Source organism: Hipposideros armiger, unplaced genomic scaffold (assembly GCF_001890085.2).
Source record: "Hipposideros armiger isolate ML-2016 unplaced genomic scaffold, ASM189008v1 scaffold_30, whole genome shotgun sequence".
In the NCBI taxonomy this organism is placed as follows: Eukaryota; Metazoa; Chordata; class Mammalia; order Chiroptera; family Hipposideridae; genus Hipposideros; species Hipposideros armiger.
The window spans coordinates 186,524-258,612 of record NW_017731380.1 but is presented as its reverse complement, the minus strand read 5'-3'; the positions used below and the strand labels follow the sequence as shown (position 1 = coordinate 258,612).

The following is a 72,089-nucleotide window of genomic DNA, read 5'->3' as shown; positions in this document are numbered from 1 at the left end:
TTGTCTACCGATGGGCAGTTTGATTGTTTCCAAGTCTTGGCTATTGTAAATAGCACTGCAATGAACATAGGGGTGCATATATTTTTTCGAATTAGTGTCTTGAATTTTTCTGGATAAATACTTAAGAGTGGAATTGCTGGGTCATAAGGTAGTTCCATTTTCAGTTTTTTGAGATATCTCCATACTGACTTCCATAGTGGCTGCACCAGTCTGCAGTCCCACCAACAGTGCACCAGGGTTCCCTTTTCCCCACAACCTCACCAGCACTTGTTGTTTGTTGATTTATTAATGATGGTAATTGGCACAAATTCTAATGCAGCAAATTCTCCCTTTCATGCTGGAGGAGCCCTCCTCCTCCAGGCTCATACCGATGAACTGTCACAGAGCAGGGGGAAGAGATTGTTCTCAAGAGATACACCCTAGGGAAGTGAAGGAGGCAGGATGGGGCAGAGGGGGGTGCTGACCCACAGCAGAATTGCAAGAGGTTTCAGTCTATCCTCCAGGGACCTCAAGAACTGAGAAGGCCCTTCAGAGGTGTTCTAAATGAGTAAAGGGGGACAGGCTTGTGTCCCTTCATCAGGCATTTGGCTTTGGGCCACTCTCAAGACGGCATAACTTTAGAGGAAGCAGTTTCCCACACCCTGTGGTAATACCCAGCAAGAGAGGCAGCTGTGAGTTGTCAGCAGCCATACTCCTAGGCACAAGGGGGTATGGGTCTTGGCTCTACAAGGGACATTTGGGCAGAGAACCACGGTGTGCATGATGTAGTCTCACAAGTAGCTGTCTTATCAGATATAAAGATGTGCATAGCCAGGAAGATAAGATTTCAGAGAATGAAGGGAAAATAAGAGAATTCAAAGTTAGGTAATAACTTGAAAGACGAAAATTAGAACTTCATGTTTAAACTGAATTTTATCTATGTCTTTCTTAAAAAATAAAACATCTAGAATTGCACTATCCACTACACTGGCCACTAGCCACATGTGTCTATTGAACACCTGAAATGTGGCAAGTCCAAACTGAAATGTGGTAGAAGCATAAATGTAAAATATCTTATTAATAATTTTTATGTTGATAACATCAACACAGTATTTTTATTATATTGAGTTTCATAAAATAAGTTATTCAATTAATCTCATTTGTTTCTTTTAACTTTTTTAATGTAGCTATTGGCAAATTTTAAATTGGTTATGTGTATCCCACTATAGTTTTGTTGGATAGAGCTGCTCTAGAATAATCTTACAGTCTGACAGAAGTATCATTATCATAGGCCATAATAGCCTAAGAAAGAGCAGCACTGGAAAGGGCCTAGGAGGGCGAGTGAAGAAACCCTCTTACCATATTCTCAGTAACTCACTTCCCTGGCCTGACTAGAATGGTGACCACAAAGCACCTTACTTAGTTCTTGAGGGACCAAGATAGCATCTGGGTCATACAGCCAGTTTGCCCCCATTGGTAGAGTGGGAGTGAATGCAATAGACAAGATTCTTTTGGGGAACCGGACAGCGCCTTTGGGAAGTAAAGGGTTTACTTTATTCGCAAATCAAGAGATTCTGTCATTTTAAAACTTTTTCTCAAGATAAGGGAGTTGTATTCACCACAGCTGAGCGATCAGTGTGGGTGGACTAGGAAACAGCTGGAACCCAATAAGCAAGTTCTTGGGTGCAATGAAATTGTTAGTCCATATGCCAGGAACATGACCATGTGTGGCACTAGATGACGACCAAGCAGAAATGAGTCATACTGAGAGCAAAAATAAGATAATGTAAAGAAATTGCTTCTATTTGTTTCTATCATCAACTATCCTGTACTTTTGTATTTATTTTGTTTATTGCCATAAATTCCATGCCAGCCGTGGTTTTCCTAGCTGGTGATTTTATTTCAACATCACCCAGAAGCACTCATTTCTTCCATTCTCACTGCCATAACCAAGTCCAGATTTTCATCATCTCAGCCTGAATGACTGCAACCAGCTCCTTCCTTGATGTTTTTCCTTCCAGTTTTTCACTCTTTAATATGCTTTAGCCTGCTCATTCCTGATATATCATCTTCCTAAAACATGTCACTCTACTGCTCAAAAAATTAGAATGACTTCATATTGGTTGCCCAGTCAAGCTCAGACTCAGTATGACTTTCTAGTAGATATGCAAAATGTTTGTCTCCTTCCTTCTTCCTCATTACCTACTTTAAAAGGCATTTCCTACCTTTCTTCCCTTTTTAAATTATTTTAAAGTAATATGGATCAAACATCTACTACGAGTATACACAAAGTATTATTCAAATTCCTTATTCACCCTAATTCAGAAGCTTTTTTCAATTGATCCCTGACTTTCTGAACGATACAATACCTACAATTTGTATACCACACAATTGTTGTATACTTATTTTTTTTCCTGATAATTTTGTGCCTATAATCATTGAACTCTCAATGAATTTATCTCCTCCCCAAGGTCAGAGGCTTCATCTTATACCTCAAATCAAAAAAGGAAATTAATATTTATTGAATGCTTTCTTTGTGTCAGTCACTGTAAAGTGTGTTTAACCTTTGTTATCTGGAACTCTCTGTATCCACTTTTCCTGTGTGTGCTCTCCCTTCATCATTTCTGCATTGCCCTGCCAGACCGCCCTGACGCCTGATGCCAAATAACAAACCAATTCAAGTATGTAAACGGCAGATTTACTGGTGTTTTGGGACAATGATGGTGGAATTTCCATGGATAATTTCTACTTGGGCTGCAGCCTGTTGTGTTGCTCCTGGGACTGGCTCTCTCTGCAACATTTTCTCCCTTTCTCTCTAACTCTTTCTAACTGATCCTGTTTTATGCAAAACAGTTTAGCTCTCCCTTTGATTAATTACCCATGGAGCCATAAGAAGGCCTCATATTCAAAACTAAACACACCTGTTTTAAAGGGGTGGGGAAGTGTTCCAAAACTAAGATGATTCTGTCTCTCTCTGAGATGTATTGTCCCAGTTTTAAGTTGTTTTGTTTTTTTTCTCTGTGATGTACATATTTTCTCATTTAGTCCTCTAAGCAATTCGTTACATGGTCTCTCACGTGAGATAGGAATTTTTGGTTCTGCTACTGGCAACATAAAATTGGTTGTTTGGATTCAGAAAATGAAACTATCTAGTTATAAAATACATTCTGTTCCGTTTCTAAATTATTTGGTTAGAGAATTGGTCATGGCATGTGAGTCATTCCCTGTGTGAAATACAATGCTTACATAGAAGACTGGCTGGGTATTTGAAAATTATAACTTCTTAAAGACTCTCATGTTTCTTTAGATATTGTTGTATGAGTCTGAATTCAATCCGGTAAGAGAAACCACAGAGTAATATGAACAGGTAAAATTTAATATAAGTAATTATTAACTATAATGGAGTTGCAGTAACAGAGGATTAGCTAATAAGAAGTAAAGAGAATTCTAAAGAATGTAGAAACAGCAGGCATGTGAAGCAGCCACTTCCCTTGTGGTTGAGATTCAGACCCTGTGAGAGAGGACAATCATAGGTTACGGAAAGCATAGAAGTTGCCATGGTGCCTCCGGAACTTGCTGGATGTCCGCCTTTTGGAGCTGGCTGGAAATGTGCCCTTTGGGTGCCAAGGAAAGCAGTCCAGGAGGTGTCTTCCTGGAGGCGCTCTACACAAAACTGCCTGAGAAGATGCAGTTGCTGGCCACTGAGTACTGTGGGCTGCCATGCAAGACCCTGGTGCTGGAGAACTGCAGGAACTGTATGCTGGGGAGAAACCACCAACATTACAGCAGCTTGCCAAGCAAGCACTCCAGAACCAGGAGGCAAAAGCCTTTCTTTCTGCACTGTCTCTTAGCAGTAGGACTTTCTAATGTCTTGCCATCTAGCAAAGCAAAAATATTTAAAGGGCCCAGATGCAAGCTTAAGGAGCAGAAAAAAAGTTAAGTTTGGAGATGAGAGACAACTTGATAAATGGCACTGTTATTTTCTGATATTCCACAGACTAAAAATGTTAGTATGAATATTTGCAAAAATTTCCCACTTCCCAATGCACATTCCTAAGGTGGAAAAATCATTTGTGATTCAGGTATCCATCAAGCCTGGAATAAGGAACAGAGAGAGAGAGAAAAAAACGAACATATTAAAATCATATTGATTTAGTTTATAAAAGGAAGGGCCTGAAAGGAGTAGGAGAGATAAAAAGTAACACAAGATGATTTTAGGGAGGTAATTTTAAGGAGTTATGATAAGAGAAAAAGAAGTTGTGAAGTAGTTCTAATTTATAATGAACAGTTCTTTGGGGAAAAGTTAAAAATATTTGAAAATTTTTGTATAATATGCAATTTCCATTTGGACTTTTGCATGCCATGAGTAAATATTTAAATTACTTCTTAACTAATGTGGATATTGATGATGGGTTTCTTCTAAATACAACCTCATGCTGAAAAAATCCAAAATAAGACCAGCTTTATTTGGATTACACTGACCATAACATTTTAAAGCTTTTTAATTCCATCAAATTTTTAAACATTCAGGTTTTTCCTTTTTACATACCAAAACATAAATATAACAAAACTCAGTCTGATATCCTACACATAAATATTTATTAAAGCATTGGTTCTGCATTTATCATTTCCAATTCAGCCAGTCCTAATGCTGCCTGGAAATCCTCCTATCCGTTCTCAATTAGTCATTTCTCCTTCCTCAAACCATGTTTAAAAATCTTTACTACTTTCCTTATGTCCCCATGTTCATCCTCAAATCCAATGCGCAAGCTCAGCAGATAGCCTCGTGATTGATGCCAGGAGAATACAGTCCATCAGTCTCCTACTTATTTATGTACTTTTACACTAAGCTGTATCTTTTATTCATATTTGTTTTTCTCCTGCTTCAGAAGCAGCAGCAGCTATTCTATCCAACCTTCAACTTTTCCTGTGCTCTTGATCTCATTCTCTTCCTTCTTCACATGCATTTTCTTTCAACAGTGATGCTCTCATCTGTCCCTCTTGAGTCTTGAATTCTCCATGTGTCTCTTACTCCTCGGTTTGCAAACAGGCTTGAAACTCAGGATCCCCTCTTAAATTGTTTCCCCATCTCTTTCCTTCCTTTTTTTAACAATGCCCATTTAAATATAATCTATGCTTATTGTACCCATTTCCTCTCCTCCCAAAATTCACGTTGATGAAGAGTATCTACCTGGCTTGCTTGGTATAGGTCAGTTTTCCTTAGCTCAGTCACATAGTTCAGTCTATTTGAACGCTCATTATAAAGCATATTAAAAACATTTTTAAAAACTATCCTCATAAGGAATATACTCAGTAATACTGTAATAACTATGTATGGTATCAGGGGGTACTAGACTTCTCAGGAGGACTACTTCATAAGTTATATAATTGTCTAACCACTATTCTGTACACCCGAAACTAATATAATATTGTATGTCAACTGTAGTTGAAACATTAAAAAAATTAAAACAAAAAGAACTGTGACCTTCCCTGGGCCAGAGGATGACTCTGCTGAGTCAGTGGCCAAGGACTTTGTCTAGGAGAATGCTGGAAAAATAAGATTGGGTCTCACGGCATCTTTTGGAAGGATAGATATGATCAGAGCACAGACGTCTTACAGTCTTCCTCCCATCTCTAGCTCCATTCAGAGAAGACCTAACCTCTCCCATGACTGTTATATCAGAAGTTGGCATCCTCTTTTATTAGTGTATTTCCTTCTAAAACCCTTACAGAGGAGTTGACTCTTATTAATACTAGTTTAACTATTTTATGATTATGTAGGTAAATAGAATTTGTAGTATTTTTATTACAATCAAATATTATGTTATCTACAAAATTATCCCAACCTTATTATACACTTTACACCAAAAAATATTTTATTCTAAACATAGATACAATGACTTTTCCTTTTCTCATTGGAAGCCATCATAATCATATTTGATGGTGAAATTTTTTTATGCGTTATCACGTGTCCTCCTTTTATTTTTATCTCTACACTCTCCATCCTTGACATCCCTACCCCCAAGATGGTGTTACCCCAGGAAGAACTTTGAGAAATCTCTTGGACACTACACAATCCAATGCAATCTTTGATCTTCCATCACTGTTGAAAGTAATCTCTCTGTCCCTCTCTTATTGCACTGATCACCATCTTCTGTATATTATAGATATTTATGAACATGGCTAATCTCTGTAAGTGAATCCTAAAAACAAGATTCTTATTTTACTCATTATTGAGTAAATGATCCTTACTATTGAGTAAGAGATCTTGTGGGCAAGATCTTTATTTTACTCACTACTCTCTTTGCATAAAAAAAAACAGTACCTTGCAAATAGTGGGACTTAAAAATATTTTATGTTTTTCACCAAATATTGAAAATATGAAGGAAATAATTGGTCGTTTATTATATGTATGTATATTCCACAGTTAAATTTATTTTTCCTTCTTCCCATCTATTTGTCTATGTATTTTAGGGTATTTTATTAACCTCTTTGCTTCTGTTTCATTTTGTTTCTATTTATTCCTTTTTTTAACCTTCATTTTTTTTCTCTCATCTCTCCTGAATGGAACACATTTTACATGAATGAAACTTTTTTGTTTGTTTGTTTCTTGCAGTCATTTGAATTTTGCATTTTATCTCAAAATAAATGAGTGATCAAAATAACTGAATTAAGCTGCTTATTACAAAAGTTAGGGAACCTTAACTTATCTTTTTCCGTGAGATTAGCAGCTTTCAAAAGAATAATAATAATAAAAAAAACTATTTCGTCTAAACACAAGAAACATCAATGTTTTAAAGAACAATTTGGGATTCACTTGTCAAATGAGATAAATCCTTTAAAAGTTATAAGTTGCAATTTTGAACTCAACAGGATATTCAGCATGAATTGTGCAAAGTAAAGCCATGAAATTATAAACCTGGGTCAAATGCTAAGAAAAAGTACATTTATTAATGAAAAGCTTGGTGTGGGACTGAATTGATATTAATCTCAGGCGGGCAACCCAGTTCAAGTCAACACTAAATCAGTTGTTTTTATCATTTGAGTATTATACAAATCCTTACAACTTGGTGAATTATGATCATTTCCATGATCCGTTAAGGGATTCAAAATGAAAGAACTAACCACTCCACAGTCCATTCATCCTAAATATATACAATAAAATACAAGTACTCATAAAGGATAACAGAAAACAGGTTTAAAGAAGATATTTAAGTGGAAAGAATTCTCATCTTTGGTTGTTAATAGTCCATGTATATCTGAATTAAACATTTACATTTCTTTCATAAGTGTCAAAATAATGTCCATTTTTTAAATTAGTATGTAAAAAATACATACTTTTTTTTATACTTTAGTATACTTAATGAGATATATTCAACTTAAATAATGGTCCAAATGTTTTCTAACAACAGCATGGTTAAATATTACTTCCTATAATTAGTCTGTTCCTCTTCCTACAACCCCAACTAGCATCTGGCCATTAATTTAGATTTAAAAATTATGAACTAATAGGGCTCACCACTGTCCAACTTCATCTTCAAATGAGATGCTTATGGAATGATTAAGTTCATGTAAAGAAGGACTTGGTATACTGTGTAGAAAATAGCTAAAACTTATAAAGAATATCTGCAATGCTTTCCATACGTATTTCATATTTTATAACCTATTACCTGAGGGAAAAAAGTCTAGGAATTTAGAAACAAATGAAAGACAAACAGCATTTATGCTGGACAAAAATGACTGTTGACATGCCACAACACAGTCTCAACATTCAATCTCTCTCCTCTCTCTCTCTCTCTCTCTCTCTCTCTCTCTCTCTCTCTCTCTCTCTCTCTCTCTCTCTCTGTCTCTCTCTCTCTCTAGCAATTGCTAACCAGGTCACAACAGCCATATATCATTCTTGAAGATGAAGACAGAATCGAATTAAAATTATATTTACATAGTAGACCTAGTTAAGTCCTATAGCTACTTAATAATAAATAAGTGTTGATCTGTATATTTATCTTGATACTTATGTTTTTATTGTGCCTATAAAAGATCTAGAATTAAATCCTCCCTCTAGCTACACTGAATACATATTCATGGCGATCATGTTTCATTACAGCTACTACTTCCTTCTTGGGATAAGCCCTCTAAGCTACACATTGGATGTGAGGCTCCAATACTGTATATACCCTACTTATTATTACACGTAGGTCTAAAATTTCCTATTATGCTTTAATTACAGCTGTGCTGCAACTGCTGCTGCTTTTCTGACAACTCCTATTACTATATTTCATATTTAAATCCTACTAAGTGCCAACTAACTGCTAGGTATGTTCCATGAGATATTCAAATACTCATGACAGTCCCCCAAGGTTGGTATTAATTCCCTATAGTCTATAGCGATTAGGTGACTTGCTCATGTCACAAAGCCAGTGAGCATACAAACCCAAGTTTGTCTCATTTCATGCTCTCTCCATAAAAACAAAAATATAAAATTGTATCTTTTCTACAACTAATTAAAAAAAAAGCACAAACTGAAGGAGACAGAAGCTTATAGTCATTCCAAATTAACTTCATAACTCTTAGAAGGAAATAAAATACTTTTCTTTTTTTTCCTTATTGCTATGACTCACGTAATTGTTTACCAGATTTAGGAAACACATACTTTATTGTGAGTGAATGTTACTTCCCCTGTATGCTCTCTCCATTCTACTTCTGAAAATATGAACTATGATAGATGTTAGGAGGTGACACATGGGTTTTATCTTTGAAAAAAATAAAGGATGTCTGCCGAAGAGGTGGCCAAGAAGGGCTTCTCACCGTGTGCAAAGGCCCACATTTGAGAATGGGTCAGCGTGACCAGAAAAGACTATAGCAAGAGCATTTGGCAGAAAATATCAATCATACACACTAAGCAATTCACTTTGGGATTGAACACTGCTAATATCTTCTCACTCTCTATTGTTCTTTCCCATCACCCCACAAGTGTGTTCAGAGTCTCTTACACCTTTAAAAGCAACATTGATGAGAAACTCCAAACCCTTTTTGGCTTTATGTTCAACTGAATTGAAAATAATACAAGAAAGCTTTTCCCTAAGGCACAACACCTCTGATGTATAAACTATTAAATTGCAGAGAAAAAAAATATTCATCTCTCTTATAGAATTTTTCATGTTCAGCAATTGCTTACAACATGCACTAATTGTCTTTGGAAAACCATTTCTAATGCATTTTTGCGTTGCCTCAATGCCTTACATTCAAGATATTTGTATAAACTGTAAGTTACTGTATTTAAATTGTATATGGTCTGAAACAATCTCAAACTTTTGGTATAAAATTTTACATTTCTGATTCACAGTTTGGCTTGGAAATGCATGTTGTTCTAAAATTTGCTAACATTTTCAGTCCTTCAAACCTGCCTTGAGACATATACCTATAGCCATTGTAACTGTCCTGTGAGACCTCTGCAATGTCCTTTAACAGATATGAGCTACCTTCACCTGTGTAACGTACTCAGCAAGTATTAGATAAGGTCTGAAAATGAAAGCAGCCAGGGGGCCAGAAGCATGGACTATGAGAATGCTCAAATTGTAAGAGGCCTTTGCTATCATTTAATCTATCATTTAACCTCTCATTTTCCAGGAGAAGAAACACAGGTCCTATGGGATGAGGTTACCCAGTTAACTAAAGGTTTTATAGGTACTGAAACTCAGGAATTCCAACTCCAGGCTGATGTATACATGTCATCAGCACATTCTGTAAATGACCCTAAAATATTGTAAGTATTGAACTGTTCAGTAACAATCCATCAAATGCAATAATCATTACAATTGTTTTTGAATGAAATACATGCACCATGGTTTGAGTTTTCAGGTAGTGTCACATATTAAATTTTATACTATTTGAAACATGTATTTTAAAAATGTGAAGTAGAAGTAGCACTTCTTTATTTAAAAAATTACTGGAAAACATAGATGAAAAAACCTGATATTTGTTGACACCTTAAAAACAGTCTACATATGTTATAGTAGCAGTTAGCTCTGTTATGCATTTGGTTTCTTGCATAGTTTCCAAATGTTTTAGAAGACAGCAATACTTTCAGTGGCGTCAGCTGAGTTTTAAAAAGTATTTTAAGAAAACCACAATCTTCTTTTGCCCTCTTGCATTCCCAAGAGCTCTGATTAATATTTATCTTTACTTAAGACTTACCAAGATTTAAAGCTACTGTTACATTGAACTTAATTAATTCATCAAAACCCCAGAAGATTTTTCTTTTGCCCCCTCCAACATTTTATTTCTCCTTAGCCATAGGAGGTAACTGTTTCCGTGGACCAGAAAGAACATCTGTGAACATGGATAATAGGGGTTAAAACGGTCAGTTGTGGCTTTGTCTCAATCATGTGGCTCTTCCATGCCAAAGAGGCTTCTTGTCTACTGAGAGACTGTTCTGAAGTGCTGGACCCTGTATCTATCTCCAAATGGTCATAATTAGTTGAGAAATACTGAAAATATCATGGCTACAAAAAGGTTACTCTTCTGCCTGGGGCTAGGGGGGGTCAAAGTAGACATTTTCCCTTTATTCTCTAATAACATCCAGCATTTGCTCCTTGCTAAATCCTAGATGAACCCTGGACATCTCCATTGACACAGGTAATCTTGTAGGTGTTAATAACTAGTCTAGATTTAGCCACCATTCTTGTCACTAGGTAATTTTTGAGCACAGTGTTATGTTCATGGAAGGAAAGCTGAGGAAATAAACCTTAAGCCATCTGATGCTGCTTTTTAATAATATCTAGCCTTTTATGGTGCTTCATATTTTTCAAAGTGCTTTCGTATGTGTATGTATATCACCTTGTCTCAAAAACTGGGCAAGCGGTATGGGAGGCAGAATTCTAAGGCAGCCTCCAAGATTTCTGCCTGCTGCTGTATATACTCTGAAAAATCCCCTCACCTTGAGTGTGGGAAGGACCTGAGAAAAGGATGAGATAGTCACCCCTGGGATTACAATTAAGACTTCAATCTTAGCAGACTTGAGAGAGAGAGATTCGCCTGCTGGCCCAGAAAAAGCAATAGCTGTGCTGTGCAAGGGCCATGTGGTGAGGGAGGCCCTGGTTGCTCAGAGTGATCCCCAGTGGACAGCTAAACAAGAAACCAGGAATCCCAATCTACAGCTGCAAGGAAACAACAGCCAAAAACCTGAAAGGGCTTGGAAGCGATTCTTCCCGTGTGCATCCAGATGAGAAAATCATCTGGCTGACATCTTGTTTTCAGCCTTATGACACCCTGAGAAGGGGACCCTGCCCAGACTTCTGAGCTATACAATATGTGCAATAATAAATTGGTGTTGTTTTAAGCCATTAAATTTGTGGTAATTAGTTATGCAACAGTAGAAAACTAATAAAAGCAAAGGCAGAAAATATTATAACCATTTCACCAATAAGGAGACTAGTTCAGAAATACAAACAGGTTTGCTTCATTTTATTCTGAAAATTAGTGAGAGGACTGAAATTAGTACCTTGGATTCTCATTTATACTCCAGCATTTTTCCCCCACAGTGCTCCACACCGAGTGTTATTGGTAGATTTTCTTTACCCCTGCCCATTAACAAAATAAATAATTGAAAGCATGATATACTGTCTTCCTCTATACAGCTCATCTTAGAGTAAAGCAGTTATTTTATTCTCACATCAGTTCATTCATATAATAAAAGCATCAATCAAATTATATTAAGTGTTAAGTTGATAATATTTTAAAAGAATCTTGAACCAAATGTTAATCTTCATCACTACACCAACAATATTCTGCATAGTCAAGATCAGGAAATGTGATAGGTAATTCTACCCACTTTTTGTATTGTTTCTTCATTGAGTTCTTTTTGAAAACCACTACAAAATTTTTTATTTTGAGACAAGGCAAATCTAAGCCTTTGTGCACCATCATTGTTCCCCAAGCCTGGAAAACAAAAGAGAGAGCGAGAGGAAAAATTAAATGCACATTCAATTAGAATTCCTTTTGGTCAAAGTAAGAATAAACCCACAGTAATTTACTCACCTGGCCACAAGTTTTGCAGATAATCTCACCATTTGTTTGATAGTCTGCAAACTTCTTTTGCAGGGCTTTGTTTTCTCTCACAAGGTAGAGTTCCCTAAAATTATCAAGGAGTAAGAAACATCCCTGAGAATTCGCAAAGAACCAATACACAGCCCATGTGTGTATGTTGTTGAATTTGATGCTCATCCCCATGTATGTATTATCCCACACTCCCTTCCTTCTCTCCCCGCTGCCTCTGCAGATCTTCAGGCAGGTGCCCCTTTCACAGGCACCTACCTCTCAAGGGGCATGTTGGCTTTTGTGACTTCTTTCAAGTGTGTTGATTACTTTAACTGGATTTAAGTTGTTCAAAACGTTAAGAAGAAATACAAGCATCCAGAAATTGATGTGTCTTGGATCAAAATGGCTTAGGGTCTTACACTTCCCCCTCCTTGCCTCAGTACAGTATATTTGAAAAACAGACATATGCAAAAGAGATATAATTAGGGGGCTAAAAGAGGGGAAGTTCTGAAAAATAATAAATGTGATTTGTACTATTTTGGAAGAACACTTATAATAGAACCTGCTTCACCTCTTATAAAAAAACTTAAAATTGAGTCTTCCTGGACTTACTTGAATTCTGGTGTCATGTTGACATGGTGCATCTTCTCAATTACATGGATATAGTCTCCAGAGCAGGCGAGCACACTGCAATTTTTGCAGATAAAATTTATTAATGCTGGGTTTTCCTTGCAATGCTTTGCGATGCTTTTCTTGATTTTCATTTTCTTTTCCATTATACTTTGTAACTGTAATTCTGAAATCTGCATCGAGAAAAGAATATTCAATGTTTTTTTAATAGTTTCACTTAAGTAAATTTCCTTGGATTCAGAGAACTTAGATAGTTATAAAAATATACTTTTGGCCCATGGTCTAGAAATAGAAATTATGAGGCAATGGCCCACAAAAAATTTAGTACATAAGCCTTCCTGTAATCAAGGAAGTGGGAACCTTCAAAAAAGCAGTTCATTCTATTTCAGAAAAGTCCTATTGTGAGAAAGTCCTTAGCAATATTCAACAAAACAATTGCCCTTCTAACTATGCCCCCCCTACTAGTTTTAATTCTGTCTCATAAACTAAATCTAAACTTCCTTTCATATGAATTTGTTTAAAGAACTGAACACCGTTATTAATATTCTAGCATACATAGTCTTCTCTTAGCCATACTAAGCCTCCATTGCTTTCATTTTTCCTCATATGTTATGATTTCCAGACCCTTTGCTATTTTAGCAAATCTCGTTAGTGAAATCTCTTCATGTTTATGGCAGAAACGACTAGTTTCCCATCCAGTATCCATTCTTCCTAAGAATAGAACTAGAGTTTTATTCTGGATGGGAATACACTAGCTAAATGACTATATTTCCAAGCCAGTGGTCAATGAGACATAGAAGATGTTAAGTGATATTTCCAGAAAGGTTCCTTACGTATCAAATAGCTGGCATGTGTACTTTTTGCCTTTTCCATCTTCTTCATCCTTCCTGCCTAGAATGAGCATGTGGCAGCTGAAATCTAAAACCTATCATTGACCTTCAAAATGGAAGCTGAATACTAAAAGGACAGAGAACAGAAAGAGGGAGAGAGAGAGAGAGAGAGAGAGAGAGAGAGAGAGAGAGAGAGAGAAGACACCTGGGATCTTCTTGACAGCATGGAATTATCACATGAATCTAGATTGCCCACATTCTTTATGTGAGAGAATAGGCCCTTACTCCTTATTCAGGCTCTGTGACTGAGGCAAAACTTATTTCATAACAGAAACAATCTGGTTTATGAGAGATACACAACTTGAACTACAGACTGGCCGGTTCTTACACCTACACAACTTCACAGTAGAAAAACCTGGTTCTTGAGTAATTTACCTCCAAACTAAACCTCTTGTAAATGACAGTTATAGTATATTGTTCAGAAAAGCATTATTTTCCTTATGAACTGGGGGATATTTCAGTAAAAGTAAATCATCAGTGCTGAGCAAAGCTGAATGGCCCATCTCCTTAGCTCTCACCTCTCTGTTTTAGGCCTTGATTCAGGGCAGCCATATTCAGCACTGAAAAGAGAACAAAACCTTGCAAGCAAAGCGATAGGCTATAGAATAGTTTAGTCAGACAAGTACAAAGACTAATTTCTTATGTAAATTATAACAATACAATAAATTGAAGTAATCTGTTTCCTAAAAGTTTTACTAGGTTGTTCTTGCAGGATATTTATGGTTTAGTGAGCTGATTGAAAGATGATTTGGCCTAAGATCACATACGTATGAACAATTAAGACACACCTATGAGTGTGACAGGAAAAATAAAAGTGAGACCCAGGTCAATGTATGAATATGTAACCAGGATCCCAGAAAAACTAAATGATTAGCTTTAAAATAGTAAAGCATAGGAAACAGAGGAACAAAAAAATGAAAAGAAGTTATAATAAATAGATAGAAGGTACAACTACATCAGTCTAAATCCAAATAAAATGTAATAATATAGGAAAAATTACTGGGTTAATGCCAGGAAAACAGTTTAAGATCTTCATTTTAAGAAGTTTTCAGTGCTGTATAAATGCTGTATAAGACATGGAAAATAGACCTCATCTAACGTGTCCAGTTCTCACCATTTATTTGTGGGTACCTGAACATTGAGTCAATAAGAAGGGTTCTCAAATCGGAAGAAAGGAGTGCTGTGACCTAGTAGCCATGTCTGCTGGAGGCTTTGAACAGAGTGACATGTGCCCCATGTCATTACCAGCCTTGCTCTGAGTTCGTCCACTGGAGTAATTTTAGGAGGGCAGATCACTTAGCCAAAGGACACCTAAAAAGGTAGTCCATTCTGGGTTGCCCAAAGAGATTGTGTCTTGTTCTAGAGATTATCTGAAAAAAATGAATTTACAAACTCCAGAGATTATTCTAGAGTTTACCCAATACAACTAGCCATGAAACATCAATTTTTGAAAACACCCATTTGATTTCATTCATTTACGACATTAAATGTAAGGCAATAACTTTCCAGTGTCATTATTTGGCCACAAACAGTTGATTTGATACCACAAAATGTTTAGTTTGCCTTATATTTAAAGGGCTTTTAAAAAATAAGTTTGTGTAGAAACCTGGCCAGGAAACCTTGGAGTCGGTTATAGCAAAACGCACACCAATTTGAAAGCATCCCTTTCATGAAACTCTATTTAGGGTACAGCCAATTCCAATGTTAAGAAACTAACATTCACACCCATATGCAAGGGTGTGAATTTTCTTCTAAATGGATTGTTTGCTATTATAGTACTTACAGTCTTTACTTCAATGGTATGGGGGATTTCCTGGAATACTGTAGAAATTCTTTCTTCACTGCATTCTTCTCACCACTCAAATAACTCTATGTTAGTAAATTGATGCAGCTAGATGACTTAATATGTTTTTTTTTCATTCAGATCTAGTCTTAGTGTTGCTCCAAGAGGTCTTCCCCAACTACTCACTCTAGTGACTTCTCTCCTAGTGACGTTTTCCACATCGTCCTATTCTAACTCTCCAGCATTTATCTCTATATGATATATTTTTTGCTTCATTTTTGTTTAGTGTTTCTTCTCAGATCTCACTGCGTACACACTAGAATATAAGCTTCACACAGCAGAGGTCTATCTCTGTGGTTTGCCATCATGTTCTCTGTTTCTAGAACATCCCATTTAACACAGAAGGCATTTCACAAATATTTCTGGAATAATAATAATAATAATAATAATAATAATAATAATAATAATAATAAATGTGCCTGTACCAACAGATTGGACCAAACTAAAATTACCAGTTTGGGTTTAACAGGTGAGTTGCACTTGTCTTTCCAGATCAAGGGCAGCTTAAGTTTATGTTATCAAAGTTTATAGTTGGTTCCGCTGGAATGGCTCCCTGATCATTTCTGCCTACTTTGAATCTTGATTCTTTGTATGTGAGTCTGGACTAAGCACAGCTCATCAAACTGGAACTTATACTTCAGCACAATTTCTGTCTGGAGACTCAGCCACAAGGATATCAATGGCAGCCACATGCAGCCATTTAAATACAGAGGGCCAAAAACAATACCTTATGAGCATACTCCTGTGGATCCATATTTTGAACACGGTTTATAGCTTTATACATCATTTTCTCTCGGAAATCATTAACTGTCTCACGTTCAACAACTCCTGAGCCGCTGTGGGCAACCAGGACGTAAGTGCTCTCATCGGCTCTGGCTCGACCGCGGGCCTAAAAACATAAAGAAATCATGTAAATGAAGTGCTATTCCTTGTTGTGAATGCTCCCATTTTTATCCTGAAATGATATCCGTTGCTCAGTGTCCCAGCTTTCAAACGATCTCTTTATTCTCAGTAAAGTTAGTTATTATCTATTCTTTATAAATCAGTTATTTGAAACTCAAAATGCATTTTAATGCATGTTCTCGAGTGATGTTGGTTAGGCCCCCACGCCAGCCGTCAGAAGCCTCAGTAACACAATACCATCCTGTCCAGCCCTCTCTCCCCATGGCTCCCCTCTCAAACCCTGGGAACCATCATCAGTGACTTGGACTAAGGGAAACCCACTCTCCCCACCCCACCCCCACGTAGTAGGAGTGATGAATGGGGAGAAGGGGCATCTCCGACCTTGATACCTGGGTTGTGGAGAGTGCAACTCTGTTACTGGCAACCTACATCGGATTTTCAGCACATTTTCCCATGAAAACATGCTAAACATGGTGATAACTTTCTATAATTCTCTTTATAAAGTGATATTTAGGTACTTTTTGAGTAACAGAAAATGGTGTGGCCTGGCCCAGAAACCTAACTATCAACTATAATATCTTCATGAAAAATGCATTCTGCGTAACAAACCATTAACAAATCAATTCCTGAAATACCATTACTTCCTAAGTTGGTGGCAATCTGGCAATCTTTGTCTTCCATGACTTGCCTGCCATTCAAGAATGCAATTTAAACTATTTTTTAAAAAAAGTTTAGTTAATTTTATAGGAAGAATATTATATCTATTAATCAGCACAACTCCTGTGCATATGCAACAAAAGGTAACAATTATATTGCTAACATAGTGTAGGTAAGAGGTAAAGTAAAATTTTCTTTGTGTATGTCTGTCCCCAGCCCGCCCACCACCATTTCATTATGAAAAATTTTAAACATGCAAAAGTTGAAAGAATAAGAGGGGAGAGGGGAATGCAGAAATGGCAGGGCTCCCTAAGGTTTGGTGTGTTACTTTGTCAGATATTTGTGGGACACTGTGCTTCAGGTCCCTGGTCACCCTGGGGGCTCACAGATGTCCTGGGAATAAAGAAACCTATTTGGTCTCTTACAGATGGGGCCAGTGTCATGTTCCTAAAAAGTCTTTGGACACAGAAATAACCAAAGAGTTGTTGTTTAAAAATACAATAGGTATTTGGTTGTCATATGAATTAAGCAAAAATATAAAAGGCAGTAGTGCACAGCTCTTAATGATTTCTCTTTTTTTTTATTGAGCTATAAGTGACATATAATAGACATAACATGTTAGTTTCAGGTGTGCAACATAATAATTTCATATTTGTATAATTGTGAAATTATACAAATGATTTCTCTTTTAGTAGGAAAACGGCTATATTTTAAGAACCATGTGTGCTATTTTACTAAAATAAAACAATTAAAATAAGGACACAAAATAAAAAAAAGTAACATATTCAAGTATTTGAATGTACCTGGACCATGGCTATTTCATTAGTGACGAGACCATAACGAATAATGATATTACATTCTTTAATATCCAGACCTTCTTCTGCCACTGTGGTAGCAATAAGCAGATTTATTTTTCCTGTGCGAAATTTACTAATGACTTCTTTTTGTTCATTCTGTAAAAAAAAAAAATTAATACATTAAATTTATGATGCTAAACACATTAAAATCATCTAATTAGGAGAAGAAATAATAAATTGCAACTGGTCAGTGTAAATCAAAGGATTAGATCACACACGGATTTGGTGCCATCTGTTTTTGTCATTGAACAAAGACATGATGGTGAGACAACATTTGATTTCCAATCTGGGATCATCACACAATAACAAAAATATTTCCATCCTCCAGTCTGGAGGTGGGGAGATCATCATTTATGCCAAGGAAATAAATTGATGGGTGACTTGGGAGAAAGAAAGGAGGAGATGAGAAACTTAAATGGGCTTTGCTTTTCATTACATTAACTTCAGAATTTTTAATATTCAGAGAATGAGATGCACTGGCACTTCTAAAAATTGTTGAGTTTTGAGTCACTGAGAAAATATGCACTATACACATTTGGTCACTTTATAAGTCATTCAAGCAAGAAATGTATGAAATATTCCTGGAAGGACATGTGGGAAACTGGAAACACTGGCTGCCTGCAGGGAGGGGAGCTATTGGGTTGTCGGAAAAGTCATGACGCATTTTTGCAATTTTGCAATGAAAAACCTAGGAAAATATATGTCATGACTTTTCCGACAACCCAATAGAAGACTAGAGGACAGTGTGGGCTCGGCGCCTTATTAATTTTGAAAGAGATAAATATATTATCTGTCTAAAGGGATGATACAAGTGCAAATAAAAAGAGTTATTAAGAGCATATTTAAAACAATTATATTTAAATGAAAAAAACACCTTAATTCTGAAAGTTAATATAGGAAATTAAATATGCTCTCTGGCCATTGCATCAGAGGAACAGGTGAGCAAAAACTTAGCCTGATGCCACCAGCATGGCTTTATTTTCATAACCGCTCTCATTAGAGCCATTGGTCCAGTTGGCCTTTGATGTACATTCACACTGTCTTTTGCCCCCAGACATCAAACAAAAATAAACATGTCAGATTGACAGTGTGTTCTCCCATCCCCTTCCTTTCTTCTCAGAGGGAGCGTCTGCTTTTATTTGACTCCTAACTGCTGGAGAACCCTGCAGAAAGCTCCCTCTCCAGTCTCCTCTGATAATTTCTCCCTCTTGTGCTCATCTCCCCTGATAAAAACTTACATGTCCTTGGATTTTATCAGAAGATGTGTGTGCCTTAACTCAAAGGACTAACTTTAATAACGAGAATTTCAGGCACAGTGTTAGACCCTCACATAATACCAAGTAGATGCCTAACTCCTCTCCCAGTAAATCCAACTCAAATTACAAAGTGAGGATACAGGGAATAAGGAAGGGGGGTTTGTTCTATATTGTGGCATGCAGCCCCCAGAGTCTGAAATGGATAAGGAGCAGAAAGTATCTTTCCATATGAAAACATACTTTCCATTTGTACCCCATCTTTTTCCAAAGAGGAACTGAGGCCACATACAGTCAAAGTAATAACACTAAAGCTAATATATTAGCAACTTAAAAACAGGGACACAAGTGAAAGAATATGGATGTATTACTTGTAAGGATGAACACGAGACTCTAAGACTAAACTTTAGTTTTTCCTGTGAGCTTCCTAGAAGCTAGGGCATAAAGGGAAATGCACTAAGTAAACTAGCTTTCATCATAAAGGAGGAAGCACGCTCCTTACCCACAAAAAACTGTGTAAAAACAGAGAACAGGCATCAATTTCAGAGGTAACTTTAACAAGGGTACATATAGACAGTATTCTGAGAGTTATAGTGGACAATTTCAAGAACTATTTCTTTTCAGCAAATTCTAAAACAGGTCTAATTTGCTCCATTGGACCAAATGATGATGATTATAACAGAACTGAGGTGTCCCCGTGTCCAGCAAGACTCAGAATCAACATGACTTCAGAAGCACATTTTACTCTAACAAGCTTCAGTGTTTCATCCACACTTGCAATGTCTATGAGTGCCTTTTTTCTTTCCCAAGTGTTTTCTACTGTACACATGATAAGTAGTATAATGAAATGAAAACAAAGCAAAACAAAAAAATCCTGGGCCGGCCGAGTGGCGCATTGGTTAAGAACTGGTTTGGGATGCCAGAGGGACCCAGTTTGGATCCCACATATGAGGGCCAGTGACACTGCCCTCCACAGCTAAGATGCTGAACAACAGCTCAACCTGGAGCTGGGCTGCCGTGAGTCGCTGTCGATGGTGTAGGCTGCAGCCTTTGCTGCAGTGGGTTGCCATGGGCTACCGTGTGTAGCCGGCAGCCAGCGTGAGCGGCCAGCAGCCGGTGTGAGCAGCCGTCCAGAAGCCGAAGACTGATCTGCCTTCCCTGGGAAGAGTGCAATGATGGTGCCAACTTGGGCCAGTGAAGCAATGTCCTCCACAACTAAACTGAAGAATAAAAGGACAGCAACTTCTCTCTTTCCCTTCCTCCAATTCCCCAGCACTGTTGCCATCCCCCAATTCCCCAAAAAAAATCTTTAAAAAAAAAAATCCTAAAAAGGCAAAGAAAATCTCTCATAATCCCAATTCTCTAACACATAAAATATCTTAATTTTTCTGAATTCCCTTAGCGATTTCATCCTATGCAAACATATTTTACATAATTCTAATTGTAATGCACACATTTTTGTGGAAATTGGCTTTTTCCACTTGATAAGGATATTGCAACCATTTTTCCATTTTGTTACTAGGTTTAAATGTCAATCATTTTGCAAAGGAAACTAATTTTAGAAACTTCCTTCTAGTATGTAGGGAATAAAATGACTCCTAGGACAATGCTAGCCTATCAAGCACCACAGGTTAGATTGCTATTAAACTCACATTTTGCTTCAAGAACAAGTGCTTCATTCTGAAAGATTATTTGTGGGATGGTGAGACAATTGATGAAAAAAAAGACCATACGATTAGTGAAGAGTAATAACAGCATAAGGAAAAAGAAAACTCCCAAAAGATGTTTATACCTGTGTCATGGGCTTGAATTCACTGCTGTGTCCAGCTCCAATCAGATGGTGGGCTTTGACTCCTACTTCTGCAAATTTTTCATTTTCAGCAATCCACTGAGAAAGAGCATATGCACTCTGTCGTGTTTTTGTGAAAATTATTCCTCTTGCTGATTCCGCCGTTCTTGTGTATTGTTCCATTATTGTGTTTCTTAATTTGGTCAGCTTTTCATTTTCATGTTCTGGGTTCTCAGCCAGCTTTTTCAACATTTTCTTGTTTTCTTTAAGAAATAATTAATTTAAGTGAGTAAACTATGTCAATAATTACAATGGAAGACTTTATGTAATTAATGCACTGAGATGTAGTTCCACTATAGTTAATCTTCCCTTATGTCTAATAATCAGGCTAGTTTAATACATAAATTTATTGCAGTCATCTTGACAAAAAAACCAGATGACCGAACAATGGATTATGATAATACAACTCTTGGCTAATCTGGTCACAATAATTAGAAATAGCCCCAGTATGAGTGAAGTTTATTCTTTCAAAATGAAAAATTATTTTAAAGGACCTTTTGGAGAGCTCTTGAGAAGCAGGCGTTCATGCCAAAGAGGTAAATGCATGAGACCATGCAATAAATGTCACAATGACTCTTACCCAAAAATAAAGTCATGAGAAAACTATCTGTCTCATCCAATTTCAAAGGTTTCTTTCCATCATCCTCATCGTCATCACCATTACCACCATCGTCACTGCTGTCATCGCTATCATCATCTAGGACTGCAAACTTCTTTTCTTTTTCATCATTATAGAAAGTTTCAAGGTGATTATATGCATCAATCATTCGGATTGTGTCATTAATTTGTAGGGCCTCATTGTACTTCCTCAAATGTTCTGCACAAAGACGTTCTTTGCGATTCCCTTCTCTTGCAGCTATGGAAAAATATATTATACAGAGTGAAATAATGATCGAACCCACCCCCTTAATATTGTGCTGTGGACTTGAATATGTTTGTAATACTGATTCTACAATAGGTTTCACCTTGTTTATGAAATGGGCAAGTTAAGACTCAAAATGTTCCATGAACTCTAAAATGGGCCAAGTTTTCCAACTCCCCGACTTCGGGCTTGAGTTCTGCATCAGCAAGAACATAATATGCTGGATCCATGCTGAGTCAGAGGAATGGCATGAAAAACAAATTAGGTGAGTTTGCATTTGGAGACAGAGCTGTTAACATATATTTTAATGTTTTCCATATACAATAAGTGAAAGACTCTGGAGATAAAGAGAAAATGGATTAATTGGTACCTCTTTCCTTAGGTAAGGAATTAGAACATGCTAATCCTAGTCTTAGAACACAGAGAGTCCATTTGTTTTCAGTTTGCTTGGGACTATGTGATATAGTCATCTGAAATCTTGGCATAGACATGGCATAGATTGTGTTAGGTCAAAACCCAAATTACCTTTTTTTTCCATTTGAATGGCCCATTGTTCATAGGGTTGAGTTCCAAAATCGTGCATTGGACTCATTTGGCAAAAAGTTTGAATCTTTGTCATTATTTCCAGAAGCTTATCTTTAAATGGATCCTAAAAATAAGTTATACACATATTCTTACATGTTTATATTGCTAAAGGAATAACATTATCCTTTTGAAAATAATTTGCATGTTATAATAAATTTGATTCAGAATCTTTGTCTAGGCAAAATAATAAGTTAATCTCTCATCGCCTCTTTGTACATTTATTTTTTATTGGTTTTTCTTTTAAGAGTCTCTACCTTAAGACACATCCACACCAACACCATGTACCACTTCCGGGATTTCCAATTTTAAAATTTTACTAAAGGAATATTAATGAATGATATAAATCTTGAATGCTAAGAGTAAATTTAAAAAAGAAAACATACTAAAGTAGAGCTACACTTATTTAGAAAGCCTTCAATCTAATTTAAGAAACATTCCTCTTTGACAAATTGATGTCAGCATTATAGCAAAATAAAAAGATAGGAGAATCTTGAAAAAAGGCAGACTCAGAAGAATGCATGCTATATCATTTCATTCATAGAAAGTTCAAAATCAATCAGAACCTATCTTTTGTGTTGGAAGTCAGGATAATAGTTATTCTTGGGGTATGGTGACTAAAGGGGCAAATGAGGAGTTTTTGGGGTGTTGGCAATGTTCTGTGTCCTGATCTGGATTTGGGTTACACAGGTGTTCAGTATATGAAAATTCAGTAATTGTACGCTTATTAATTTGTACTTTTCTATGTGTGTTATACTTCAATAACAAGCATGCTAAAAGTTAAGTTCAAGTGTAAGATGACAGATTCTTTTTAAAAAATATCCCAAGTCACACCCTGTGACTTAATCCCAGCCCTTTTCCCTGTAAAAAATAAAATCAAATAAAATAAATAAAAATATTCTAAAAAAGATGATTTTAGATTATAAGTTGTTTAATGATTATAAGTAGAAACATGCATTTAAACTTATCAAATAAAACTGAATAAGTAACAAAAATTGAAGGAAAATAAAGTATGTCAAATGTGCCAGTTTAGCTGGAGTAGATAGTATTCTTCCAGAATTAAAAAAATCTGTGGAGGTTGGTCACTAACATTGGTTTAGTGCTTACTACATTTCAAACACAATATTATCTATTATGCATATTTTATATTATTTAATCCTAAAATCATTATGAGATAGATTTTCAATAATTACATTTATTATCAGTACATATAGCTAAAACTTACCATGTTTTATAAATTCTACAAAAGAAAGTACTGACATAATGTACTGGTCATAACGTTCAGACTATTAGTTATTATTTATTATCTTAAAATATCCATCTCGAAAGCACCATTAAAGTGTTTCATTTCTTTACCATGTCAGTGTTTTCTTAAGAAAGTAAATATGCAAATTAGGTAGTATTTTCATTATCATTGACAACTGTAATCTGATAGCAACAAAATGGCTCTGTGGAATGTCAGAAAACTAATCCTGGAATTCATGAAGAAAGCTAAAAAGGATAAAACAAACTATGGTATAATTCCTTTAGTTTAGCTATGCAACCTTCCCCGCCTTCACCCACCATGGCTCACACACAGTCAGTTACGGAGGTACTCTTCACATAAACTAGAAAACTAACAGAAGGATGGAAGAGAGAATTAATTCACAGCAGTGTTTTGTGGCCTAATATCAATAAAAAAGTATAAAACTACAACTCCTTTACTAAAAATTTAAAATAACATTGTTTAGATGGCCAATATAAAACAATTTTTCCATCTTTTAATCAAATAAATATAAAAATTTAAGCACATACTTTTCTGGTGTTATCTGCAATTTCAAACTTTTTGCATGGCTCCTTTATTTGGTCTTTGAGTTGACCAATGTTTTCTTTCACAGTTGTAATAGTAGATGCATCAAGATGGGCACATATCTGGAAGAGAGATATTTTTTAATATTTAAATAATTATTTTTCCATTTCAATTGATTCAATGTAGACTTTTCTTCACGTAAGAAATACGTAGCATTACTTGCTAAATATAGTATTTTAGTATTGCTTTACTGTTGATCCAGTAACCAATAATATTTGTCTTGATGGAATGAAAAGGAGTTTCTAAATCAAATTGGTGCACAATTCTAGAGAAGTGCATTTATTTTCTTTCCTTGAATTCCATTTCCTGGAAAAACTGACATGGACATAGTATAGCAACTTGCAAACAGCAGAGAATGGTAATGAGAAACACATACTACATGAAGCATTTTAAAATTCGTTTTGACACCCATGGATCATATTATTACTCTTTTCTACACATAAAAGAGAACAGTGTGAGGATAGCAGAAGCCAAAGCCCATGGGCCTGGATCTAAATTGGAATTTGTCCTTAATTCTAGTAATAAATTATATCTTGGTACTAATAATTTTACCTCTGTCTACATGATTTTGATTGAATTCAACTTAAAGGACTTAAAAGTACAAATGCAAATGCCTTGATGCCTTTCTTGGGTTAGTCTGAATTCATTTAACACTTGAGATCAACAACAGTACTTTATGTGTTGTTGCCATTTGGGGGCAGTTGACAAGTAATACATCTCTAACTAAAGATTCTCATATTCCTATTTTCCCATTTAATTTGAATTTCCCAGAATCTGAGAATCACATTGAACAAAAAAGACACAGGATAAAATACGCAGTTTGAAATTCATGGATTAAGTATGAAAATGAGAAACTTTCATAGTTTTACACATATTTCTATATCAAATAGGTCTAGTTTAAGTTTAGCAATAGGAGTAGATATTTAAAATAAGGTATTTTATTTGCCCCAACTTTTCATTAATTATATCAGCTCTTCATAATTTTTGTGAATTGTTCTGTCATAATTATTTTTTTAATTTTTTTATTAGTTTCAGGTGTACAAAACAATGTAATAGCTAGACATTTATACCCCTCACAAAGTGATAACCCACCTTCCCCAATCTACTACCTCTCTGACATCGTATATAGTTGTTACAACAATTCCATTGACTCTATTCCCTATGCTGTACTCCATATCCTGTGACTGTATATATATATATATAAAATTGTAGTTGACAGTAAGTGTTATTCAGCTGAAGCTTTGGGTGTACAGTGCAGTGGTCAGGCATCTACACTGTCCATAAAGCCGTCTCCCTAATAAGACAAGTTGTTTGGGGAATAAAATGAGTAATGTAAAGATTTTGTAGGGTGTCATATTATTTATTAAGGCATATTACTGTGTTGTAGAAGATTGAATATGTTTACTTTAACTAAAGAAAATAGGTTTCACTTAACTGGTGATCATGGAATACCTTCTTTTATGCACTCTATGGCACTTGAACCTGACCTTACATAAAAGCCCAAGAAGCACTGGCGTTTGTTTTTTTTTTTTAAGCTTTGGTTTTTTTGGTTCTACACAAAATTAATGACTCACTTTTAAAATGTGTTCTTCGGCTTTGGCTTGCTTGTTGGCTCCTCCAACACCTGGTGAAGCTGTTAGTCCTATTATCTGAGGTAGTGGAATCACTGGCTTGTGTTCTTTCTCGAGCCTCTTGTTTTTCAACTTTTGTTTCAAATAACGCCTCATGATGTTATTATAGACTGCTTCTTTATTGGTGTGATGGCATTCATCAATGACGATGAGGGAAAAGTCTTAAAAGAAAATTCAAATGGTTTATTTGTCCATATCAGCAAGGTGCAGTTAAAAAAAAAAAAGTACCTTTAAGCTAACTGAGTAAACTTAAGTAAACTGAGATGACATGGGGATGTCTTTTCTTGAGCAGAATACTGGCCCAGCCCTCTTTCTACTTTTTAAGAGGTACATGCAACTGTCCTTGTCACCTATACATACAAAAGCTCATGAAACTACCCCATTAGATAGTATCCCCATTTAATATATGAGTTTTGAAAAGTTAATAGATCTAAAAAGTGCTATGGGATGGAATTCAAACCCAGACTTATTCCCCATAGCTCTCAGGAATATACTTTTGTTCCTTAATATAATGTTTAATTTTAAGTGGGTGAACTTTACTTTTATTACATCAAATGTAAACTATAATATTTAAAAAGGTATAATTTTGCCTTGTTTTAACATTACATTTAATTGTTATGACTATTTGCATTTATTTCCCTTCCTTTTTCCTGCCTTCTATTCCTTTTCCCTACTAATAGAAAGGATTGCATTTTTGTTCTATGCAGAAGGCAGGTCTAACAGGATACACTAGCATATAAAAATTTGTCAGTGCCTAGAATTAAAAAGTAACTGAAAAGTCCAATGACGATTTGATGTAATAATGATATTCTTACGCAGAACAGTGATCTAATTAAAAACTTTTCAAATTTTTTGTTTGTGTCCCCAAGGAAATCAAAGAGTTTTAATGAAAACTTAAGCAATAAAAGACAATGAAAAATGAAATTAATTTTTTTTAATCAATATTTTAAAATTATTTAATTAATACATCTTCCATGACATCATGAATATTAATACTAGTTCTTTTTTCAAAAATAAACACTTCAACCAACCTGACAACTCGACACCAGCATCTTCTCCTTTTTCTGAGTTTAAAAGGGAGTTTTCAAGGATTTGAGCTGTACTGATAATAACATCATGGGTTTTGACAACATTTGGAAATGATATTTTCAATTGGGTATCACCACTTAGTCCAATAACGCAATACCATTTCTTCAAAAATGGTAGAAACTCTTTGCGGAAGAGCTGTTCAACTAATGGTACCTTTTAAAATGCCAAAATTAAAAGAGGGGGGGAGAGAGAGGGAGAGCATTGTCAAAACAAAAGAAATATCGATCAAATTGATCAAAGGCTTACTATGTGTCAAATGTTAACAGAGGTATTTACATTATTAGTTAATTATGTATAACAACTTATTCATCATTCCATTCGTTCATCTGTAAATAAGCATTTATTGAATGCCTGTTAGGTACCGACATTAGAACTGAAACACAAAGATTTTCAAGATATGGTTGACAATGTTCAGGAACTCAGTGTAGCTCAGCACATAATCCAAAACTAAACAACAGAAATTATTACAATACCATGTAATAATTCTCCCATGAAAACATCTGCAAAGTGGCAGCAAAGAAGAAGAAGCAACTGACTGCTCAAAAGAAGGGTTAGAAGAAATTTTAATCTTTTAAGCCATGGGTCAGTGAAGAGATAAATGAAGCTAAGGCTGGATAAGTAATAAATTTTGAATTTGTATAACAGGACCAGGCTATCAAGGGCTGTCAACACCAAGCAAAGTGTCTTAAATTTAGTGTAAGAGTTCACAGGACCCTTGGGAGTTGTGTTACATTTATGGTTGATTTATTCTTGTTTGTTTCGCGGTCAGGCCAGAGGCAACATGCCTAGAGGATTGGAGAGAGCGGGGGCCAAAAGTGAGAGAGTAAGGCATTGCCTAGGAGAGTGGATGTGAGGTGAAGGAATGGACTGCTGGAATAGCTTTGGCGGCTGGCAAAGAACAAAGCAATAAAGAAGTTTGGCAAAAGAGGTGAAAATCTTTCAGAGGCAACTGGCATTGTCTATTGATCGTGTGTTGGCGTTGAGGTGACTTGACCTGATTGGCAAGTCACAGTATCTTTGCCTTCACTCACAGGTCAAAATGCAAATCTGCATGAAGATCCTGATCTCCAAGACCAGTACCCTGGAGGTGGAACCCAGTGATACCATGGATAATGTAAGGGCCAAGATCCAGAATACAGAGGGCATCCCCCCACCCTGGCTAAGACAGGCTCATCTTTGAAGGCAAGCAGCTGGAAGACAGCCTCACTCTTTAAGACTACAGCTTCCAGAAAGAGTGAACCTTGCACCTGGTCTTCTGTCTGAGGGATGGCTGTTAGTTCTTCAGGTCTGCTTTCACAGTGTCTAGGGATGGCGTTACTCTACCCTCTAGCTATTTGCCCCAATTAATCTTAGAAATTACTAGTTTTAGTAATAGCTGAACCTATTCATAATGTTAATGAAGTTTTTACTGCATGGTAGAAAAATATAATATATATATATATGTATATATATATATATTAAAAAATGTATACACATTTTAAGAAAGGGAAAAACTGTATTAAAATTGTAATACTCAATAAATACCAATAACAAAATATAAATACAAGTCACGTTTGACTTCTGGAATTATAAGAAGTGCTCCAAGTGGTTGCCATCAGCATCCAGAGATTTCTGATTACAGAGAACTACTGCTTAAGCAACATTAACCAAAGTGTCCACATGTATACAGTTTTTTGGTATCCCCGATATATACACACACACACACACACACACACACACACACATATATATATATATATATATATATATATATATATATATATATATATATATATATTCTTTTCAGCTGACTCTGTATGTTATAGTGTCTGCTGAAGGTGGATGAGTTGATACCTCAATGCTACACATTACCAGTCATTCAGAATACCTCCTGGATTAGGGGAATGAAATAACCAGGCCATCTTGAAGGTTATCCAAGGTTATCCTTGGAAGACCAGGGCTGTAGAATGTGGCAAAGAGTTGGCAGAAAGCATTTCAATGGCAAGCATCAAAGAATATGCATTATATTTTTCATAATGTAATTACCAGATAATGTAATCAATGGTTATCTTTCCACTGGCCTGCAAAGCATGTGATATTCATTTGTTTACTTGAGGTGATTTCCACTCATGAGTAGATGCAAAATAAGGGCTGGCTGATCCCCCTGGTTGGAGGGAACAGTGTATGAAGAACACTGCTTTGTATTATTATTATTTAGTAGAAATAATGAAAACTTCCAAGAGTGAATGTGAAGCGGGGCTAGATAAAATGAAATCTACTAATTCCAAGGAAACAAAGTGGACTTAAAATCAAGAAGTGTAAGAACATAACACAGGTGGTAGAAAGAGTAGGAAGAGGAATGTTCAGTTAGTGTTTGTTTGTTGTTTTCAAAGCGAAGTCCCTAATCTACTTGCCACAAAATTGCTTGAGAGATTTGGAAAATGCAAACTCCTGTGCCCCACCCTAGAACTACTGAAACTAGGGACCATCCCTGGGGACACTGTGGAAAGGTGCACTTTTATGAAGCTTCCTGTGACATTTAAGTCTTTAAAATTTGAGAACCATAGCTCTTCTCTATCTTCCACAAAGTCATTTCTGATTCATTATTCTAGAGCTACAGTTGATTCTTGAACAAAATGGGGTTAGTGACACTGAACCCCTGCACAATAAAAAATCCACATATAAGGGCCAGCCGAGTGGTGCGTTGGTTAGGAGTTGGCTTGGGATGCCAGCTCTGAGCAGCTGGGCCCGGTTTGGATCCCACATATGAGGGCCAGTGATGCTGCACCCTCTACAGCTAAGATGCTGAACAACAGCTCGACCTGGAGCTGGGCTGCCATTAGTGTTGGCGACGGCGTAGGCTGCAGTGGGCTGCTGTGAGCTACGTGAGTGGCCGGCAGCCAGCGGGAGTGTGAGCCACCGTGAGCGGCCATTCAACGGCTGGCGAGCGACTGCCTCGCCCTGGAAGAGCGCAATGATAATACCAACATGGGCCAGTGAAGCGACGTCCTCCCCAACTAGACTGAAGAACAAAAGGACAGTAACTTGTCTGTTCTCCTTTCCCAATTCCCCAATAAAATCTTAAATAAAAAATCCACATATAAATTTTGACTCCCCCAAAACTTAACTACTAATAGCCTATTGTTGACTGGAAGCCTTACCAATAACATAAAGTCAATTGACACATATTTAATCTGTGTAGAAGTGGACCCACATAGTTCAACCCTGTGTTCTTCAAGGGTCAACTGTATTTTTTGTCATTTTGCTTATACAAGATAGAGGTGATCATCTAAGAAGGAAGTATTCTGAAGAAAAGAATGGAAATTAAAGTTGTGGAAATATATAGAATGATCCAGAGGGAAGAAAGTGAGCCCTGAAAACAATTACTTCAGCTACTTGCTTGGACAAGTCACTTAATCATCTCAATCTCCACATTAATAAAGCTAGGATAATGTTAACCTGTGGTAGAGTTGTGAAAATTAAATAGAGGCTGACATATTGCTAGCATTCAGAAAACTTTCCTGATGTTTCACACATCCTTTTATTCTAGCAGTGAGTATGGTGGAAAGAGACCAGTTGACTTTAGAAGAAAAGGGTTCAAGTCTCAGTTCTGATTATTGGCTGTATCATCCCTGACAGGCTAAGTAAAGCCTCAGAGTCTCAGTTTTCTGATGGGTAAAATGGTGATAATTACAGTTACTTCGAAGAGTAGCTGTGTGGTATTAATGAGATGATGTAAAGGGCAATACAGTATTATTATATCATTAATACACATCTCTCATTTCCTAGACTGTAGATTCCTTGAGGACAGGTTTTACATTTCATTTGTCTTTAAATACCCTCATGCTACTGAAAGATTTAAGAATCTTTATACCGTGGAGTGACATAGGGACCTGAGGTTCTACCCATAAAGGGTGAGTCAAGACCTTCCAAAGAAGCAGCATCTTCTCATCTACAGAACAAAAATAAGTTGTCATAGGAGGCAGCAGGTGTTGGAAATCCTGATATTTACTCTGGGTGGCAGTGACTGCCTACTAAAGGACAAGGAAAAAGCCAGATGCAAGTCTGACATGGCTAATTGGGAGGTGTGTGGTCCTCCTTTTCTTGATATGTGACAGAGTGTCTGCCAAGACTAATCAAACCCAACTGCTACCCACTTCTGCTGACTCATATGGGACTGCATCATAGCATCTGAAGGAACCTGGGATTTATCTCTCATGGCATTGAAGCCCTAGATAGGAAATAGAAAGTCTGAGAGCACAGGTGGTATTTTCATTTTTCTCTGCATTTGAAGGTGACAACTTTGGAAAGGATGGAGAAAGGGAAATGGAAGGGAATGGTATTAGGGAACAGAATTTTTCCGTTCTAGATCAAGGGATATAATATCCTGGGCCAACTACAGAATGCAGGTTATATTTGCTTACTGGGCCAGAGATTCCCTGACTCAGTCAAAATAATTAAAGCTGAAATTACTTTAAAGTTCAAAGAAATGGGATAATAAAGTAAAAAAAATTGACACAGGTGGAAGAACCAGTGGAAGCACTTCTGGTAATTCTTAGAGAAAAGCAATAAGGAAACAGATCAGGAACTAGACTCATGTCCTGAAATGTGTACACAACAATGCAACCAATGTGAATAATGAATGAGGATAATTTAACATTTAAACATAGCTGCAAATTTGGGTTCATAAGGATCACCTAGATCCAATGGGATGAAAGATTCGTGACTAGAACATAGCAATGAGAGGACAAGTAATTGTTATAAAAAGGAAGGTGCATTAGATGCATACAAAACATGAAAACTAAAATAATCAATTAACATGAATGACATGAGGAAATAAACATAAGTAATTGTATGTAGGCTCAAAAATTAACTGCACAACAATAACTGAGAGGTCTAGTTTGACAGGCTTTCAAATGAAAAGGAATTTTGGCTTTTTAGGTTATAGCAAGCTCCCGATGACACTGTGGGAGACAGCACTGGTGAGAAAGGCAAACGCAGTCATGGGCTGTTTCACATCTCATCTCTCCTAAGCTCTGCACTGATAAGACTCTACCTACAGTATTTTGTCCAATTCTGGACACTGTTTTAAGAGGGTCTGAGATAAATGTCTGGAAAAGTATGAGCACTCAGGATGATGAAAAGACTGGAAACCATGTTATATGAAGAACAGTTAAAAAAAACAAAAACAACTGGGGATTTTTATCCCAGGGAACAAAAAAGTAATTTAGGAGCTAAATGACTCTTGCTGCCTTCTCTATGTGAAGGACTGTAATAAGACAAGAGAATTACAACCTAACTTGCTCTGCAGAATCACAGAGGAAAGAACTCTAACCAATGAGTGCGGATTCACAGTAACAGATTTTGATGAATTCATGTAAGGCTTTCTAAATGTCATTTTGAACAACAGTGTCAGTTGGTCAAAGCATGGATCGATCTGTCTTGTTAGAAGGGGGACCTCCTCGATTTTCGAAGTTACTCAGCAGAGGTGAGACAGCCACTAGGCGATGGATAAAAACTGGATTTTGAAGGCTTCTTTCAACTCTAATAGACTTAATAAGGGAAGTAAAGGAAGCAGATGAATAAAAAATAAGTCCTAAGTTTTGAGGTCACGCTTTGGAAGAGGTGGTGTAACAGACAGACTAATAAGTAGGGAAAAAGAACTCATTGGGAAGGTAGATGATGAGAATGAATTTAAGGAAATGGGAGAATGTTCAAATGGGATTAAGTTTAAGTGGTTTTGAGTCCAGTTAGCTATGTTCTTTTTTCTGGACCTAACACTTAAGACTGTTCACTGGTTAAAGAATTCCATTTCATTAGTTATGAAGATGTGGAGGAAGGAGAGGAAGAAAGAACTAACATCCACTGAGGCATTCCTAGATTTTACATAGATAATCTAATTTAAACTTCTGAACAACTGTACAGGGTAGTATTACTTTATTCATTTTTTAGATGAGGAAATTAAGTGAAAGATATTAGTAATTTATCTAAAGTCAAATGACTGGTAGGTAGAAACAGTATTCACACCTAAATTTATTGTATCCTAAACAATAATATCCTTAATAAAGGGAATTTATGAAAAGTTATGGACAAAAAGTTTAATGTATCACCCTTACCACAAAAGAAATAAAAATTTTAATAATGGGCACACAAGTAAAAAGGAGAGGTCTTTAGGCTTAGCATATACATTCAAAATTCATTTGGAACCACATGGTGGAAATTATTCAGATCATGGATTCTGAGTATGTTTCTTTGGTACTGAAAAACAGGTTGCAACTAAAACTTTTATCATAATAGACATCCAAAAAATACAGGAAACTTGTATAGTCTATATTTTCTGTGAAGAAATAACTGGGAATCTAGTTACCATAAGTAATGGGAAAAAAGACTGTTTCTGGTCATAGAAAAGTATACTCAATTTTTACTCCATAAAATGGTAAATATGGATATCCCCGATTTATAAATTTATAAATGAATAAACTCTCATTTATCTGAATAAAGCTCAAGTCACTAGATTTGTTTAAAGTGAAGGAAACTTATACCTGTTTATAAAGATTGCCTTCAAATGCCCCAAGGTACGAATTATTAAAGAAAACCTCGGTTGCATTTAATGATATCTATTATAATATATAAAATCTTGGACAATTATTTATCTATTTAACTTGATATAAATCAGCCAAATATTTACTTAATCTTCTATTTATCTCCAAACGAAATTATGTATGTTCTAGATAAAGAGCACTTGCCACTTTTGACCAAGAGGCAACAGTTACGAGCCTCTAAAGACAATATTTGATGCTAGATTCCAGTGATATTTTGAGGTCATTTATGTTTACATGCAATGATACATTAGTACCAGTCAACCTTTAAGAATGTCTGGATAAATATCCTCTTTATACATCAGTTACATTTCATTAAATGTTCTAGTTTTATAGAAAAATTCCACTTTGATATTTCGTTTAACTGGGAAGACAATGATTTAAAATAAAATACTTACTTTGACATTTTTCCTAATTAAACTATATAAATCTGCATGACCCCTTGTTACAAATGTCACTGTACTAATGCTTCAAAATAATAAAATGAAAATGGACAGTGTGATATTATGTGCCATTTGAATACCTTATTGACAAGGACTATAACTTTTCCCGGTTTGGATGCTTTTTTCTTCTTGTCTAAGTGATCCTTGGTGATGTAAACGGCCACTCTGGTTTTCCCACTCCCGGTAGGGAGGCATATAATGATATTCTTTCCCTCCAAGGCTGGTTGGGCAACTTCCATTTGGTAAGGCCTGATATGCAGCTCTGGCTCAGGGGATGCTCTTTCTGCCACTTTCTCTTCATCTAAAGGAAGTTAAAAGGAAAACAGATATGGGAAAAAAGATAAATAAGGGAATGGGCACCAAAATAACTAAGGCCTGAACATAGGCCTCTGTGGTTTCAATTCCTTTTCATGTATGGTCCAAACCAATCCATTTACCATTTTCTACACCAAATGGGTTTCAGCTCTCTGTTTGTATTTGCAGGATGCAACTCAGGCACTCTGTCATGGAAGTGGCCTGGGGGGTGGGGGTGCAGAGGGAGTGAATTAACTGAATGGAGAACTGGAAAGGGCAGTAGGGGGGAGTCTTTTCACAGAATGGGCAAAGCCAGGCGGAAATTACAGAAAGGGCTGTGGTGCAGGATTGACAGTTATGGTTCTTAAAGTATCAGACTTTCCATTTCTTTGTTGAGCCATTAGGACCTACATGTTTCTCTTAGCTTTTCCACCTACAAATCAAAAGGAACTGGCTAAGCAGAAACCTTCTTCAGTCCTCCTTGTTCTGTGTCCCCTCTTACTTTTTATTGCAAAGAAGATACAGCTGATGCTACTTCTCTTCATTCGAAAAACTGTCTGACAGCCAAATACTAAAAGCATATCTATCTATCTATCTATCTATCTATCTATCTATCTATCTATCTATCTATTTCTTTCTACCTTATCTATCTAAAATATCTAAAACTGGCCAAAAAAAAAATCCCATTTTGGGCATTTGAGCCAATGAGATTAAACAGAAGCAATATTTATGGAGAAAGGGGAAAACTCCTCTCATACTACCCTCTAATGCGTAGGTTTTCATTAAAAGATGATAAACAATTTTGTGGGGCAGCTGGTTAGCTCAGTTGATTAGAGTGCAGGCTCATACCACCAAGGTTGCTGGTTCGATCCCCACATAAACCACTGAGGTGCACCCTCCACAACTAGATTGAAACAACTACTTGACTTGGAGCTGATGGATCCTGGAAAAACACACTGTCCCCCATTCCCCCCTAAAAAAATTAAAAAAAAATTTTTTTTTAAAAGGAAAACAATTTTATTGGTTTAAACTCAATTGTGACTAATTTTGCCATTTGGTTTTGAATTATGATCTTTATCACTTCCTTATATGAATGTCCCCATGTATTCATATTTTCCTGTAATCTTGGTTTAAATACCTTTTGTTTAGAAGTGACCATATTATTTACATTAGCCTGAGGGGGAAAGATCTAAAAATGTACAACTGATGTGGAATGCAGTAAAATAAATATTATATCAATTTAAAAGCCTATCTTATGCTTATGTAATCATAAGAAAAAATGAAATGACAGCACTTATCAGTATTTCATTACACATGAAGTAAGTGTTCTTTCCCTTATCAACGATTGCAATAAAACTAAACTAACATAATCCCATTAACGTCAAAAAAAGTTGCTGATGGTTCCATTTCAGCAAAGGGATGATTCTATTTAACTGGTCTTTAACTTGTGATAGTACGATCCGACCAGGTAGGAAAATTCACACCAAATACCACTTAGTAAGAGCCATCTACTCACCTGGCAGGAAATTTGCCTTCTGTATGGGTGAGTGAACACAGATGCAATACATTTAAGTCATCATTGGATCATCTGCTGATTCATTTAATATGATTTTCAGGGAAAACTCATTTCAAGATCACCAGCATTTAAAAATATACATTTACAAGTTTTCTTTCCATGCTTGTTTTGAACTCTACAGCAATTATAACAATTCATCTTTTATTACATTTATGGAAGGTTCAAATTTATTTAAGAATATCATTACTTCTCTGTTAACTGGCTTTTGTAGATGATCAAAATCCTAATATTCCACCTGTATTTCAAGCATTTGCCACATAACTGTTCCAAAAAAGTCATAATGTTTGAAAAGGAAGATGTATTTTAAATTATAATTAACACCAACATCCAGATATTTACGTTTGCTAAATTGCTATTTAATCTAAGAAGTTTGTTTAAAAGAATTAGTAAAGTCTATTTAATTTGACTCTAGGTATATTTTTGCATGGATTTAAAAAAAAATAATGTTCTGCTTTCCTCATAATAGCTGTATGTACTTTTTAAAAATCATTATTTCCCACTTTTGTTTTTCATGCTTATTACTAGATCCTTGAGTAACAGAAATTAAAAGGAGAAACTTAGAGAAATTTTCAAAGTCTTTTTCCCAGGGATCTAAAACTAAATCAAATGAGTAGAACATCAGCATCACTTATGCATATTAGATATTTATTGTACTAATAAATTAAGAAGACCTAGAATGTTGAAAGGGCTGTCGTGTTCAAATTTAATTGTAGAATCAAAGTTATGACAATTTACTGCTACTTAACTAGTCATGTACCACTAATTTATTCTGCAGTAACTATTTATTGGGTGCCTATTATAACCATGCATTCTCAAGAATACAGTCCCAGTCCTCAAGAAATTCAGGGCCTGGGGCACTATCCTGCCGCTACTAAAAATATGTGGCTATTAACTGGACAGCTCAATAAACTTCCACATTTTTGAGTCAAGTCTAGGAAACCGGATGGACATCCCCAAGTTTAAAAGAGAAGCACAGAGCGAATATGGAAAAAATTATAGTTGGATTCATTGTGAGAATAGCATCCAAAAAAAAAAAAAAAGAGCTGGATGAGTGCTAAATATTCAGCCTGATTCTTGCCTTATCACATCCTCTGACATAGGGATGGAAGAATTTATCCACATAAGCAATGAAAAGAGAATTTTCTCTTCTCTGTTACCAGAAGGAGAGAACTGGACTGGTGTCAATGAGCCAGGAGCCAATTTCTTTTATAAAAAAAGAGAAAAAATGTTTGGGTTTTGTTTGTTTGTTGTTTCTTTCTTTTTGGCTCTCCTTGAAAAGCAAAATCTATTAAATGCAATAATGAAAATGGTATTTAAAATATGTACAGGCTTTGAATAACATTATGCCCTTCCTCTACAATGAATATTGATTGAAGACCTTAAAATTATACTATACCATATAAATGGTCAGAAAAAAAATGAAATCAAATAGGGCTTAAATAATAACATTCTATTGGAACTACACCATGTGGCAAATTTCATTCTCACAGTGATTTTGACAGCTGAGTTATTCTTGGAGAGAAAAGGTCTGTCACTGCATGTGTTTGAAATTGAAAAAAGTATTCCTTTACCTATAGTATGTAACCACACACACACACACACACACACACACACACACACACAAAATACACCATTCCAGCTGGACAAATATTAATAGGTATTACCTCAAAATAGTAAGGAAACACTTTCCATATATCGGGCCAATGTGTATTGCCAAAAAAATTGCTACTTTGTGAGAAGCTATATATCACTGTGAAAATCAGAAACAGAAAAACAAAAAAGCCTTCCATAGTGTAATTAGAATATTTAAACTTTAAAAGTATCGCTAACTACCTTTTACTCGGGTTTAATACTTCCACAGAGGCACATAATGTTATGGTATTGGGTGGTGTCCATTATCCTTATGGCCCATTATGTAACCTCTGAAGGTGGACAAAGGACATGAGGAATAATGTCCCTTTGATGGCAACCTCAAAGATTAAAATATAATCCCAAACACTGTAATGTTTTTCAGGGATTCAATATTTGTTTAACAATTTACAATTCATCTAAACCTTTTCCTGAATTGATTTCTATTTCATCCTATATTGTGCACGTAAGGGAAAGGAATAATTTTATTATTTCAGAATTCTACTACCCCCTATGCAAAGCCATTCTTTTTTCTAGGTACTGACCCCATCTAGAACGTCCATGGGCACCCTTGGAAAATGCGTTTGTCTTCAAATATATTTGCCTTTGAAAATGTATTTGCCTTCTAAAAGTAGGTTGCTTTTAGATTTATCATGTCTTCCATGCCACATTGAGGACTGAAAATCAGTAAATAGTTACATTTGCTAACTATTTGTCTAGAGCTAACTAGACAAAATGCCCTGCACATAGAGGATAGCCATTAAATAATTATTGAATGAGTGAACATTGTTGAAAAGCCCTTACATAGACAAACAAAACTTAGGATGAGGTCCAGAAGCTTAAAGCAGTCCATAAAAATGTTAAATATTAACTAGTGTATATTTTGAGTTCCAGCATCAATAGCATTTAATAAAAATGTTAATAATTAAATTAAACAATTGTATAACAAGCGTAGAAAAAATAAATATAATCCACAGAAATAAGCACATGGCAAGGATTTAATAAACAGTGATTGAATTAAACAGAAAATGAATTAACCATTTTTAATTAAAGTTAAAGTTATGACTGACATTTGGTGAATTCGGTTTCCTCAAACCAACTTGTTCTAAGAGATTCAGGAATGTTACTGAGAGAAGGGACATTTAAATAAAAAAGGTGATACACTCTAATTTGTAAGACTTTCAGGGCAGGTGAACATCTTTATGTAAATTATTTTGACCCATTAGTCCTATTGTGGATCTAAATTTCTATAATTATTTTAAGATGGAAGAATAATCTGAAGTATACCACATTTTGTACGTGTTTTCTACAACTCAATCACGAACAAATAAAGAATAATTTGTTTCTCAACTTGCCCGTTTTCTACTGCTTCTTAGCTGACCCCATTGCAAAGCATTTTTTGGTTTGTAAATTTTAATTATGAAATATTTCAAACGTACAGATAAACATTGAAAAGTGTGTAACAGACATCCAATGACCCATAACCCATTTTTTTTAAATGTTAACATTTTAGCTCAGCAATAATAATGGAAATGCACATTCAAAGAACAGAAAGAAGGGATTTGAAATCGATCAGACTGACAAAAGTTAGGAAATCTGATAACAGGAAGGATTGCTCAAGAGTGAGGAGGCACTCTATGGTGGGATATTCAACTAATATGGAGAGCAATTTGGAAAACACCTAGCAAAGTTCTTTAGTTACAAAACTATTTTGCAGACTTTAATCTTATGCAAGAGATATTTATACAAATTGAAACTCTTTAACTATATTGGTATGTGTAATTTCTAATTCTTTATTTAAAGAGGGACTGCGGTTATCTGCGGTAACCTACAAAGTCACATTCATCTTATTGATAGTATTAACTTTTTATTTAAAATGTATCTTAATACCAAAAAAAATAGGATTTGGGAATAAATGTGTCAAATTGGATACAGAATTTAAAAGTCAAATGAATTGAAACAGATCTCATAAATAAAATACATGACATGATTCTATGGAACATGGCACATGTCAGACCAAAAAGATATGAACTGGATCACATTTAGAGAGCTTGATTCTAATACTTTTGTAAGTTGGACTTTTAAAGAAAGTACATGGCAAAGTTCCAAAACTACTTCAACTGTGGAAAAGAATTGCTTTAATTGCATAAATACATTAGGGAGGGTACGAACAGCCCCCATGCTTTCCACTATACGGCGTCTTATTTCACACTTTTTAAGGTTTACACAACAGTTAGGCAGTACCTGAATCACTTCCCATGGTGCCTGAATCACTGCCCATGTTGCTGTTATGTCCAAGACTTTCATCTAAGCAGCTGACACTTCCTTCTGCCAAACTTGTGTCTGATTCTGCAAAGGAAAACATTTTAAAATATTTTAAAAATATTTCTGAGAATAAACGTATTTTAACCGCACACCTCTACAGCACACAGTACATACAGTTCAATGCAAGTAATGAAGGCACACCCAGACGATTCCGAATGAAAGGTAAGAGTTTCTGGCAAAGCTACATTTAAAAGTTCCATTATGGCTAAGAAGCTGCCGAGTGGTGAGTCAAATCCATATACCTACTTAAAGTACCATGGTTCCAACACGAAAGCTGATACAAATGTGTAAGGATTTATGACTTTTGTCATTTCCTTATGTGTAAATTTTGTCCAAAAACGAAGATGTAGGCTTGACAATGTCCTTTAAATGAGAAAGGTAATATAGAAACCGCGGAGTTATTTTTACATAAAATAGTAGGGAATTAATAAATTTTTTTAAAAAGTAATAAAGTACATGGATTTACTGATTCATTATGAAAATAGCAGTTTGGTAATAAACATAACTTTAAAACATCAAAAAGAATTTGTTCAGAAAGACTATCTTTAAAGTCTAGCACTACAGTGGTACTAGAAGCTTATGTGAGGTTGGAAATAAATATTTTTTCTCTCCTATAATTAAACTAAGCTTCTACCAAAGAGTTACAATTAATGTAAGTGGTGAGGGCACGACCTGCACATGTTAACTGATTCTGTTTCCAGTACTCAGTATCACTTCCTTTTGAAAATCTGCTTTCCTTCAAGGGAGGGCTTCCCTCCTTACAGTTTATTTCCAAGGATTTATGCAACCCAGTCCTCAAGCATCGGAACTATTGCTAAATTGGTAAAATAAATGAAACACGGTTACAAACATTGGCTTTGGAATCTGAGAAATTTGTGAAATTACTGTTGCAGTTACTCTGTCCCTAACTTCTTCTTCTTTAAAATGGGGCTAGCATAATTTACCTCATAGGATTTTAGTAATATCAGGTATGATCAGCCCTTAGCACTTTAGTTTAATGGCTGGGGACTGGAACATGAAATAAAATTCAAGTAGTTGGTGTATTACTAGGGTGAGAGTTTCATTTCATAATGTTCGTCTTACAATTGGTAACATTTCATAATACTTATTAGATAACTATTATTTCATGCTAAAGCTGCCAAATACACTAAATAAATTATATTAAAGTAGGCTTTATCTATTTATAACTAACCTGGGTGTCACACATTTAGGGCTGGATACAAAACTGGTGAAAAACAGACACATAGTATATTATCAATAACACTTCTTTGGAAATAGACAATGGACAACTCCTTAAAACTGCAGGCATCTTCTCTTTCTTTCACCAGTTACATTTTTAAAGTCAGCTGTATTGAGGTATGATTTATACACTGTAAAAATGACTCTTTTTAGGTGTATAGTCTGATGAGTTTGACAAATGTATACAGTTTTGTCACTACCATCACAATCAAGATTTTCCCATCACCTCGAAATTCCCTGCAAACCCCTTTGTAGTCAGCTCCTTCCTGCTATCTCCTGGCAGCCACTGACTTGATTTCTGTCCCTATACTTTTGTCTTTTCCAGAATGTCATATAAATAGATTTATGACATCTATCTATGACATCTCCCTTCCCATCTGAAGAAGCCTATTTAGCTTAGGAAATATGGAATTATAGCCAATGCCAGTCAAATCTGTAAGATGTCTTTCTTAAAAGTTAAAAGAGAGCTAATAAGAAATTTGTAGAAAAATTCTCAATGGACACACATCCTGTTTAAGTACATTAGCACAACATAAATACACTAATGTGAAACTACTATGCTTATCAGTTGTGGTAGATTAGCTCTAAAACTCAGATTTGAGGAATCCCTTATGATCACACAGGAAAACCTGTACATCTCACTGAGAGATTTTAAATATGGCACTTTGCAATTCTCAGAGGTATGCCTTGTTAGAAGCTCAGAGACGAGTGTGGGATAGAACTGTCAAGTAGAAGAATGTTTTGGGCAGATGTACTGATGAAAAGAGAATATGATTTGTAAGAAAAAGGCAAGGTGTAAAATGAGATCAGAAAAATGTCACTGCAAGGGTAATTCCAGATCTAGAAATATAGATAGATCAAGATATTTGAGGCGAAAAAGTAAATTTTGACATGCCTTTCATTTCTTGTTTTAAATGTGGTACTGAGAATTGAATAAAATATCAAAAATACTGAGAAATACTAAGAATTGTTATCTAAAATCTAACACTGTATCTTCAAGTTTCCAACTAAGTGTAATACAAATTGCAATTTAATTTAATTTCCATTTTATTTTCTAATCACCAGCATTTAAACCATAATCCTAAACCTGCTCCGTGAATATGTAAAGTCAAGATTTTTCCCAAGCTTTGTTCTAACATACATACGATTTGGGGGAGCTATTTAATTCAACGTGCACAAATAATAATAACATATATTAAAGAAAGTTGCTACCCAAAATAGGGTATTATTAATTAAGTTCTTTATTTGGATTATTTCTAACAAATAAATCTGTAATGTGTTAGGAAGACACCGAGCTCAGTGCTTGCACAAATGTAATGTAAATTACATTTTAAACTCTCAACATCCTACGTGGTAGATATCCATTATCACCGCAATTTTATAGGTGAGGAACTACAGCTCAGAGTGGTTAAATCATTATCCAGATCACACAGCTGAATGGGACAAAGCTGGGAGTCCCCATTTTCTGAATCTATGTCCAGTAACCCAGTGCCTTTTACCTAACACCATGCACAGCTGATGATCTGTGTGAAGCTTTGTAAACAAGCAAACAATCCTGTATCTGTGCATTTAAGTGAAATACAATTGCTTGTTTAAAGCACCTACACATTTTCATTATAATGTCAAATTTTCTATCAATCTTGAAACCACTTATTTTTGCAAGAAAAAAAATTAGCAAGATTGTTTTATTTTGATTTCAACCATAGACTTTCATACGCTTTACATTTAAATATCCACACTGTGTTGAAACTTTTTTTTCTATATGCAAATAAAAGAAGAACACTCTATCCTTGTTCGACAAAATTAATTGCCGTAACTCTGCTAGAAATCATTATAAAAATGAAAGTGAATATATACAGGTCTATTTCTTTGTCACTTTAAAGATATATAAGTCTTGAGTTTCTCAACACAAAAATAATTTTGTTTCCTAGGCAGCAAATTTTTACGCATTTTATATATATATATGATATATATATATATATGATATATAAATATATATTTATATGTATATTTATTTAATAGAAATAGAGGTACTATAGGAAATAACTTTATTAATAAAACAAAATATATTGTATCTCCCATAACATTGAGAATGTTTTCCACGGAGATTTTCTTCCTGCATTCATTTTTAAAAAGCATGTTACAAACACACACGCGTGAGCGCGCGCGCGCGCGCACACACACACACACACACACACACACACCCTAAAAAGCCAGATCAAGCAAGTGCTTTTGCGATGCCAAAATTAAATCAACCTATTGAGTTTATAAGCCAAGAATTCCTGCAATTGATTATATAGGAGTATCTTGTTTCACTCTTTACACTTTTTACAGTATATCAATCTGAACTTATGTCCTAATAAATAGTCATGTGTGTATGATTTTAAAATAGATCAAATAAAACAGTCAATTAGAGACTGAGTGTTGCCATGAAAGGAACATGGGCTATGGAGTCAGACAAATCGGTCTCTAGGTCTATGCTCAGCCACTGCTAACTAGTGATTTAACCTTTTTCTTTTTAATTAATATAAATAATAGTTTCTACTTTCTCATTTATTACAAGAATGATTCTGTTAGATCAAGGAAAAGAAACTTGAAGAGAAATAAATCTTAAATTCTCATGAAGTTGTTGCTTAAAGAGGCTTTGACTATTGGACTTTTATTATATAATATGTTTAGTTAACTTTTATATAGGTGTTATTTCCTCTAGGGAAAATATCAAAGCTAGCTATGTAACAGATTAGAAAATGTTGGCTATTTCTGTTTTAAAAAAAAAGTAGTTATTCATATCAAACTCTATTGGAATGAAGGAAAATTATACTCATGCAGTTAAAAGATACGATTTTCTGTAATAATTTTGTAAACAACACAAAAAAGAACAGCTTTGCTTTCAATGATAGTAAGTACCTAAGACCAGTCCATAAGTCTCGGAAAAAAAACTGCCTCATTTTTGCAATCACAACTTGAATATTTTACTAATAAGGCAGAAATATTAACTAGAATCTGAGAAATTTCATATTTAACATCCTCCAGACCTTAAATACTTTAAAATATTTTTAAACCATTTAGAAGCCAAAAGCATTGAAGTTAAAAAAAAATAAAATGAAAACCTCTTGGTTGAAGGCCTTTTTAAATCTATTTCAATGTAAAGTATGCCCTCTGCTGGAAAATACTATTATAACAATTAGTTGCATGAATTGTTTTTTCAACCTAAGAGCTAAGCTTCATTAGGTAAGATACAAATTAATTCTTACTTCTATTCCTGTAGGTGGTATCCCTCCTATCTTTAGCCTCGATGCATTTTTTAGCCCACAGACTGTTTTTCCTTTCTCACCCCTGGCCTCAGGCTACCGCACTTTCTCCTTGTATTACAGCAGAAAGCAGGGCAAGGGGCCCCTGTGCGTAATGAGGAGGAAGTTCTCGTAAAGAGATCAGGTTCTCTTGAGAGGCAGTGCTTACTTCCATGGCCTGCAAATAGTCTAATTTCACTTGTCATGGTAACTATAAGTTTATTCTAGTTCTGACTTCGTGATGCATTTTAGTTAACCTCTTTCACGATTCCTACCTTCTCTCTAGTTGCATAATCCCCACAGCCTAGAATCTTTACAGACGACCCCTAAAACTTCCAACGCATGTGCACATAAGGCCACACACACAAACACAGCGTGAGCTTCTCTTAAGGGTACTTACTTCCTTACTACTAATAATACAGATTTCCTTTTCTTTTGAAATAATCTTCTTTGGAGAGGAAATAGATGACTTTTATTTTCAGCTCCATGTATATGGATGTGTGCGTGCGCGCACACACACACACACACACACACACACACACACACACACACACGCTCACATTTTGGTCTGTCAGATTTTTCTCTCCGTGCCAGGGAACATGTGTTCCCACAGAATGGAGAGAAGCCACCTCCACCCACCTTGCATATTCTCTCCTGGATCCAAGCTTCTAGGAAATGAGTTTCCCAAAGAGGAAAAACAAAAAACAAAAAACAAAAAAATCTCTCCTAGAGCCACAGGCCCACATAGCTGGCTGCCCATGAAGCTCCTTGCTCCTGTTTACAGATTTTATATTGCTGAAATGTTTCAGTCAGAATTAAATTTCAACTGTGTTTCAGGATGCTGGCTTAAACTGTATCTCTCTGCCCTTTAGCCTTCAGAGCTGGGTCCCAAATAGAAAGACAGTTATTAAAGTATAGGGTTGTGGGGATAACCATACTCACTGGAATGGCCCATTTGTTCACTGCCATTCAGTAATAGCGGCAAAAATTTCTAGCGCAGAGCCAGTTTTGAGTGATAAGCTGAAGACCCCATGGGAAGTAAGTCTTGGCAATAACAAGATTTAGGGGTGGCAAGATAGAAGAAGATAAATTGGAAACTTCTTTGGTCAGCACCCCTTGGGAAGAGCTGTACAAGTTAAGTGGACTTTAGCAGTCATGAGGAAAGTATGTGAAGAGATACATTTTAGGGTGTCCTGGTAAATGTTCAAAAGTCGGCTCTTTGGGATGGGGGGGAAGCCACAATTTCAAAGTGCTTGCCCATCTCTATGATGTAAATATTCCCACCATGGCTGATTTCAAGCTAGCAGTGCGGTGTCACTGTGTAGAGTTAGGAAGACACCGGCATATTTAGTTCCTGCAAGCCAGTATGAGCCAATGCTAGTACCCCAACAATACATGCCTCTAATCTAGGGCTTTCCTACAAACATCATTTGGGATGATCACACATGCAACATGCTACTATTTTATAATTGTTCAAATGATGAATGATAAACTTTTAAGAATATTTTCAGCATTAGAAAAGCATTTGTAAAAATCACAGAGAAACCCATTATTTCTCAGTGATCTCAGAAGTCGTATGTGCCCCCTGCATAAATGGTCTCCTCTAATCACCTAGTCTACACAAATTTTAATAGAATTTTGCTGTGTTTATTACAGCTGGATTTTGATATGTTTATCATCTATAATAAATGTCATATTACATAGCTGGATTAATTTTTGTAGACTATTTTTAGAGCAGTTTGAGGTTCACAGCAAAATTGAGTGGAAGGTACAGAGATTACTCATACACTTCCTGCCTCCCCCATTGTTCACATTCCCCACCCGAAACGCATTTTGCGCTTTCCTATATCTGCACTTTTACTCATGATGTGTGTGCAACCTGAAACGCTTCCTGCCACTTTTATTTACAAACCTAACACAGGACTTTGAAGACTCAGACGAAATGTCTCATTTTCTTTTTCTAGTAAGTTTTCTCACTCTTCCTTTTTCTCACAAGTGTTCCCTCCTCATCTTTTAATTCTTTCTCTTTTGCAACAGATAGATTACTGCTTCGGTTTGGGGGCATATGACTTGCTTTCTTGAACTGGATTATAAGCACTGAGAGTGAGGACAATAACTCAGTGCTTGGTTCCTGAACAACTCACTCCGTATTGCCACTGCTTGAGCTAGCTTCTAGTCCTCATTCACACACCAAAATAGAGAAGGTGAGGTCTCGTAATCAAAATAAAATTAAAATCGCCATCTTTGTTAAAATGTGCTAAAGAAAACAAAAAGAAACCTTTAGGTTTGCGGCCATAAAAGGGATGCCATAAAAATACGTCCAGCATGTATTAGCTGCACAACAGGGAGATTTTTCTGTCAAAATATCTGTCTTCGTTCTTGAGATTTGAATGATAAATCCTCCTAGAACTATTATGCTATTGTAAGTCACATAACTGACTTACTTAGATGGCTCACAGTAGGTTTCAAATAAAATGCAAACCTAGATTATTCTTTAACAAACACCAAAGTCAGCATTAACAGCATCTCTGTCTCTCTCAGCTCAAATTCGTATCTGCCTTTTGGATTGCCTCCATGCTAGTTACTGCTAGTTCCCAATAATTAATGTAAGTGAATTTAGAAAAATATAGCAGTAAAAAGGAGCTATCTTAATTCAAACCAATCGTGTAATAGTATAGGTGATTCTGACAGAATATTATAGTACCCTTTCTATCATTTATCTTTCCCACCAAGATCTCAAGTGCTATCTGATATTTATTTCTAGAGAGTCTAAAAATTTATAAATTTCTAGAGGTTAGTGCTATAAAACATTATTCTGGTCCTCAAGTGCAAGGATAAATTTTGTGACATTTTAACAGAAAATAGTATAGATCAAATCTAAGATTGGACTTTGGTCTATAAAAAGGCAAAACAAAACAACAACAAAAAGAGTGCTATGACAGATTGGGCCAGGGAGAAGGAGGCTGTTTCATAAAGGTCAATTTTTAAACCCCTCCTACAGAACATGATCTATGCAAAATATATCCACAATATATTCCAAAGCATAATGTCACCGGATAAACCTAAGGAGTGGAACATATGGGGGAATATGAAAAAGAAGGTATTAAAGTCTGAAAACAAGCAGGTTGGTAAGCTCATTAGCTGGGGTGGAATTTTAAAATCTTCACGTGAACGAATATATAAATCAAAATATACACATGCATTCATAGTCATGCGCATTGCATATTCACACATGGCACACTACACTGTTACATTGTACAGGAACAGTGCAATTTCCCTCTCTTTATAAATGTAAAAGCGCCCTCTGCTGGCCAACCTGAGGTATTTCAATTTTCTAGTTTGACAACCGGGAAATACAACATAAGAGTGGTAAATTTGAGGGATTTTCTGCGGAACTCTGCATTACAGTAAATTTATTCCAAATACAATACATTTCACTTAGTTGTGAATCTCATTTACTTTACTTTTATTCTATTATATAGCATTAATTCTTAAAACAGTATAATAAAAGGTCGATATGAAGTAAATACTGGTGACAAAGCAACAGTAGCAGACAACTAAAATTGATTGTACAACCAATTTTATAGTAAACTTATAGAATTAAAATAATCCAGATAATTATGTATTTGCTATAATTAAAATATTTCTAATAGAAGAAAATGAATGTGGTCTTTGTGTTCTCTGATGTTTTCTAGGCAAATGTGGACAAGAGAAACACCAAAGTGTTCCCATATTTTCTTGTTATAAGATGACCAATGACTTAAAAAAGCAGAACTATAACACCCAGCATTAATAGTCTGAGAACTATTCAAGTATCCTTCAGAAATTATTGTGTTAATTTGGACGAGAAGGCCAACTAAAAAACTTGTTGATATACCTTAATTATTAACTAGTTTCTTAACGGGAAGCAGTTGGAAGGAGGAAGAAACGCCAACCCCCAATGTGGAACATGATGAAATCACCCTCCAGAGCTATCCACTGTCCCCAGTGGATATATCACCGCTAGGATGAAAGAGAGATGTGATTAAAATGGGCTTCAGGATGGGCCACTGCTATTAATGGGAATCTGTCTCACCCACCAGGTGTGTTAAGGACTAAAAGAGGCTGAAAAACAATATAGGAAGAATCTTTGCATTAAACATTTAAATAATTGACACTTGTACACATCAAGATGACTATGCACTGAAAACATATTTTAGAAACTGGTTTAGAAATAAAAATTAGAGAAGCATTCATTTGAAGTAGGAAATAATTCAAGTCAAAATTTTTCTTTCTGAAAATTCATATTTACAGAATATGTGCCCCTTAAGTAACAAGTTCCTTCCAATGCAATTTTGGTAACTGTATTTGAAATCTTAATGCAATACATTGGAATGCAAAATAAAGATTATACATTACCAATACCAATAAGATACACAGAAGAAAATTATGCAAATGCATATTAGAAATTGTGGAATACTTTCACATTTATTTTGATTGTTAATTCTGCCAAAGAATGCCTATGTAGGCAAATTCCTTCTGTAGTAAATTTTGCAACAAAAATTTCAATCAAAAGAATTCCAGTAACTCCTTTGGACTAATGGTACTTTACAAGTTATTTGTACCAGTACTTCTTAGTTTTGAAGAACAACAAAAAAACAAATGGATACTTGGAATGATCCACAGCATCTATCAGCAGCAGTGTCTATGCCCTAAAGCAAAAGCACTACATTTTCATAAATAAGTTACCCTTTGTTACTGCTCTGGAAAGAGCCAGAATGGATTAGAGTAACCTGCTCCCAAATCCACATCACAAGTACCTGATAGACTAGAAGATTGTTAATGCCTGTATATTGAATGGAGTCCTCAGATTACTGCACAGTTACTGCACTCTCACTTGTTCTCAGAATTTTATGTATCTTAATAGTCTGTACTTTTCCTCATACACTTACTGTATTACTATAACATGGCACTTACTATGCAGCTATGCAGTGACTACTGTTTGGCTGACATACCCAACAGTTGAAAGCGCCAGGGGGGCAGAAGCCATTTCTGTGATTACCCCACTGTAGGTACATGCCTGGTGCATGATAAATATTTGTTAAATGAAAGACGTGAAGGGCAGGGAGGGAGGAAGGAAACCCAAGAGAAAAATGAAACACTTTCTGTTTCCTCATCCGAAGGCCATTATTAAGATCCAGATTTTTTCCCACAAGATGCAGCTTTAAGTTTTATATTAAATTGTAAGAAATTAGGCATTTAAAAAAGCTTTGTTTTTAATTTTGTCCACTTTGAGACTCAGAATCCTCCACAGATAGATAAAATACAGTCTGGTGAGATCCATTCGTCTGGCCACCTTTGATGAAAAACCCTTATTTGAGATGCAGGATCATTTCCCAGTCTCTATCAGGTCTTCAGTTCTTTCCAGTGTGGACTTAAAAAATAACCAGTAACCCACAGAGATGTCACAGCCTACCAAGGAAACCTATTAAAAGGTGAAAACCCCACAGTCAGATAGTGGATTTTAGCATTCCTATGGAATTATGATTTCTGAAGGAAAGTGCAGTTGCTCAAATTAAAAAAAAAATCTTCTGGAATTCAGGTTTAAAAGCTTTGCTATTCTATAAATTAAAACTAGCTACTTAAAGTGCGGTCCAGGACCAGCAGGAGCAGCATTGCCTGGGAGCATGCGACAAAGGCAGGATCTCAGGCCCCACACAGGACCCACTGAATCTGAAGGTGCATTTCAACAAGACGCCCTCCTCTAACAGACTCACATAAACAGTAAAGCTTCAGGAGCACTGTATAATAAAAAACTAACACCATAAACAAACCTAAACAGTAGGCAAACTATAAAAAATATTGATATTATTCATGGCAAAGGATTGTTTTAGAGTCCATATACATGAGCAAAAAGATTAAAAACAATAGAAAAAAAGATAGGTAATTAACAAAAGCAACAAAAAAGAATTAACTTGTAAAAATATTTTTCATTAGGACACAAGACGTGAAAATTGAAATAATAAAATACCCAGCTGGAAAAATTTGAAAATATTACTTACTCTGTGGAAGACACTTCAAGGCAATAGGCACTCTCTATATTTTTGGAGGACATGTAAATTAGTACAAGTCTCTGGAGTGAAATTTGACGTTAATTACCAAATGTCTTAAAATTATAGAAATCATGTGATCCAGAAATTCCGATTATGTAATATGTTTATAAGAATTAAACTGAGACATAAATACAAAGAGTTATTGTGGCATTATTCATGTTGTAGAAATTTGGAAACATCCTAAATGTTCAACAATTTGTTAATCAATTATACTACATCCAGTGGATGGAACTATTATTCAATCTTTAAAAATCATTCTGTAGAACAACATCTAATGAACAAAGGAGAAATGTCATAATATATAAACAACCAGGTGTGTAAAAAATGGGAAGGAAGGATACACACCCAATTGTTGAGAGTAACATATCTATACTGTGGTAGCATGGGTAACTTTTTCTTTGTATGTTTCTATGTTTTCAAATTGCTACAATGCAGCCATATTACTTTTCTGAGTAGAAACTAGTAAACTTTGCAGTGGTATGCTGGAATCAGCTTATACTGGCTCAAGCGCCAATTGTTAAATTTTCTTTGCGAACCATTTGTTAAACACAGCCATTTAGAAAAATAAAACAAATTACATAAACTTAGAGTTAAATAAATTATATTAAAACAAAGGTAATGGATATTTAAAACCCATCATTTCTTGATCATTTTACTATCATCTATGGTGTTGAGGTTATTTATGCCTATCGCCCCGGTATGGTGGAAATGCTCTATAACGTGATACTGTTCATCTCTTCCCATCTTTATGTCCAGTGACATTGTGTTGGAGGCATGAAGTCAGCCTTAGTGGGAGCATTTACACCAGGGAGATTGGTATATGCTAGAAATCAGGGCCTTTTTTTTTTCCCCAGAGAGCCACTAGTTAAGCATTTATCAGCACACCACAGACTTTAAGTGGTCCTTTTGGGAAGAGAATGTGGCCCTTTTGGGAAAAGAGGGGAGGAGAGAGGATTCTATTATGAGCAAGTTAAGGAGAGGAACATAATTAAATCAGTTTGACTCTTCCAGGGCTGTTACATATCAAAACAGTGGACATGGCGGTATCTAGTTCTCACATGAATTGGTTCCTTCAATTCAAGCCAACACTAGTTGGGCACCGGTTCATCTTCCTTTCCGCAAGGGTTCTAGTGTTTAGTCTTGGTTTTAGTCTCTACAATCCAGACATCCCAGTACATAAAACAGGGGGAAAGGTACTGGCTTTGTTCAATTATCAGAGCTAATTGCAAACGAGTTAATTGCAGTCATGCACCACTTAACAACTGGAATACATCCTGAGAAATGCGTCCTTAGGTGATTTTGTTGTGTGAACACCACAGAGTGCGCTTATACAAACCTAGATGGTGTAGCCTACTACACACCTAGGCTAGGTGGTGTAGCCTATGGCTCCTGTGCTACAAGCCTGTAGAGCATGTTACTGTACAGAACAACATGAAATTAAATCAAGCACAAGAGAAAATAATGCAATCAAGAGATGCAGTAAACCCGAGATGTATGAGGCTTGGTACCAGGGTAACAGGACATACTGTTTTACAACAAACATTTTTTTTATAAGTACAAATATATACTCTAAAATAATGATAAAGAGTACAATATAGTAAATATATAAACCAGTAACACAGTCATTTATTATCATTATCAAGTATGATGTACTGTCCATAATTGTATGTGCTCTAGATTTATACGATGGGCAGCCCTTTGTTTACACTAGCATCACCACAAACACGTGAGGAATGCATTGTGCTGCCACCTACAACAGCTGTGACATTAGTAGGTGATAGGAATTTTTCAGCTCCTTTATAATATTATGGGACCACCATCATATGAGAGGTTCGCCATCGACTGAAAAGTCCTGATGCAGCGCACCACTGTAAGATATTTGAAAGTGCTTTGGAAGCCATGGAACGTAGAGTATGCTTGTGACATTTATCACATTACAAGGACCGCAGATGTTTTATAAAGTAAAATTAGAACCAAAGGTGTTAACATTCATAGCCTATTAATATTGCATTAGTTTTGAAATTATTTTTAGCCACCAAGCAGGATTATTTTAACTTAATCTCTTCTAAAGAAGTATTATTTTAATAAAAATGCTTACAAAACCCCAAAGCCCAAATTTTCTCCCTCTGCTGAACAGATCCTGATGTCATCAATGCACCAACCGATTTATTTTGGAAGTAGTAATTAGTGTATGCAAAGTATATAGGTGTTCCAAGTACCTGAAGCTATAGAAGAATCCCCAAAAGATGATTCCAGTGAAGTATTCTCCATGTCCAAGCCCTGTTTCTCTGGACTTGGCTGATCTGTTGCTAAAGGAAGTGGCTCGTTAACTTCAGGACCATTGTCTTGGTATAAATTCTCAGTTTCTATGAATAAAAGTATTAGAACGTTAAAAAAAATAGTGCAATGCAAGTTTTTATACAGTATACATAACTATTATTGTTATTTTGAAAATAAAATGGGGACACCTAATAGAGATTTACTTGAATATACTTCAAAACATTGAAATTCTAAACATAATGTAAATTATATTGCAATGCAAGCTTTTATAAACGGTAAATATCTGTTATTGTTACTTTGAAAACCAAGTGTGTGGGGGGGTCCCTAGTAGAGATTTGCCCCAAAGTAATTCAATGCTTTGACATTCTGAAAGGCTTAAAACATGTTTTTTTGTTCTGACACAGTATTTTTATTTTTAATATGGACATAGTAATTCTTCGTAATGATTAAATTTTATCTAAAAAGAGAATATAATATTATGCTAATCACAAGAAAAGTGTGACGATTTCCTATCTGACCATCGAAATAAGCTGCTTATTCAGTGATACAAAGTCACATTTAAGGCTGAATTAATGAAAATGCAAATTTGGTGGTAGTTTTTCTTTAGCCTGTGCTGTTGCCATTTTGTTCCCTCGCTGTGCGTTTTTACACGAGATGTACATATGCTTTAATGTCAGCATAAATTCATGTATTCTGAATTTCTGGAGATTTTTTTAAAAATTCAATGAAATATTCTATATCCTTCCTTTCTTCTTTCCTCCATTTCTCTTGCCTGGCCCTTCTCCCTTCAACAAACATATTGAGTATTTTCTTTAGGGACGATGTGGTTACAAAGAAAAACAAGAGTTTCTGTCTTTCTGAAGCTATAATCTGTAAGAAAAGACTGATGTTATAAAGAAAAAACAATTAAAGTATCATTTTAGGTTAGCCCATCTTATATAATAAGGGGAAAATGTATCATGTGTATAATGATTTTCCTGAAGAAAATTTTTATGATTTTGGAGTTTGTCTTTGGCCAGACAACTTGACAATGTTTGCAGCTATGTATTAAATATGGTTGGAGTTTCTAATCATGATAGTCAACCTGATTTGTGCTTATCATATAAGCATTTTACATATGTTAAATCATTTAATCCTCAAAAATAATCCTAATAAATAAGTAATATTATTATCCCCATTTCACAGAGAAGTAAACTGAGGCACAGAGAGGGCAAGTACCTGGCCAAAGTCACACATCCAGGGACATGAAGGAGCAAAGATTCAATTAGCATGAGGATCTTGAGCCGAGGCTCCTATATCCATTAGCTGGGGACACCGTAACAAAATACTACCAGAAATTGAGTGACTTGAACAACAGCGTTTTATTTCCTCACAGTTCTGGGGATTAGAAGCCCAAGATCAATGTGCCAGCAGGGTTGGTGTCTGGTAAGAGCTCTTTCCTTAGGTTGCAGAGGGCTACCTTCTCACTGTGTCCTCATGTGGTAGAGGGAGGGAGGGAGGGAGAGAGAGAGATAGAGAGAGAGAGAATCTCTTCCCCTTCTTATAAGGCCACAGTCCTATCAGATTAGGCCCACTTCTGACCGCATTTAACCTTAATCATCTCCTAAAGATCCTATATTTAGATTGAGACACACTGGGAGTTAGAGCTTCAGCGTATGAATTTTGGGGTGACACAATCCATAGCAGCTCCTAACCAGAAGAATAATTACAGCTAACTTTCTGGTCAAGGCCTGCCAGAAAAATGCTTACATTCCCATAATAAGACGTACAGTTCGGCAAACAATATTTAAATCCCTGATGTCTCTAATTGAATTTTCTGAGGAAATGAAAAGCAGGCCCTGCTTATTTGGAATGAGTTTTTCAGGAGCAACCTAACTGCAGGTCGGGGTGGGGGGAGAGGAGAAGAATCCTGAGACCCAGGCAGAGATTGGCATTTGCCATCCAACCTTTACAAGAAGCTTAGAGACCCATTTCTGTTCTGCCCCCTGCCCTTGTAAGAGCCCATATGTCTGAGTCAACACCACCACCACCCACTTTGGTCGAAAGCGGGGAGAAGCCCCAGTTGTGAGAGGAACCTGCCATGGGACCAGGGAGGGAGAAAAGGGTGATGGAGAATTCATGCCACTAGTTTTCTTTTCACAAGGCCTTTCCCACTTTTATGAAGTGCTTGGCCTTGGCCACCCATGACCTGTGCGTGGCTGAGAGAACCTGGACAAATGTAGCCCTTAAGCCACTCAGAAACAGGCACATAAAGACCTAATCATAATACAACGTTACAGCACATGATAAGGAAAGTAGAGAAGAAGGTATGTGAATACTAGGTGGACATGATGAGATGTGTTATAACATAAGTATCACATGAGATTTACTATGTATACTCTCCATAGGTTGCTATTGTTCAAAGAATTACAACTTGAAAAATTATGTTAAACTTCTAACAAGACACTTTGTATAGTAGGAATTAAAAGCAAGAAATATTGCCAGACATGTTGTCTATATCAGGAGAATCTAGAAGACACTTTGAAGTGGATCTTCTAGACCCTTTCCTAACTAACTGTGCCACTGTACACAACTGTAACATGGATAGGTGTCCTCTGATTTGGGGGATGGATATAAGAAGGTGATCTGAAAGGCTGTCCTAAGACCAAAATTTCCCAGAGAACAACAACAAAAAAAAACCTAGACTATAGTGATTCCCTTTTGAAGTTCAAGTCATAGAACGCTTGTCATGAATCCAAGTGTTCCCATGGGGTCTTGAAAAGGAACTCTTCATGAGAGGAGTGGTCTGGATTGGGGTCCAGATCATCCTTGAGGTGTGTAGGAAACGTCTAAAGGTCCCATCATTGTATGTAGCTGGGGCTGGAAGCACCTTCAGACTTAGCAAACAGGACTTAGAGTCATGCTGTGGAAACAATGACTGCTACAATGTGTAAGAGCCCAAAACCACAATCTTGATGTTGTACCGAAGGCTCCTCCAGAGAACTGAAGCAAAATAAAGATGCTTCTGACTGAGAAGGACTTTGGATACAGTAAAGCTTTGCTGAGGAAATAGAACCAATGACAGTAGAAACCCTGGAAACTGCTTGTGGACAGATCATGGAGTTACTGTCTAGATTTTGAATGTTGGATGGGCCAAGTTTGACTGAGTAAGCACCACCTCCTCCCCACCCTCGCCATCGCGCACATACATGCCTAATCCTTAAATAATTTCAGAGAGAATGGATAGGGGCAAGGCCTCTTGAGATTTTCCCTTGTGGCAGTCTAGAACATATGACACTACACAGTTTGTTTTGGGGAGAAGAAGAAAGACCCTGCCCAAACATTTGCCTTTCTCTCTCTCTCTCTCTCTCTCTCTCTCTCTCTCTCTCTCTCTCTCTCTCTCTGTATTTGTACATATGTATATATGTGTACATCTGTATATTTGGTGTGTGTGTTTGTATGTATGTATGTATGTATGTATTTCAAACTGCAGGGCAAAAATAAAGCTAGTTCATAAATAACATAAAAACATAACATGCTGTCAATAATTTAGTAACTATCTGTTTTTAGTTTGCATAACTTAACTTAGAAAATTGTTTACTGTGTGCTTTATTCCATTAGAAAATGTGGTAGGGACTTTGTGCGTCTCCTTTAAGACCAATATCCTCAGCACCTAGAACAGGGTCTGGCACACACTCACTCAATGTTAGTGGAATCGCTGAATGAGTAATAGTGAGGTAAGCTTGAAATGATTTTAATTCATGTAAATCATTTACTACCAATTAACTTTCAATTTGTCTTACATGTGATATTTTTTAAAACATACAATACATACTCTGAAAAGGAAAATCAGATAGCAGTTTTAATTAGCATTCCAAATAATATATGTGAAACAGCTATAAAAGGTTACTTTATGATTATAATTGAATAATTTAAAAAACTCACATGAAATGATATTGAAAGATTTTGGCTATTACAGACCTTTTATCAAATATTTCATAAAATCCTTTAAAACATCCAGTAAATATCCAGGAGACTATGCAGCAGAGTTGTAATAATAACCAGTAAAATATTTTTTTTCCAATTTAATTGTGTCTGCTCAGTGTTAAAAATATCTTGATAAAAATTTTAGGTAATCATCTGGTTTCCAAAATAAGATGGGTAGCGGAGAGAGTGCTGGACTGAGAGTCAGCTGCCAATTTCTCAACCAGTTTGCTGAATTTTGCAGTTTTTCGGTTAAGTTAGTCTTTTTGCAGGCAGAAGTTCCCTCATTTGTAAACAGGATAAAGGACAGATCCCTCAAATCCCTTTCAGTTTTGAAATTTTGATTCTAACTATCTTAGTGTTTGGCATTGTGTCCACAAGCCTCATTAAAATCTCAATAACTAGGCAAAATGCACAAGCTCTTCCTTGGTAGAATTAGAAATACCTGCATTGCTTTCAGAGGCACTGGTGCCTGTTAATTCTTGGACAAGCGCATCGTTTTCCGTTTCCCTCAGAACAGTCAGAAAGGTAGAAAACCAGTTTTCTTTCTGCACGATCCTTTTCAGGAGCTCTCTCACACCAGCTTCATTTCCATTGTTTTCTGCAGCAGAAATCTGTTTCAAGAGAACAGTAGCATTAAAGAACATCAAACATCTTCAGAATAAATGTAAAAAGGAACTAGCCTTTAGAAAACTTGAGCAATTAAGCATAGTATAAAAGCTTATTTCAAACACTAAAGACAGCAGTGCACTTGTAATAAATGTTTTACCTCAGCCATTCTGAATAAGGGGCGCAAAAGAAAGGGCCTTTAATCTCTAGCCATATTAGGCCTATTTAAATCCATTTCTTTCTGTATATCTAGGGCCTGGTTTTTCTTTTCAACTGTGGAGTCTGTAAAGGGGAAGTGAAACATTTCTTATCCAACTCAACTTTCTTCACTATCACCATTATGAAGTAATTACTATCACAGATTTATATTCTTGGATATTTAATATCTGCAATATTTGTCATTACTATAATATTTTTCTTAAATTTGTGTTTATTTAACATTATGAGACAAATTTATTTCTATATCTATTCCTTTTTTAAAGTTAGGGGCAGAATTATTTCTATGTCCATTCATTGCAATCCTTAGCCCTCATTTAATTTCCCTTTTAAGTTAATCTGGCAAATCTTTCTAAATACGGATCATTTGTTTAAATTATCACAGTGCATCTCCCCTGTTCTTCACAGAGTACCAAACAGTTGGAGGAAAGACTAACACAAACCATGTTTAGACCAGAAAAATAATTAGACAAGACATTATCAGCTTCTTGTGCCATTAGGCAAGCCACTTTATGTCTCTGGGCCTCAGTCTCTGAACGTCTAAAATGAGTCAAGTGAAAGGAAATTTCAGGCATTCTTCTTCCTTGCTGCACACTAGAGTCACCTGGGGAGCTTTAAAGAATAAAGATGTCTGGGATCTACTCCCAAAGACTGTGATTTGTCTATGATGGGAAACTAGACATTTTTCTTAAAAGCATCTAATGATTCTAATCAGCAGTTTAGATACAAAATGCTGACTTCGATACTCTCAAAGGTCCTTTTCAACCTTTGCTCATCTTCTACACGTATAATTTGGATTGCTTCGCTAGATTACTTTTTTCCTACAACATTTGTGTATTTTGCAGTCCCTATAAATATATGCCATAAGCTTTGAAAGTCAGGAATTTGTTTGCATTTGGGGAACAATGCTTGGCACAAATTCAGTGTTAGCTATTTTTATGGATGACTAGGGAAAGCATCTACCTATACAAGCATGTCACCAGTGAAAACTACTTAGTACAAAAGTATACAGCATGATTTCTACCCAAAGGATAATGTAGTTTTCTTAGCTAATAGTTAATCATGCTATTATAAAGGCTGTGCATATATTAACCCTGCAACCCTGAAGAAGGTACCAATATTAGCCCACTTGGCAATCAGAAATCCAAGGCACAGAGAAGTACAGTTACTTCCCCAAGGGCACAAAGCTGGTAAACGGCCGAGGCAGAGCTTGATCCCTAGTAATTGGTTTCAGTGCTGCCTTCCTGTACTATAATTATAGCTAATAATTTTTTTTCTAATTTTATGTTCATGTTCAGGCAAGAAGGGTTAAAATGACCACTCGAACTTAATAAATTTTAGGTGATTTCAGTCCATCTCCCCCGCAACGTTTTCTAAGCAGATTCTTGCTCATTCCCTACCGTTTCTCTAACTTCATTAATCTCCTAATGAAGATTATTTGTCTTCACTGGTGTTTGTAAAGTCCTTATTATCTGCTAATTTAATCAGGAAGAATTTCTCTAAAATGAACAAGTGAGGCACTGTAATAAATATTTGTATTAAAAACCTAAGCGTATTATATGCACTGAATTTTCTTCACCTATTAATCAGTTAACTTGATATGTACTGTAAAATTAAATGTGTCAAGCTTGCTGTGTCCTTATTGAATTCAGGCATTTAAAGATGGTTATGCCATTATTTCCTATAAGTATTTTTTATTATTTGAATGTGGGACTACATATAATACCTGTGCAATTTTGTCAGCTTCATCAAGATTCTGAATTTTTAAGGAATCTTCCCAGTTTGGGTGTTAGAAAGTACATCAGTTCCCTTTGAAGCAACCACATAATTATTTATTTATTTTTTTACTTAAATCTGCTCTCCTGAAACATAGTGAATATATTAGATTCCAATACATAAACTTGATTACTGAACTTCTTGGGAATTAAGTATTTAGACTTGAGGCTGCAATGAGACATATAATGATTCCCACTCATGTTCCTTCCACATTGAACTTTTTACTGAATATGAAATTTAAAAGGTCTATGGATACACTGTTAGCTAACTTATGGAATATAAAATAAATATGAATTTGTGGGTCATACAATTTAATGGTTTCATATTCTAAATTCTTTGATCTGTGTTTTTTTTTTTCTTTCTCTCCAACAGAAATCAGTGGAGAAATGAATGATATTTCCATTAAGCACTGGTTTGCCAACACAATTGTATGGTTTGATAAAAAATGCTTTCTCTCCCTCATAATAACTTTCGATAGCTTTTTAAATATAATGGTGATTTTTTTTTTAACACAACAGAGCTCAACTCTCAGTGCCAATTACTCCGGAAGTAAACTCATATTAAAAACAAAGAATTTCTGGGCCGGCCGAGTGGCGCGATGGTTAAGAACTGGCTTGGGACGCCAGAGGGCCCCGGTTCAGATCCCACATATGAGGGCCAGTGACACTGCCCTCTACAGCTAAGATGCTGAACAACAGCTCAACCTGGAGCTGGGCTGCCAAGAGTCGCCGGCGATGGTGTAGGCTGCAGCCCCTGTGGCAGTGGGTTGCCATGGGCTACCGTGTGTAGCCAGCAGCCAGCGTGAGCGGCCAGCAGCCGCAGTGAGCGGCAGTCCAGAAGCCAGCGACTGATTTGCCTCGCTTGGGAAGAGCACAATGATGGTGCCAACTTGGGCCAGTGAAGCAACGTCCTCCACAACTAGACTGAAGAACAAAACGACAGCAACTTGTCTTTTCCCCTTCCCTCAATTCCCGGCCCTGTTCCCATCCCCACAATTCCCCAATAAAAAAAATCTTTAAAAAAAAAAAAAGAATTTCTAAGAACTAGTTACCCACAAAAAGAAAAAAAGAAAAGTTAATGCCTTACCAAATAAATATGTATTGTCATGTTAACATAACTAGTTTCCTATTAGTACTTTTTCCTGCTAATAAAAGTCTTATCTATCCTAATTTAGTAATACAAGGAGCTGGTAGAGAATGACTCAGGTATTCAACTTCATGTAGGGGTAACTGGACTTGGTTTCCAGCTGGACTGGTCATAGCCTTCATTTCTCCTATGCAAATAAACGTTGTATGGGGTCTTCCAGGACTATAAATGTTTTTGCTTTGAACTTGGTCAGAGCCAAAACATGCACCTTTCTTCAACTGTTCAGATTGATGTTAAGACACTATGGAAATATATATGTGATCAATTCTTTTCCAGAGTTCATAGCTGTCGAATTCAGTGAATGAGCCAAGACGTCCAATAAATATCCTAAAATAGAACCAAGTCAGTGGAGGGGCCCTCCCTACACATAGGGATCATTCTACTATAATGATCCATAAAGTGACCCTTGTACTTATTGCCGAGGCACCAGTATTTACAATAGTGTCTACCATATGTTAGACATTCTTTAACTATTTGTTGGAAGATTGAACACTGATCAATGCTATAACATAAGCTCCATGAAAGCACCGAGAATATCTGTGTTATTCTCTAATCATTTCACTAGTATCATGGCACAAAGATGCTATTCTATAAGTTGAAACCAAATAAAGAATAAATAATTAAGTATGTTTATTTGTGTAATCACTGAACATAAAACTAAATCTAAGATCATTTTCAGAAGCACTGATGGGGAGGAGGGACGGGGTGTGAAGGTTATATTTCTAAACTAACAGACCAAGTAGAAAATGCCTATTAAAAAACAGAAAAGGGCCATCTGAGTGGCGTGTTGGTTAGGTGTTGGCTTGGGACGCCAGCTCTGAGCAGCAAGGCTGTAGTTCGGATCCCACATGAGGGCCAGCGACTGCACCCACTACAGCTAAGATAGTGAACAACAGCTCGGCCTGGAGGTGGGCTGCCGTGAGTCACCGGCCACGGTGTAGGCTGCAGTGGGGCTGGCCAGCAGCGGTGTGAGCTTTCATGAGCTGCTGTGAGCCGCAGTGAGCAGCTGTCCAATAGCCGGCGGGTGACCGCCTCACCCGGAAAGAGCACAATGATAATACCAACATGGGCCAGTGAAACGATGTCCTCCACAACTAAACTGAAGAACAAAAAGAACAGCAATTTGTCTGTTCCCCTTCCCCAAGTCCCCAATAAAGTCTTTAGAAAAAAAAACAAAAAAAACAGAAAAATAATTAAAATAAAATATGATTTTTTTAGAAGTCCTGCTTACTTAGTTGAATGCTACTTTAAACTGTCCAAAAAGTAACTTTTGAGCTCTTATGTTCATCATCCATCTATTCCCCAATGCTTGACAACATAATTCATTACATCATACATTTTCATCTTATTCCAGACAACTCTTTGGAAATAAATTTAACCAATTATTTAAATGTTAATTGATAAAAATATGTATTAAACACTAACACTATATCTAGTCTTAGCTAGGTTCTGGAGGCTTAAAAAAGATATAGTTTCTCCTTCGAATCATAGTTTAATCTAGGGACTTTAAGAAGCAGATCTCAATTTCAACATGGAAGATTTACCTAAATCTCTGAAACTAAATTCACAAGGAAATGTAATCAAATGAATGATAATAAAACTCATCATATCCAAATAACTATTATTTATAAAGCTTTTACAAACATAATTTCATGTTCACTAAAATATTGTGAGAGGAGAAATTATTATTATGTCCATTCTTATGGGTAAACTTAGGATCAGGGAACTTAAATAACTTGGCCCACAGTAACATATACAGTAAGAAACAAAGATCTTAAGTCCAGGTCTTTCCATCTCAAATTCCCATGCTTTTCCCACTGCACTTTGCCATTTAAGATAAACATTCATCAATGACCCCCATATCAATATAGTTTCGTCTAAACCTAGTGCATACTTTCCATTGTTTGCCATAGCTTATTTCTGATACTGATGATAGATGTTAAATGATATGTAAGAAAATCACTCCAGAATCTCAGAGAGACACTATTCCTCTTTAGAGAGCCTCAAATACACAACTCTTTCATCTTTTAGAGCCTTCTTTGAAATATGAATCTGGGGGAGAGTTTGGGTTGCTTTGGCCTTAACTGCTACCAGTACACAAATGTCCCTTTACTCGAAATATTCTTTGTGTCAACTCCTTTGCATTACTGCTAGCTGCCTCCAAGCTTGCCAGAATCAAGAACTTGGATAAAATCTAGCTGGCGGAAATTCAACCTAGGCAAGACAAAAGTGATGCTGATAGGCAGAAGTATTTAGAGTAAATAAGGAAAAGTGCTGTTTTGCTGGCAATCGGGACATCATACCCACCAAACATAAACAGCTTTGTGGTGTTACTGGACTCTGTTGCTTCTGGACTTTCTAACAGCTACTGTGGCTGGAAATGCCATCTTCCATCTCCAGCTGGCTTGAAGGCTGCATACTGTCTTCCAAATTAAGATTCTGCCACAGTGATGTACACATTTGTCATATCCAGCTGGACTACTATAATGCGTTCTAGCTGGTTCTCAATACACAAAACTACATAAACGCTACAGACAACAGTGTAAAGTAATTTACTTGTTGGAAAAAATCAGCCTTCAAAATTAGATGCAAGCCCATAGCTGTCAAATCTACAAAGGAGCATTCACTTTAGTCACTAAAGACTAAGTCACATCATAGGTTGATATGAGTCCAAGGCCCAAAACTTGGTAATTGAAACCAAATAAATGAATAAATCAATCAAATAGGTTTCTTTGGGTGATCACTGAACACAAAATTAATCTGAATCATCTGTAGTGAGGATACAATTAGGAAGAAAAAAAATGTCAAAATCATAGCATGGTAGACAAAGCCTTTGACTTTCAGTCATGGGTTTATTTGCCTACATGCCTTTCAAAATAAGATACAGAAAAACCTTGGATTGCGAGTAACTTGGTTTGCGAGTGTCCTGCAAGACGAGCAAACATTTCTAATACATTTTAACTTGGTAAAATGAGTGATGTCTTGCAATATGAGTAGTTTGTTTCGGGAACAAATTATGCTCGCAAACCAAGGTATTACCATATTTGACTTGCAATCTGGAATAAGTCAGATTCAAATAAGTCACCGTTTTTATACTTCACAGCACATCCCCACTCGTTGAAAAACAATGAACAATAAAACATTACATTAAGTGCCAAGTTACCTGTAAAATTCACCGTCAGAATGCTACCTAAAAAAATCTACTACTCGATCACTAATAAGAAAAACTGCAACTCGTAGACATATTTTTCAGTGAATTATCTCCAACTTTTGATTCTCAGAGAACGTTGAAGAACTTTAGAGAAAATAATGTGTCATATGTAATTTCCCCATTTAGATCAAGATTAAATGGCATAATATATACTATAGGCCAGAGATTGGCAATTTTTTTTCTCTAAAGGCCAGATAATAAACATTTTAGGCTTTGTGGGCCATATGGTCTCTGTCCAACTGCTCTTGAAGTACAAAAGCAGTCCTAGTATGTAAATGAATGACCATGGCTGTGTTCCAATAAAACTTTATGAACACGGAAACTTTTTAAACCTGAAGATTCTTCTTAGCTTTCGGGCCTACAATAACCAGCAGCAGGCTGGATTTAGACTAGGGGTCATGGTTTGCTGGTCCTGTTCTGTGGAAGTATATTAAATAAGACATAAAATTCCACACCATCAAGACCTAAATCCATATCTCTGCTACCGTCTTCCTAGGAGACTCTGGGGAAGTTATTTAACCTGCCTCAGTTTTCTCATCTGTAAAACGGAGTTAATAACATTAAACACCTCAATGTGTTATTTCCAGCATGAACTGTTAATTTTGTAAATGATACTAACTGCACACTGTGAGTGTTCAATAAATGTTATCTATTAGCATACATTATTATTCTAGAATTAACTCCTCTTTAGCTTATTTCTGTTTAACCCTTTTGCCGCGATGGTCAGACATCTCCGAATGAATATACCTGAAAATTTTATACATAAAAATGATGTCATTTATTTACAAAGCAGCTCAAATTGTTATTTTTAAATGCATCAAAATATCAACTTTTTGGGGTTTTTTTGTGGATTTCTGACACATGTTGGAAAATTCTTGAAATCAACTAATGCAATGAAAGGATTAGAAAAAAAATAGACTTTTTGTGTTTAAATTTTCAAAATTATGTATTAAATGGCTAGATATTATAGTCTCTTCTCAAGGAAAGAGAAAACCAGATTTACCCAAAGATGTCGAAGAACACTTGGAATTGGGCAACTGAGCGACCAGCCCCTAGTTGCAAAATCAGCCTAAAAGCCAAGCTCCGTCTCAACTGACACCTACCCGATTTCTATCTTCAATTGTCAACAGATCCAGCTCCACACCTTTATCCAGGACATCTCTAACGAGCAGCTTGTCCACCAGGGTGGGCTGTAGAAGGCTCAGCAGTTGGAGACACTCATCATGCGTGTTCTCATAGGATGGAGAGGGCAAGTCTGTGAGCTCAGGATTCATGTAGCGGGCGGCTAAAGGGCTCCCTGCTCGCCGGAGGGCCTCCACAAATACCCTAGTCCAGCCCAGGGGCCAGACCCCCTTCTCCAAGGTGCTCAGGAGCAGTTCAGCTGCCTGAATGTTCCCATTGGTGAGGGCTGTCCTCTCAATCTTCTCCTTCACGTCTGCAGGCAGAAAGTCCAGGTAGTCCAGCACAGGCTCCACCTGGATGTACCTTTTCACTCTGGCCCGGAAGCATGAGATGAGATAGCGAAAACTCTTGTCTGCGGAATGCCCATTCGACATCTTTCCTGCTCAGAAAAGGGAGCGGCTCTCCCAAGTAGACGGCCAAGTTGCTGTTCTCTGCTCAACAGGTGCGATGTGCATACCACTGTCTGCTGCCTTGGAGTAGCAGGGTCTGCAGGGATGTACCTGGCAGCAACGGGGTTGCCTTCAGGACCCCCAGGCCGGCGCACGCAGCCGTGCGATCGCACCTGGCAGGTGGGCAGGTGGGCGGGGCGCGCCGGGCGGGGGACTAGGAGGCAGACAGTAGCCGGCGGTCGGCGCAGCGCTGCGACTCTCTGCAGTGCCCTCCGGGGCTGGCCCTAGGGAGCCCCCGCTGAGAACTCGGGTAGGAACTTTGAGCCCAGCTTTCCGCCAGGCAGCTCTTATAGTTTTCCTGACGTTGGTTTCTGTTTCGATTCTCCTCTTCAGGACTTGCCAAATGTAAGCCGCCGGGCGGGGCGTTGCTCTTTCTGCCGATTGGTGCTGGCGAGTGGGAAACAGAAAAGGAAAGCGAAATCTCTCCTCCACCAAATAAGACACCACTGCTCCAGCAATGCGCCTCCTGTGGGTATGTTGTCCTCCTTGCAGGGTTCTGCCTCAAAAATTAGACTTCCTTCCCACAGCTGTTTTCTCATCAATCCTTGTCAGCTAAAATGGAGAGGGTGTGAAAGCACGAGATTCAGGACTTCCCCGCAGGGAGGTGAAGAGGAACAGATGTCACCACGCCTTGGCTGGTGAATGCAGGCAGGTCCTTACACCGCCTTGGTGTAAGACTGCCAGGGACAGGTGGAGAGATGAAGTTAAGGAGACATTTCCAGAGAGGCGTAACCCCAGAACTCCAGGATGAAGTGACCTCTGCCCCCTTTCTAGGTATAAACCTGACCTCCTGTGGGTCCCCAAGAACTAAAGCTTTCCTTGGGGAAGTTCTAGGTGGTTATGAAAAAAAGTCATGATAAACAGTTAACTTCTGTGCCTCCTCTGTAGATTGTAGTATTTATTTGGCTTTGATGAGAGCCTGGTGACAGACGCCGAGGGACTTTAACCACCAACTCAGCTTAAGAAAAAGCCAACATTGAAGGTTTCCTGTCTCCCAGCATGTAAATTTCCCATATTCTTTAATATACAACTTTCCTTTAATAAAACAAAACAAAATCCCCAACAACTTATTTTTGATATAGCTGCCATTCTTTTCTTGGATTCAATACAGCAAGTTTTGGCTGAAGCAGCTAGGAACTTAATTAGCAACTAATGTACCAAGTTGTAGTAAACATCAACATTTGTCTATGTCATGAGGGAGAAAAAGACACCCACACTGCAAAATGGCAGCTTCATTTTAGTACAGAAGCCACGTAAACACGAGTCCTTCATGTTGCTGCTCAGGCATTCTGCAGTCCTGGGTGACGGTGGGTGGTAGTATATATGCTTCACAAGGAGAGCCTCATGGTCCAGAATGATACAGAGGATGGAGGGGTCATTTAGGCTATCAAAAAGATATGTTTAGGAAAAGTAATTTGTTAGCAACACACGTTCAATGATTTTTGGATAGGCCAGGAAACCTGGCCATGCTTTGGACTGTATGAAAGAAATACAGTCTTCGAGTTTACCAGAAGCACACAAAATGTACAAGTGAGCGCTTTATAGCAAATTTATTCTCTATATGATATAGCTAAGACTTTTTCTTCCTTAAAGGACTGTAAATTGCTTGAAGAAAGAAAATATTTACACAGTAACCAGTACAATACAAACGGTAGGCCCTTGATGATTTCTCACCTAAATGGGATTTTTAGTTGCCTTGACGGTAGCCACTGGCCTAACCTAAAATGCAAAGTGAAATCTGCTAAAATGAGATAAAACCTTGGCCAGACAGGTGGGCCTGATTTATCCTATTCTTTTCTGTTCCTTCAGAGAGCATTACCATATCTTTACTTAATTTGGGGATTTCACCTTGTACCTAGGTAGAAGAGAATCGAATTAGATGTTTCTACACAAATATTGAAATTATTAATTTTATTTATTAATTCATTTTGTTTTGGGGTTATTATAAGAAAGGCCCCTTCCTCCCCCATGTGCCAGCAGGTATCATTCAGTATGTCAAACCAAAAACAAACAAATAAACGAACGAAAGACATTCTGTGCTCATCTTTTTGTCCTTTACTTTCAAACACTGGGGAATAAGACTGGATTGCTGATTAAATATGGGAAAATAATGTCATCTCCTTAACACCACAAAATTGCTGTCCTGATGAGAGAGCCAAATGTTCGTATTCAGATCACTCATTCATTCAATCATTTAAAAAATATTTATTAAGTAGATTGTGTAGATGCCTGACCAATATGCTATACACCTGAAGCTGAAGTAGAATAAATAATATTGAATGTCAACTATAATTAAATATATATATATATATATATATATATATATATATTTCCACGAGACGTAGAGTACAGCATAGGGAAGATAGTCAAAGGAATTGTAACAGCTATATACGATGTTAGAGGGGTAGTAGATTGGAGGAGGAGGGTTATCACTTTGTGAGGGATGTAAATGTCTAACTATTATGCTGCTTTGTATACCTGAAACTAATAAAAAAAAATTTACTAAATACCTACTATATCACTAGCACTCTCTAGGTAGAGTTAATAAATTTAAAGTTTCTACTCTTATGGAGCTCACGTTCTAATGTGAGTGGGGAGACAGATAATAAATAATAACTAGAAAAATGCAATGTGCCAGGTGAAGATAAATACTATGAGGATAATGGTAAGATCTATTCCTAAGTATTTTATTGTTTTTGATGCTATTGTAAAAGGAACCATTTTCTTTATTTCACTTTCAGGTAATTTGGCTGTTAGTGTATAGAAACACTGTTGATTTTGTATTCTGAAACTTCAATGACTGTTGATTAGATTTTTTTTTTGGTGGAGTCTTTATGATTTTCTACATATGCAATCATGTCATCTGCAAATAAAGACAATTTTACTCCTCCCATCTGCAAACAGAGTCAATTTTACTCCTCCCTTCCTTCCTTCCTTCCTTCCTTCCTTCCTTCCTTCCTTCCTTCCTTCCTTCCTTCCTCTCTCTCTCTCTATCCTTTCTTTTGCCTGATTGCTCTGGTTAGGAGTTTCAGAACTATGTTAGATAGCAATTGTGAGATCCAGATAATAATGCCCATTATAGTTCTACTGGTTGACTTTCCAAATAGATGCCCTTTCCTAACACTCACCATTACCATCACATAATATCCATCAATAACAATTTATATTTACTCTCAAGTGGGAATCACTACTGGGTGAGGTTCAGTGATGAGGACTGAGAGCATAGGTGGGAATAGCTGAGGGAAAACAGAAAGGAACTTGTTTTTAGGAATCTACTATAATCTTGATATGGCTGCTTTTGGAGAAAGGAGGTTGAGGAAACAAAAGCCAAGCCACCACAACGTACCTTTTTTCTTTACCTATATTATTTGCATCGTAATTTAGTTTCTTTTCTGCTTTTTGCTTGAATAGACAGTTTTCCCTGTCAAGTTTCTCCTAATGGTTTTCATTTTCATCCTCATGGTTTTCTAAATATAACTTTCAGTTTTCTTTCTCCTTTGCGGTAGGAAATCCTGCTGCTCTGTTTCTTTTTCTTTTTTCTAGACCTGCCTATTCTTTTAAAACCCAAAAGAAACATTTCAGTCTCTATCAAAAAAAGCCGTCTTTTAGCATTTTCTTCTTTAGCTAGTAATTCAGGGCTATATTAGATAACAGATTCCCACAGTTGTCCAACTTTTCATCTGGGTTTTTTACAGTTAAGAAGTAGTAATAATCATAGCTGCCACTTCTTTGACAAACCTGAACTACAATGTAATGGCCACACATAACAATAATGCCTTCTCCAAAGAAAATGACAATAAATTTAGCTTAGGGAGGAAATCATCCTAAAATTATTATTGTTTCTTCATTTCTTTACTAATTGTGTCAATAAAGAGCCTACCTACTCTGTGTAATTTAAAGTTAGATGCCCCCTAGCTTAGTTAGTATAAAGCTGTGGTTGAGCTTAAAGACTCTGAGCTCAGGATGTCAGCACTGCCTGTTGATTGCCATGTGACCTTGGGGAAATCAACGTCAGATTTCTCAGGTGTCAAATGAGAATGATAGCAGTACCATATCATAAGGTTGTTGGAAGGATGGACTGTAAAACACTTAGCGCCAGGCCTGACATATTATATTTGCCTTATAACTATCAGCATTCTTACGCAAACAATGAATAAGAGATGGGGCTAGCCCTCAAAGAATGTACACTTTATAGAGAAGATAAATTACTTATGTACATAAACACTATATAACAACTAGCCATGTAATTGAGTTTTTACACAGAATCCCCTTTTGCAAGAAACAGAAGTTAATATGCTGATTCAGCAGAAAAGTTTATTAAAAAGATACTGGTATAGCTTTGTATCTGAAAAACATAAGTAGGTACAAAATAGAAAAGAAAATTCTAGCTAACTTTACTAGATCATGATACTCATTTCTTAATTACTTATACCAATTCAGTTATAAAGTTCTGGTTTTACATATTCACATTGAAAAGCTTTTTCTACATTAAAAAAAAGAAAAGAAAAGAAAAGAAAAAAATCTGGTGTCAGTGGAAAATTTTCCAAGCATCCATTTTTCCAAATGCTTCCTCCATAGCTTAAGTCCTTTTTAAAACAGTTATTTGCACATGCTTTTATTAAAACAGTAGCTTTGCCTCAGAAGCATTGACTGGCTGTGCTTCTTTTACTTTATTTTAAAATAAATGCTTAAGAGCAAACCATGGTTGGGCTGGCCGGGTGGCTCATTGGTTAGGAGTTGGCTTGGGAGCGTGAGCTCTGAGCAGCAGGGCCCCAGTTCGAGTCCCACATAGGCCAGTGACACTGTGCCCTCTGAGACAGCTAAGATGGTGAACAACAGCTCGACCTGGAGCTGAGCTGCCGTGAGTCACCGGCGACAGTGTAGGCTGCAGTGGGGCTGCAGTGGGCTGCCATAAGCTACTGTGAGTGGCCGACAGCTGGCATGAGCTGCCGTGAGCCACCATGAGAGGCTGTCCAATGGCTGGCGACCGATCTGCCTCAGCTTGAAAGAGTGCAATGATCATAATACCAACATGGGCCAGTAAAATGACGTCCTCCACGACTAGCCTGAAGAACAAAGTACAGCAACTTGTCTGTTCCCCTTCCCCGATTCCCCAATGCTGTTCCCTCCCTCAATTCCACAATAAAATCTTAAAAAAAAAAAAGAAAAAAGAGCAAACCATGGTCAAATGCAATTAAGAGTGCCTTGTCTCTTTCTTAAAATCATGGTTGACATTAAGCTGAGTGACACTTTGGAGTTAGCTGTCTCAGCCTATGTCCATTCTGACTGAGTGGTGGTTGTTCTAATTGCTTAATAACAACCCCATACAATTAGCTAAATATTTTTATTTCACCTCTGCTCATGTTATAACTGACAAAGTTTTACAGTAGGAGTGCTGTAGAATGAGCTATTGTAATAAAATATTGAGATAAATTGAACCAAACTTTTGAATTACCAAATCACTAAAAGTTGAACTAAGATTAAAAAATTATAATAATAAAGCCTTGTATATTACAAAATATTTTTATTAATGCCCTAGATTATATAAATTACATTTTAAAATCTTCTTTAATCTTAATCTGATACCTTTTTAATTTTTATTATATTTTATGATGTTATGATAGTTATACATGTAAATATTTTCTAAATAAATTGGTATATAGTTATTAAGGTTCATGTTCAAATATTTTTACTGCTAGGAATCAAGAGCAAAATACTTGAAGACCACAGCTGTAGAAAGTCTCCCAAAGGCTAGAGATTGGAATTTGAAAAGCAAGATTAATAAGAATGGAAGAAAAAGACATGTACATAAAAGGAGAGAAAACTCTAGAAAGAGAAGGGCAATTCAGCATTTAGATCTTGGAAGTACCAGATTATGACAAGTTACAGGTATTATTGCTTTATGTCAAATGTCAGTATACTAATACTTGGAACCTGAATATATTTTCTATCCTGTTGCCAGACATGTTGTCCAGAAGATTTTTTCCCTTCAATCAAATATTTGAATAAAATTTATTTTTTATTTTGAAAATAGTTTATGTTCACTACAAAAATTTCAGGGAGTAAATCACTTAATATTGAAGAAGATTTATGAATCTTCTTGTAATCCCATCACTCAGAGATAGACATTTTTAATATTTTAAGTGTATTTCCTATCAATATTTTATTGTGTAAATATATGTGTATATCCATGTGTGTGCATGCAAACACACATTCAACATTTGTTCAACAGAGAGTGAGCTGAGATGGTCTCAACTGTGTGGAAGAGATCTCCAAGGAAGAGCTCTCCATAGGGGGATCACGATAACAATATCAAGTGGAGAAAGAACCTGTGAGAGATTCCCGGTGGCAGGATGGCCAGGGTATTTGGGTAGCAATGCCTAATACTGAAGAGCAAGTTCATTGCTGTTGTTGAACTTGCTATATTGACCCTCCTTAGTTTTATAGATCTTTCATAAAAGTCTGCCAACATAACAGGTTTATATTGTGATGCTTTGGTTAGTAAAGAAGGAGAGGCAGTGGCCCCATGTGGTGAAGCAGAACAGCTCAGAAAGAAAGTGTATCTGTAGAAAATGAGACAGAGAGCATGGATTGAGAACTGGGGAGACAATGAGAGCATAAGCCCTCTAAGAATCCTCAGACACCTTAGGAGCTAGTCAAGTTTACCATGCTCTGTGGGATGGAAAGGGCCCTCTCAGTAAGCATGCTTTCAACTGCAAGGCAAAGAATGCCTGGCTAAGTGTGGCCCTGCCATAGGGATTGAATTTTGTTGCTTGCCAAGGAAAGACAGTGATTCATTGAGGTCAGAACTCTAGATTGTGCCCTGTAATTTTCTTGGGTTTTCTCTCACGGTTGCAAAATGGCTGCCACAGCTCCAAACA

General features: G+C 36.4%; 1 protein-coding gene and 1 long non-coding RNA gene across 2 annotated transcripts; one reads left to right on the top strand and one right to left on the bottom strand.

Annotated features, from left to right (window-relative positions):
* Positions 1-11,425: 11,425 nt before the first annotated feature.
* Positions 11,426-65,529, bottom strand: IFIH1 (interferon induced with helicase C domain 1). Its single transcript, XM_019636805.1, has 16 exons — positions 64,681-65,529; positions 57,065-57,233; positions 52,596-52,742; positions 39,675-39,779; positions 34,012-34,232; positions 26,853-27,063; positions 25,765-25,982; positions 24,136-24,252; positions 22,285-22,408; positions 21,478-21,753; positions 20,841-21,100; positions 17,742-17,891; positions 16,106-16,267; positions 12,628-12,818; positions 12,016-12,109; positions 11,426-11,916 (listed from the first exon to the last, which is right to left on the bottom strand). Exons 1-16 carry the CDS (start codon positions 65,131-65,133, stop codon positions 11,737-11,739), a joined length of 3,078 nt encoding a protein of 1,025 aa, XP_019492350.1. The 5' UTR covers positions 65,134-65,529; the 3' UTR covers positions 11,426-11,736.
* On the top strand, positions 65,121-65,914 carry LOC109379835 (uncharacterized). Its single transcript, XR_002123284.1, has 3 exons — positions 65,121-65,201; positions 65,542-65,680; positions 65,761-65,914. It is a non-coding gene; the product is annotated as an uncharacterized LOC109379835 (long non-coding RNA).
* Positions 65,915-72,089: the final 6,175 nt, after the last annotated feature.

Bases quoted from the DNA above. Each gene is read 5' to 3' on its own strand.
- IFIH1 (XM_019636805.1), bottom strand. From the start codon at position 65,133: ATGTCGAATGGGCATTCCGCAGACAAGAGTTTTCGCTATCTCATCTCA. The intron at 25,983-26,852 runs GTTGGTTGAAGT...TTTTCTTTTAAG, and splicing joins TGCTGGTGTCGAGTTGTCAG to ACTTTTCCCTCATCGTCATT. The intron at 16,268-17,741 runs GTACATTCAAAT...TTATGTTTTTAG, and splicing joins ATGAAATAGCCATGGTCCAG to GCCCGCGGTCGAGCCAGAGC.